The following is a 72,089-nucleotide window of genomic DNA, read 5'->3' on the forward strand; positions in this document are numbered from 1 at the left end:
TTGGGTGCATCAAAAATAAACCTGTACGGGCGAGTGTGTGTCAAAAAAGGCTTGCAATGCGTCGATTTCACTCACCTTGTGTTGTTTCTTCTCTCTGCAGGAGAGCGATGCGTAGATCCTGGTCAGCACTCTCAGGTCTGGGCAGGCCTTGCGTTGTTTTTACATGCCCAGTGGTGTTTGCGCAGGAAATCCAAACGCACAATGATCCGAAAACCACGCAGCGCGGGTTGCAATTTCACCAGCCTCCGCCTGCAATACTGCACGTCGTTTCCCCTGCTCCATGCATCGATTATTTGGTCGCGTTGCAGGCGAGCGTCGATTTTCAGCCGCAAAGCCGGCAGCGTGTCTGTTTTTCAGCCGCAATTCGGAGTTGCGTCCATCTTTTCCCTGCAGGACGTTCTATGCATGGATTTCTTCCTCTTAGGCTGCCAGCTTCTCCTTTCTGGGTCCCAGGCACTGGATGGGCATCACGGGGCAGAGTAGGAGTCTCTCCAGAGACTCCAGGGACTGGCAGAGAGAAGTCTTTGCTGTCCCTGAGACTTCAAACAACAGGAGGCAAGCTCTAAATCAAGCCCTTGGTGATCTTCACAAGACGGAAGGCAAACAAAGTCCAGTCTTTGCCCTCTTACTCTGGCAGAATCAGCTACTGCAGGATAGCTCCACAAACCACAGTCACTGGCAGGGCAGCTCTTCTTCCTCAGCTTTTCAGCTCTTCTCCAAGCAGAGGTTCCTCTGGGTTTCCAGAAGTGTTCTAAAGTCTGTGGTTTTGGGTCCCCTTCTTATACCCAATTTCTCCTTTGAAGTAGGCCTACTTCAAAGTAAAGTCTCTTGAATGTGAAATCCTGCCTTGCCCAGGCCAGGCCCCAGACACTCACCAGGGGTTGGAGACTGCATTGTGTGAGGGCAGCCACAGCCCTTTCAGGTGTGAGTGACCACTCCTCTTCTCCCTCCTAGCACAGATGGCTCATCAGGAAATGCAAACTACACCCCAGCTCCCTTTGTGTAACTGGCTAGTGTGAGGTGCAACCAGCCCAACTGTCAAACTGACCCCGACAGGGAATCCACAAACTGTCAGAGTCACAGAAATGATATAAGCAAGAAAATGCTCACTTTCTAAAGTGGCATTTTCAAACACACAATCTTAAAATCAACATTATTAAAAGATGTATTTTTAAATTGTGAGCTCAGAGACCCCAAACTCCACATGTCCATCCGCTCCCAAAGGGAATCTACACTTTAATCATGTTTAAAGGTAGCCCCCATGTTAACCTATGAGAGGGATAGGCCTTGCAACAGTGAAAAACGAATTTAGCAATATTTCACTGTCAGGACATACAAAACACATTACTATATGTCCTACCTTAACCATACACTGCACCCTGCCCTTGGGGCTACCTAGGGCCTACCTTAGGGGTGTCTGACATGTAAGAAAAGGGAAGGTTTAGGCCAGGCAAGTGGGTACACTTGCCAAGTCGAATTTACAGTTAAAACTGCACACACAGACACTGCAGTGGCAGGTCTGAGACATGATTACAGAGCTACTTATGTGGGTGGCACAACTAGTGCTGCAGGCCCACTAGTAGCATTTGATTTACAGGCCCTGGCACCTCTAGTGCACTTTAATAGGGACTTACTAGTAAACCAGATATGCCAAACATGGATAAACCAATTGCATACACATTTTGTAAAGGAGCACTTGCACTTTAGCACTGGTTAGCAGTGGTAAAGTGCCCAGAGTAAGAAAAACAGCAAAATCAGAGTCCAGCACACATCAACAACCTGGAGAACAGAGGCAAAAAGTTAAGGGGGAACCATCCCAAGGATGAAGTGTCTAACAGTGGGAAAACCTCGAAACGAGTCAAAAGGTCCATTGGCCTATTTGCGTCTCCCTTGTAAGTTCACTTAATAAAGTCTGACGCGCTAACACTTTCAGTCCATTTTCCTTGCCCCCAACCTGGCTACCTCATGGCACAGCCCTTGTTTTCCATCATTTCAACCACTAGCGTCCTTGAGAAGATTGGTTATTGTGTGGAGTGGGGAGAGCAGACCTCGTCTATAGGCCCTACTCCTATTACCTGGGCATATTCCTCATAAACTGGAGGTTGACACCCAAGGTGGTGTGGGAGATCAAAGTCTAGAAATGTCTTCGGACTATTATAAATTAATTCCCAACATCATCTGGCCCATAAATGGAAGTACTGTATTAAATCCGGTTGTTAGGATATTAAACTAAATGTCATTGGTCAAAAGGGAAAACGGATGACATACGAGACTAGCTTGCAAAGTCTTCAATTAAATGCTAGATGTGTACATATATGTGTGCTTATAAGATAATTAAGTGAACTCGACATTAATGAATATTTTTTCACTACCGACGTCCTCAGTTCACTTAGCTTTTCACAGATCCTGGGCATTTCTAGAATATTTGTAAATTATCACTCCCTTTTTAAAAATACATTAGTGCCGTTAAGGTTATCCCTCCATATTTTCCAAGCAAAAAGTGTGACTATTCCAACTTGTATGGTATTACATTTTGCAAAGCATATAGATCGAAGATCCTCTCAGAGGGTTTCAGTTTGAATAATGTATTTACCTACTTTATATTCGAAGTTTCAGTGTATTCTCAGTTTCTGATGAGCTCCGTTGGAGTTCTTCTATTCAAAGTGCATACTCCCCAAGAGCTAATGAGATAAATAATCAATACCATCAAATTACCTAAGCTAAAGACTTTCGATTGGCAATGGAAACCATAAAACAGGCTAATGGTACTTAAGTGAAATTATCTTTTTCTTCTGCCTAAAGAAGTAGGACAGATGCTGTTGAATATGTTTCATATTTAATTGCAGGAATGTAACATAGTTCGGCAATTCTCTCTCTCATTGTTCATTAGCTGGAAACCCTGAGCCTACAACCTCCTATTTTATGCCACCGGGGCACATCCACTTGTATTGAAATTATTATCTAGCCTGCTCTGTGTTTAAGGACTTTATTGATTCATGCACTGTAAATCCCTTAATTCAATTAAGAGAAAAAACAAGGAATCATTTTCTTTAACGAACCCGAAGCAGTGCAGCCAGTTAAGTGTGGATTATAAAAAATGGTGACATAGAGAAATGAATCTCAATTAAAATATGCTTTTGTTAGTATAAAGCTAGTTTTTTTGATAATCCTCACTAAACCATATAAACTCGTCCATTGGCTCTTATCGCACCAGAGATGGTTAAAGACGGATTTAACCCAACAACAGGGATTTGTAACTACTGATCCCACAATTTTTACCGTAATTGTGGTAATTGCTGTTCTCTAATAATTTCCCTTTTATAAGAACATAATGAAGGAATATATTTTTTAGGTACCTTGTCACATGCGTAAAAACATGTTACTCAAGAATAAGCGTCTGTGTGTGTTTTGGCTACTTTGTCAAGCTATGTCCATTCTAAAAAGAACAAAAGCAGCCCCAGGCCTGTTTCAGCCTTGTTGAGCCTAATCCGTGAGGTGTAGTTCGAGTCCTGTGGCACAGTGCACACAGGACCCCCATGTGGCCATATCAGTCTGCTCAGGTGACCACTCCGAGAAAAGCCTAAAATGAATGGGTGGAATGTTTAAATTAATCCCAGCCACTGGTACTCATGATGGACCCTAATTGCTATCTCTGATTCTTCAAAAATATGTGCCTAAAACAAATGGTCCACATTCCAGTCCGAGTGTTTTTGCTCATTTCACCACTGCAGAGATTGGACCGACTTCAAGCAAACAAATGAAATCTGAAGCCGGGCCAAATGGTAGTCTTCACCGCTCTCACTGCGTGGCACAGCGTGGTTGTCAGGAGTATTTTGCCCTGCTTGTCTCAGTCGGGTCAGAGGGATTGTGTCATCATAGCCGTGCCCAGATCCAAGCCATGTCAGGGAATCTCTAGATCTAGTTGATTCCTCTGAGCTTCCCGTGGGTGATATCTTTTCATCTACTGTCACGCTCCTGTACTTAGTAGAAGTGATGGGCACGGCGATCATCACTGCAGTTTTGAGGCTGTTTTAATCCCACGTCTTTCAAGCACGGCTCACTGGCGATCCATTTGTTGCCAGATGATTGCTCCTTTGGGGGTTCAACAGTAGATGTTGATTTTCATGGGCCAAACTCGCCAGGAACACAATTTTGATTTTCATGGACTGAATTCGGTTGGAGTGCCTCTGTCATATCGACTGTCTGGCCACTCGCCCTCGATTTTCAACTTTCTGTATGGCTTTTCCCTATTTGCTGAATAATTATCAGAGATTGCCAGGGACATAAGGCAGGGCCCCGCAGTCCCCGTGAAGTGGGAGCCCCATGATTCCCTACGGTGGACACGGGGGACGGGGTGGGGGGCACATGCATCTATCCAGTGACAGTTTAATCTGGTTACATAGTAAACAGCATCTTCTGTCACCTGACTGCAGCTTATGTGTGTTGTCCTCGGCAGTAAGCAGAAAGCAGGAAAGTTGCAGCAATTTTAATTTATAATTGCAGTCTGCCAGCCCTGATTAAAAAGGTGCCCCTGTGACTCTCTCTATCCCGGGGCACATCAGGACAGAAGGAGGGGAAAGACAGGGCAAGAGAACCGGGACAATACAGAGGCACCAAATAGCAGGTAGAGGGGCTATAAAGAGTCAGGTGTGTGTTTAAATGAGAGAGAGTTTGGAGAGTAAAGTGAGATACAGAGAAAGCAGCAGAAGAAAGAGAGAAGCTATGAAGCAACATGTAGTAAAAACTGAGCCAGCAGAGAAAAGGGAGAGACCAGTGGAGAGACACAAGAGAGCTGTCCAATGGAAGAAAAAAGAGCAGGGTAGAATAAGAGGACACCACCCAAGTTAAAAAGAGAGATCTAAGTAAGTGTGTGTGCCTATATTTGAGTGTGTGTGTGAGAGTAATCAAAAGTGAGGAATACAACAGAGGTAGAGTGTGACAGACAAGCGAAAGGGAAAGACAACTAGTGAAAAAGGAAGAGAGTGAATATTACAGAGAGGTAGGTGTGTGAGAGGGATGACAGAGAGACAGCTTGGCGAGAGAGGCACCCAGAGACAAATGGGAAACAGAGTGATAGGTGAAATAGAAAAAAGAGAGAAGAAAGACAAAGGTAGGAGGCAGAGGAGAGAGAATAGAAAATTAGTCCAGGGCGAAATATCTGTTACATTGGCGTATTCTTGTGTAATTTCAGTAATTTCTCCATTAAGCTTGTTATGCGAAATTTCTGAGATTACTTTGTTGCACCTTGCTGCGTAATAATGCACTGCGCACAGCAAAAATTTAGCGTGAATGCACAGGATCACCACAAACGGTCAGAACACGAGATGCTGCTGTTTGCAGCACATGAGGTTCATATCTAAAAAATGGACACTCATTTACATTTCACACTAAAATAAAGCACTAAATGCAGTTTTACATTTTGCATAGTCATGCATAATTTCAAATTTTTCTGAAATTTCACGTACTTACACAAAAGCAAATTACACGAATTTCACATACTCCTTGTTGGACCTGGCCCTTCTGGCAGGTTCACCCCCTGACTTTTTGCCTAATTCCTTCTATTTTTTCTCAACTCTCGCTGTTGGCTCTAGGACTCTGAGCACTTTATCACTTCTGACCAGTGCCAAAGTGCAGGTGCTCTCCCATCTAAAGTTGGTATGTTTGGCTTAAACCTAATTGGCATATTTATATTTAGTTTACCAGTAACTCCCTTGTCCAGTGGTATCTCTATACCCAGGACCTGTAAATTAAATGCTAATGGTGGGCCTGCAACGCTGCTTGCGCCACCCACTGAAGTAGCCTTTCAAACCTCTCTCAGGCCTGCTAGCACATGGCCTGTGCTTGCAGTTTTCTGCCACAGGGACCTGGCATTTAAATTCACTTGCCAGGCCCAGAACTCCCATTTAACTACATGTAAGTCACCGATTAGGTAGGCCCTAGCTAGCCCTATGGGCAGGGTGCCAAGTATGCAGGACATGTGCCAGGTTGAATGGCTTGTCCTGGTAGTGACAAACAGACTAACTTGGTGTCTCACTGCTGTGAGTGCTGCCTTCTCATACAATTGCATTTGATATGCCCTGCTTTAAATGTAGGGGGTATTGTCTGATTTATGAGGGGTAGCGTGGGCATGTTTGGTATGGTTGTAATTGTGGTAAGAAATGCTGCTTACTGGTGTAGGTGGATTTTTTATTACTTATACAGAAATGCCACTTCTAGAAAGTGAGCATTTCTCTGTGCTTATGATTTTGGTGTTTTGCATCTTGACTCCAATCCACGTCTGGGCAGAGTGACAGTTGGGCTTAGTGCATACTTTTCAGACAGCCTGTGCACAGGGAGGGTGGAGGTGTCACAGAGGTGCATCTGCATTCTGAATAGTCTTCCTGGGCTGAGAGATGGGAGAGGTGGGGCACACCTGCATTTGTAAAGGCTGTGCCCTGGCCTCACACAATATGGTAATTTACCCCCAACTGATGTTTGGAGCCCGTGCTGGAGGAGAGAGGGGGCACTCCCAGAACCAGTTGTGACAGGTTGGAACCTCCTCTCCCTTTCCATTGTAAAACATTGTAAAAACTGAGTATACGTACAGGGGAGTTTTCCCCACAATTTGGAGACATCTTGGAACTGGAAACAAAATTCTGGAAGGACTAACCAGGGACCGCCATGGACTACTGCTACTGTGCTGACCTGTGACCTGTTTGGTCACTGTAAGGGACTGCCACTTGCTTGAATCCTCTTTGCACTGGCCTGTTGCTGGACCCTTTCCCCTGTGGGCCTTTTCCCTGAACTTTGTCCCCCAGGGGCAGGGTGCTGTGTCCCCTGATCCCTGCAACCACAGGAAGCACAAGGAGTGCTTCAGTATTTGACCCTAGATCCTGGTGGGTGCTCTGCTCATTTCTTAAAGAATTGACGCTTTGGAAAAGCACTTCACCTTTATTTCTTCAGCCCTTGAGAGCGCTTATTGATATCGTGGAGAAATCACAGCCGCGACCCGGCTGTGTTTGGTGAAGCGCCGGAGTTGCGCTACTCTGCGTGCTCCTAGCGGTGCCCCTGGGGCGAGGTTCACTCCGAGGAGTGCCCCCGGGGCACCAGAAGGACCTGACTTACGGCCATACACCGCTGCAGCCTAGGGAGAAGGTGAATTCACCTGCCGGTCAGGTACGGCAGCCAGGACGCGGCCAAGCCTGTTGGGAGCCCTCAGCAGGCTCAGTACTCACTACCGAAGGAGCGCTACCTGGATGACCTAGTTGGAGGGGGACCGAGGCTCACTGGGCCCCCTCCCTCCTCATTGTGTGCAGCTCAAGGGCGGGCTGGGTGGAAACCTCATCGCAGGTTCCCCGTGCCACTGCGGCCCGACATTATTCTTTTGGGGCATTGTTGTGGCCCCCTGCATTGGAGGGATAGTGAAGGCCTGTGGTGCCCCCTATCCATCAGGTTCCCTAGGAAGGGCCCATTACAAATCGGAGGGGGTGCGTGGCACCCCCCTCCTTTCCTAAATCGGTTGGCTGACTTTGGCCCCCCCTTGTGAGGGCCGGTTGAGGCCCGCAAGGGGGGGGCAGCATTCGCAGGCCCTAGGAGGGGCCTACCATTAATACAGAGGGGGTGCGTGCCACCCCGTCAAACCCAGAACTCTTGGGAGGCCCCCGTTTGGCGCTGAGGAGCGCCAGGGGCCCGTTTTTCATTCTACAGGCACTGGAGGTGCCTTCATTTTAAGTAGGTACCACTCAGAGACAATGTATATGACATAAGTTCTTTTAAGAGATTATATTGATGTATATGTTGCCTTCCTGTTTTCTGATGTTTCATATGTGTATGCAAATGTTCCTTTCATGGGCATAGACATGCTAATATGTTTTTTCTGACTTGCCGTACGTTTTATAATGTTCCTAATATGGGTGTTTATGATATTTCTATGACAAGTGCTTTGGTGTAATAACGTGTTTCCTGACTACTGCTTATGTTGCAGAATACTAAGTAACCTGTGTGTTATATGTGACTACTGCTAGTTCTGCAGAGTAACTGTGTAACGTTCTGACAACTGCTAAGGTAGCAGGATACTACTGATACGTGATGTTTGGTCTAAGAATTTTGTTGTATACAATACAGTATATTTTCATATAACTTGGTGTTGTGTTTCCTTTGTGGTGGGGATAGTGTGCCACGTGTGTTGTGTGTGTTGTGCAAATGCTTTACACATTGCCTCTGGGTTAGGCCTGACTGCTCGTGCCAAGCTACCAATGGGGTGAGCAGGGGTTATCTTGGACTTGTAACTCCCTGGCCCTGACTAGAGTGGGTGGGTTCTACCTGGCTTAGGTGCATACCCTAGCCAACCAGAATCCCCATTTCTAACACTCCTACAGAAAATAAGAGATGAGAGAAAAAGAGAATGGGAAGGTGTAGGAGAAGGGCCCTCTGTGTAGTGTGCAAAGCTAGGCACACAGTGCATGGGGTCCAGGCAACCACACGTTTGTTTACAGAAGTAAAAACTAGATCATCTAATTCTCTAATTTTTCTGGTAGCTTGGTCGAGGAGTTAGGTGTATCTTGGAGAAGTGCAAAGCATTTGTTGTACTCACAGTATCAATCATGCAACTTACACATTTGAAGGATTAATTTATGAACAATTAATAAAAATACTTCAGATTTTCATATAAACTTTAGATCAAGATTATCAAAGTAGGTAAGCACTTTTGAGATATGAATTTTTGAAGTTTAAAGAAAATAAATAGCCTTTCTGTGCGTAATTATGCACCATATGAATCAATGGAAAGTCACCTCTACAAGTACATATAAAATAGTACTGTTGAGTTACCATGTTCTCTTTTTGCAGGTTGGTCGAGATTCATTGGGCAGACTGTGCGAGCTGGAGAAGTTCAGGCGGCTCCCAGTTCTGGCAGAAGCAGCTGGGAAAAGTCTTTGGAGCTGGTGCAGGGCCACTCTGGGGACCACTTGGAAAAGTACTGCAAAGGTAAGTTTAGAGATGGTTCTTTGGAGTCCCCTTGGAGGGTCTAGGTCGCGAGGGGTGAGAGACCCTTAGAGCACAGCAGGTTCTTTGTTTCAGGGCACAGGGAGGCTGAGTGCAGAGCGAATTGGTGATCCAGAATTCATTGAATCTGGAGGTAAGTCTCTTTAATGGTCGCTTACAAGACAATGGGGGCAATCTGATCAGAGGTTTGGGGTGTTCCTGAAGTCCCTTGACTGGGGATTTCTCCTGGTCCTTTTTTCATCCACAGGCGGGCTAGTTTTCCAGGTGCCTGATGTCAGCTGACCAGGACCCAGGGTATTGTTACAGTCCAGCCTCTAGAGGGCCAAGTGCCACCAAACTTGGTACACTTGCAGGGTTTGCCTTTGTGGTTGTCAGTGTGTTGTTGGGTGTGGCTGAAACTTCTGGTTTGGGAGTTAGTGGCTAGACAGTGAAGTGACCCCCACTGGTTTGCTGGTTCTTTGGTTGTTGCAGAGTGGTACCTCCACTCTGGATGGAGTTCTTGAGCAACTGGTGAAGCCTGGAGGTCCTCTGAGTTTCTTGAGGTCAGTCCAGTTGTCCAGCAGCTCCTCAGTAGCGATTGTCGGGTCCTGGGTGCAGCAGGCAGGGTTTAGTGCCATTTCTTTGTGCAGCATGTCCACAATTTTCTTACCTTGAATCTTCTTTGTGCTGGTCTTCTGTGTGTCCTTCGAATCTGATTTCTTGGTCAAGAGATGCCCACAAAATACTGAATTTAGTGGGCGTTTTAGGGGGTACCCGGTAGTATCCAATGGAGCACTTACCTTTGGGTGGCTACACCCACTAAGTAGCTAATTCCTGTGTGGAGGGTAATTCCCTAAAGGTGATTGGCTATTTTCCTTCCATGGAAGAAAATGAAGTGGGGTGTCCATCTCGCAGGCAATACCTTTTGGGTGGTTTATGCCAGGTGGGGCCACTCCTCCTATACTTTGTGGGTTTCCTGCCTTTGCTCCAGCCAAAAGTGTGGTTTTGAAAAGGGAGAGGCCATCTGCTGCTAGCAGCAGGCCTGGGGTCGAGTTTCAAGGGCGGTAAGCCCTTTGAAGCTCACCAGCAGAGCAGTGCACATTCCTGGGGAAGGGGATGTTAGCACCTCCACCCACCATTGATTTACAAACCATAGAGACAGGACTGTCACCCAAAGTCTGTAGATTGGGTGTCTGGAGGTGGCAGGCTGGATTGAACCAGTCAGCAGACCAAAGCAGTTAGCTTATGCAGCGGGCACCTCTAAGGTGGCCCCTGGGTAAATTCTATAATAAATCCAGTACTGGTACCAGTTTGGATTTATTATTCTGAGTTGTTTGATAACAAGCATCCCAGGGTTCACAGTAGCCATCATGTAGCTGGGAAACTTGTGTTGACCAGTGTCCAGCACATATATTAAAATGGCTGCTCTGCTCACTCACTATGTCCCAGATTTGGCAAGCAGTGGGGGCATATTGCTCATGCATCTGTGCCCTCTCAAATAATATGGTGCACCCTGCCTTAGGGCTGGAAGGCCTGCCACAGGGGTGTTTTATCCATAGTGTATGCAGTGTTTGGTGGGCAGGGCACACAGATAGTGTGCCCTGTCGAGTTTGTGTTTTAGGTTTGCACTAGGACACCCAGCCTGCAATGGCAGTGCTGGGTGTATCTGGATGCATGGCCCCAGTGGGTGGCACAATCAGTGCTGCTGCCCTCAGGGGCCTACCCTTAGTACCCATGCCCTGGGTACCTAAGTCTGACAAGTCTGATCATTGCCCAGAATGCACCATCCTCTTGTAATGCAAAGGTTGTTCTTCAGTTACAGTCCACCAGATTACCTGGTTCCAGCTGGTAAATTGGCGTTGGGTTTCAACTTTTGCCAGAGGGTTGAGGGGTAATGTATTTTGCATAAAGTTACAAAAAAGTATCAATTTAATAGAAATGTCTTGAGTAATACATGGTTGCTTATATAGAACTACATACATACACTGAAGAATTGTTTCTAAAGAGTACAAATAAAAGTTGTTATAATTGCTAAGTTAAATGGTGTTTAATTAAATGGTAGTCAGTTTGTTGCTCTTCCGGGAATGGATATTATAATTTCAGGTTATTGCAGATATGCAATGTGAGGATTAGCTGCCTGAACTATCTTAAACGATGTTGTGTGAGTATATGCAAGATTGCATGCACTTATGTAAGAGTGCATACTGCCATACTTGGTAAAAGTTTGATGATGGTAATTTCTGGCATATCAGGGCATAATTTCATTGAGGGCACCCACTACTGGGTCAATGCTGGCCCTGATATAATGGCACTGCATTTTGACATATTGTGGGCATCTATGGGCTGCAGGTGCCCACTTCTGATGTAATGATGGCTTTAGCATAATGGTGGTAATTCTTAGCATATTATTGGTATCCATGTCTTGATGTTGGCCACACCTGGTGTAGGGTTTGCCATTGCATAATTAATGGTGTTATTTCCTGGACAATTATGGATATCCATAGCATGATGGGTGCCCACCACTGGAATTATGCAGGGCATAATTCAGCATCCATGCATGATAGTGCTCACTCTTGGTACAATGCTGGCCCTGGCATAACAGTGTTATTTCTTTGCTTTGTGGAGCATCTTGGCATTTTGCCATACCTACACTGTGGATAACACTGGTCCTGGTATACTTATGTTACTTCTTGCCATATTGGGGGCATCCATTGCATGGTGATGTCCATCTCTTGCATTGCGCTGACCCTGGGAGAACTGTGTTAACTCTTGGCATGTTTTGGGCATACATGATGAAGACAACACCTGGTATAATGCTGCTCTGACATAAGTGGTGCAATTCATGGCATATTGGGGGACTTGACGACTTGAAGGTGCCTACCCGGGGGCACAGCTGGCCATGGCATAATTGCAGCAATTACTGGCATAGCACTGGCACTAATAATGGAATGGTAATTACGATAGTGTTATTGCAGACCTGGCATAATGGTGGTAGTTCATGGCATACTCTGTTCATCCATGGCATGTTGATGCCCATCTCTGAAATTGTACTGGCTCTAACATAATAATGGTTATTTGTGGCATATTGTGGGCATTAATGTAAAAGACGGTGATAGATGTGCATGCAGGTGAGAATGCACCCATGTGTACTGGCAGTGCATGTGAATTTGTGATGAACACATTCATTTTTGAGCACCAAAGATGTGTACTAAAAATCAGAAGTTGATTTTTCTGACAAAATATTTTCTTTTTAACTGAAATGATCACTCTTTGTTATGGTGATGTGAGTGTATTTTTGTAACCTGAAAGTCTGAAGTTTGGGGACAGAATTATTGAATTTCTAAATATACAACTTCATAAAGCTGATACTAAAGTGATAATTACTGTTGTTGCATAAGACTTGATGCAACCTGTCTATTGGTACAACCTGGAAGTCTCTGTAAACAGAGCAGTAACAGAAATGTAAAACACCTAGTTCTGCTTTATTGGCCCTAGAAATGTGAACTTATTTTTTACTATCCCCGTGCAAGAAGATTCATAACAGGGCAGAAAATGTATGTATAAATTGAAAAAGTAAAGAACGATGCTACATAAAAATGGCAGGCCATATGAAATTTGCTTTTACTCAAGTGTCTCTACCACCAATGGCTTTTAGACTTTTTGTAGGGAAACCGTGCTGTGTGAACAGCCAAAGCTTTTGGAGATGGTCAGTTGTGCTTGGCATAAATGCTTCTTGGTGTTGCTTCGTGTACAATTGTGTGAAATTGTGCTGTTAAATGGCCTAGATACCGTTGAAACAATGATGGAGGAGATCAGGTTTGCAGTATCTGTTTGCGCATTCAGTGCAGTTGAGGCACAGCATTTAAACAACCAGAGAAAGGATGAAAAGGAGGTAAGTCGGCACAGCCTCTTGTAACAGGTTTTCACACATCTTAAGGTGATATATGTGCACGTATTCTCTGACACCAGTAATCATCATACATATTATATGGCACAATGATACACTTATCTTAAATGAAGATGATCAGAATATATTCTTTGCCATTTATGCAGCCATTTTTGGACCTTAGGGTGCACTTTGAAGTTTCTAAAGTCTAGCATAGGAAAGCAGTTTGTTTTTTTGGAGGCATATGTAATTGCTAATTTTAAATTGCAGAGGGGGTTACAGCTAAATTGTTATGAATCAGCCCTCTTGACACACTCCATTTTGGACGGATATTATCTATACCCACCACCAATTGCTCAGATACAGATCAGCTTTGAAAACATGAAACACTTTAGGCATGCATAGGCATGCCCCGGAACTCAGGCTGCATTTTACCTCTCATGGACTTTGGCCCAATTGCAGGACAACATTGATGTCCTCAGTTTCTCCCATCTTTTAATGATTTCATATTGTACAGTTGTGGACCATGGTATTCATGCTTGGGTGTAACCACCATAGGGCATCAAATTCAGGCAGCACCAGAGAGTGCTGCATCATCGCTATAAGCTGCAGGTACTAGCATTTGTTGAGGTAGTGGATCTAATACCAAGGGCAAACAAGATTAATCAATTGTTATTGACATTTTGTAGCAAATTCCACTGTTAATGAAAGTAAGACCGAGACAACTAGTTATAAAGAGTAGGTCTAGGGCATGGATCAGGAACCCAACATGTGGTGTCTTGTGAGTTATTAATAACAGAACCCTTCTGGCTCCTGATGAACTCTGTACTGTTGCATGAGTGTTAGAGCATGACGAAGTGAATGCAGGTTTAAAATGCAGAGTTCGCAGTTACATACAAATGAATAAAGATGTGTAATACACAGATCCGTGTGTGACGTGTTCATTAGAAAGTACCCAGGTTGGAGAAGATGCTACAACTGACAACAAGATAGCGGATTAGTAACCCAAAGCTGGACAGTGCTCTCCCAGATAGTTTGCTGTGTACAAGCAAATTGTTTGTGCGTTGTACGCGTGCCTACGTTGAAGTGCGGAATCAATGCTTGGCGTATGTGGAGTAAAAGCGCAACTCCAGCTGGTGTGAAGCACTTAACAATAATGAAAGTTTCACTGAGGAGTCTACACATCTTTGGCTCAGAACCTGCTGGTAAGGCCAAAAAGAGAGGTACTGTGCTACTACGCAACATAAGGCTATGCATCATACGGAGTTCTAACGCTAAAGGCAGACACAAACAGACCCAGAAATGAAGTGCTGAACACCACCATAGTCGGATGCGAGCAGAATACACAAAAGTGCTAGCTGACAGAATAATTGCTAATAAGGCATACTGTTGTTGCACTTACCAGAGCCCCAATAAGAAGAGTTCTACAACATCAGCAGAGGGGTGAAGAGACCCAAGAAGAAGGACAGGGTTGTGCTTACTGAGATGTCTAATATCTGAAGCGGCACACCACCAAAGCTGCCGGGTAGCAGCTCAGAATAACTCAAGAGGACTCCAGAAAAGTGAAGAGTTCCAATGGAGACCAAGCAAGAGGTTACAGTTCCACAGACTGCCCAAGATGACCCAGAGGGCAGCACATCACAGGGCCTTAGAGGTAGCACAAAGGAAGTGGGTCCTAGTGGACAGCCTTCCTGAAACCACCACCGCCACTAGATACTGCCAAAAAGCTGAATATTGGCAATAGATGTACTGCTCGGATAAATACATTTTATGATTTCATTGATGCACTTGAAGAAACAGATAACAAGAAGATTATCAAATACCTTAAGAATCTTTCTGGTGAGGGTGCAAAAGAAGTCATAAAGAAAGTGCTCTAAGCTGACAAAGTTACATACCATCAAATTAAAGACGCCTTGAATCTCAAATTCAATCCAATGCCTAATGTAGTTTATGAAAGATACATTTTCAGTCATAACGACAGAGCTGATGAAACCATAGACAAATTTGATTAGAGACTGGATACGTCCATCAAATACTGTAAGTTCAATGAGTTTAATGATGAGGAAGCAAAAAGTCTCAGATTTATTGACGGATGCCTGTCAGATTCATTCAGATGACTAAAATAAACTCTACGTCTAGAGTGAGATTTCATGGCTGCCAGAGCTGAAGAGCATGCCAATCAACAAGCTGCTGACATGAAAGTCGAAGGTGCCCAAAGTTAGTGAGTCATGAACATAAAAAGTAAAGCAGAAGCACATGGCTGAAGGACACAAAGTGATGTCTCCAAGGAAAAAGAAGTTGTGTTTTTGGTGTGGATTTTCATTTCCACACAAAGGTAAATGTCCCACCATTAGACATGTATTCAAAGGTTGTGGGAAGGAGAACCATTTTGTAATGGTTAGCAAGGCGAAGGAAAAAGTAAGTGCATCACCATGAAAAGACAAAACGGCCACCCGAACGTTACAGAAGCAACATTCAACACACACCCACAAAGCCAATCAATAATAACAGTTGAGACAAATCGACACCAAATAAAGTCTATCATCATCTAAATCATTGTCAACAAGTTCTTCAGCATTCATATCAAGAGAAAATGAAGAAGATGTTTGTGTAATGTTGATGTTTACCTCAGAAAAATGTGTGCATGTTGGACTGGCCCATGCGAAGAAAAATACTATTCTAAGAAGATTCGACATGAAAAAGCACCAAAGTCATTCAAACATTGTCCGAAGATTACATTGAAAGGAAACAGTTGTTCAATACCCTTCATTATTGACAAACATTATGCCTGAGGAGAAATATATTGAACTATCTCCAATCCCATGACTGACTCCATTGAAAACGAAAGTATATACATGGGCTGCATCCACACAAAAGTCGAGGTTCATTTGTAGGGATGATGAAATACGAGAAGACAAAAGTGCAAGCGCCCATTCATGTGCTTCAAGGTACAGTGTCAAGTGCCTGTTTCCTCAGTTTCAGCATGTCTGCTGATATGGGACTGATCTCAGAGAACTATAACATGAATGCTAACCAAGAAATAGTAAGTAATTTCCCTTTGCTGTTTCATGGGTTAGTAAAACTTAAGACTACGAAAGTACAATTGCATATTAATGTCCTGTTGCTGAAAGACACAGACAAATGCCATTTCATAAGAAGATATTAAAAAGAAACTCAAAACACTATTTAAACATTATGGCGGTCGGCGGTCGCTGCCCGCCAAGCGGTTCCCGCCGAAAGACCGCTCCGCGGTCAAAAGACCGCGGCGGCCATTCCGGCTTTCCCGCTGGGCCGGCGGGCGACCGCCAGAAGACCGCCGGCCGGCCCAGCGGGAAAGCCCCTTCAACAATGAAGCCGGCTCGGAATGGAGCCGGCGGAGTTGCAGGGGTGCGACGGGTGCAGTGGCACCCGTTGCGATGTGCAGACAGTGAAAATCTTTGTGGGGCCCTGTTAGGGGGCCCCTGCACTGCCCATGCCAGTGGCATGGGCAGTGCAGGAGCCCCCAGGGGCCCCACGGCACCCGTTCCCGCCATCCTGGTTCTGGCGGTGGACACCGCCAGAAACAGGCTGGCGGGAAGGCGGTCGGAATCCCCCTGCAAGCAGCGCCGCCATGGCGGATTCCCTGGGGCAACGGGAAACCGGCGGAAAACCGCCGGCTCCCCTTTTCTGACCGCGGCTTTACTGCCGCGGTCAGAATCGCCCAGGAAGCACCGCCAGCCTGTTGGCGGTGCTTCTGCCGCCCTCCGCCATGGCGGTCATGGACCGCCAGGGTCAGAATGACCCCCTATATAATTTAGCATTCTACTGGTCCAGTGCCATGGGTTTCCTCCCAAAGTGGTAGTACCCAAAAAGAATAGTGAAGGAGTTGTATGCATCTGTGTGGATATGCGTCAAGCAAACAAGGCAATGAAAAAGAACAATGTCCAAATTTGCACATCGCTGACACAATTGAATGGTGCAAAGGGATTCTCTTGCTTTTATTTAAATAAAGGATATCATCAGTTGGAACTCGAGGAGAACTGCATGTACATTATAACCTTTTCTACACATATTGGTCTATTTCGATATAAAAGACTAAGGGCCTGATTTACAGTTTGGTGGACGGGTTACTCAATCTCAAACGTGACGGATAGCCCATCCTCTGTATTACAACCTTCATGGGTTATTATGAGATCATAACACCGCAGATGGGATATCCATCACATTTGTGATGGAGTAACCCCCCTCCGCCAAACTCTAAATCAGGACCTAAGTTTTGGTGTGTCATCAGCTGCAGAGCTTTTTTAAGATGTCATTTGACAAATCATATAGCCTGTCATGAATGATTTCAACTATAGTGATGACATACATTTTTGGAGGTACGCAGAAGAAGGACTATAAAGCTCTCAAGCAAGTGTGTCATTTACTTGTTGATGCAGGTTTAATTTAGAATGCTGAGAAATGTGAATTCCATAAGACAAAGCTAAAGTTGTTTGGCCATATATTTTCTGATGAGGATTTAACAGCCGTTTCCAGAAAAAGTGCAAGTGTTGTCAACTGCCAAACACCCACAAGATGTTTCCATGTTACGTTAATTCCTTGGCATAGTCAGTTACTGTTCCAGATACATACAAGACTTTGCTACCGTCAGTGCTCCATTGGGAGCCCTGACGAAAACGAATGTTTCATTTCATTGGTCAACATGAATGCCAACAAAGCTTTAAGAGAATCAAACAAGTTATCAACAACACTACTGAAATCGCATATTTTAATCTAAAGCTTCATACAGTTACCGCTACTTCTCCAGAGTACCTATACAGATTCATGGTGCCCCTTCAAAGACAGCTGAAGCCTACATAAAACATAACTTTCATTGTGAAATCAAACACACTAGCTGCTATTTCATGGAGCAAATTGTCACTGCCATGAGTCAAGATAGTGACGTGTTAAAACTGAAAGACATTATCACGCATCAGTCTTGGAACCAGCACACTCAACCTCTTGCCAGTGAGAGTGAATACCAGAAATTTAAAAATGTCAAAGATGAACTAGCCATGACTCAAGAAGGAAATATCTTGAAGGGTTTCAAGAATTGTTATTTCAGAGAGTCTGCACCAACAGATAATTGAAGTAGCCTATGAAGGACATCATGCAATCATGCAATTATTTGGTGGGGGGATCAATATGAGAAGTTTGTGAGGTAGGGGCCTCCTCATCATACCTTGCCAGTTGCCTCGTAGGGTTTCGTTACATCACCGGTGTTTGCTAGAAAAACTCATTGTGGTGGTTTAATCTGTGGACTGATGGGTAATATAATTAGACTGTTAGATTTATGATCGTTACTACCAGTACCACTAATTAGGTTCACATCTTTTTTGTTTCAGTTCTCAAAAGCTTCTCAGTATATGATTTAAGATATTGCAACCGACGGACTATGTGTAACCTTCCTTAAAAACATACACACACACACACACTTGAAAGTTATGAATTAGTAAGTGAATAGTTAACTTAATTTCTGTTTCAGCTGCAAAATAACTATTGTATTAATATATGGATTAGAGGGTAAATAGGTACGTTCAGGAATTATGATTATATAAACCAGTTACAATAAATGCAAAACCAGCTGATGGTTGTGGTGATTAATTATACACCTTTGCATGGTTGAGTACAAAAGAGTTATTGATGAAATATTTCAAAATCCTGAAAGGAGAGCTGCATGCATGAAAATACCAAAATTTACACTGTAATTTCTATTTTCTAACTTCTGCCAAAAGCGCAGAATGATAATTTACATTCACACCTATGGCAAACAGTATGGATTATTTCATTGTTTGAACTCGCTTCCCAATACATTGCTTGACATTTCACAAGTTTTACTAAAAGCAACCCTGTCTACCAATAGGGCAAATAATTACATGAAAGACTGAATAATTAATATTTGGAAAAATAACATATAGCACTATATGCACCTTACATGAGGCCGTAGGAGCTGTGGAAATAATAACCTTGCAATATGTTGTGAATGATGTCTAACCTGAAGTTCTGATTGAACGTGTCTGTGTGGTTTTATACTCCACCAACTTCTCATTTAAAAACTAATATAATTTGCAAACAATGGTGCTGGTCGTGAGGGCTAAACGTGACACAGTACTCTGGAAATATCTACATACATTTCTTGGAAGGAAAACACATTAAAGAAGGACAAGTGGAGAAAAGAAATTCTATAATATACTCTTGTCTTTGAAAATGGAAATGGTCCAGGTGACCTAATATTATCTTAAAAATACCTTAAAACTGGTCCTGGAGATTGGTAATCCATATTTTAAAATTTATAGTGGCACAATTTATTTATTTGAACAAATGATTCATAGCAGATTTATAGAGCAAAACGCACATTGAAATTGTGTTCTATTAAAATAGAGTTTCATCACTAGAGTACTATTACAGGTTCAGTTCAAACTGAAGGTTTAAACATATTCTACAAATAACCATACCATAAAATATAGCTGGGAAGACGAGTCACATTAATGATGATGTACGGAAGCTGTCTCATTTAAAGCACCACATAAAATTCTGTTTTAAGCAAGATAGGAACCCTGAACTATATTTAAACATGAACACAATTCTTGTACTGAAATGGTTGTCCTTATTCAAAAATAAATGCAACACAACTTACCGTGGCACATGGATCATAGAAGATAAGAATCAAAATTGTTTTCTGACAAACCTTTATACATGCATGTAAGTGAAGCATAAATGTGATGGCTAATACAGAAAAATCAAGTGGACGTGAAGCTGATTTCCAAAGGTATTCATATTCCTATGTGTGTTGCCCTTGTTTAATCTAAGATGTGATGCCAACCAATGTAGCTAAGTCACGTCCCAGATATCAAATAAAAGCACACTAATACATGAAAGTAAGAGTTGTACCTTTCGCTAATGAAAACTTTCTCAGTCTTGTACTCTCCTATCACAGCGGCATACCCCATAATATGTTCCAGCATGGTGTGACCCTGCTCTAGTGAGAAGAACGAAAACACATTCAGTGTGGAAAACAAGCTTTGTGAGGAAAAACCCTGCACCGCCGCTGTGATGGCGACTGAAGCTAAGCATAAAATGGAGTCAATGGTCAAGATGGAGTCGGTGGCTAAATACAAATAGCAAGTGAGAATTAAGTGTACACATACCATCATTTTGCAGTGTAAGTTAACATCAGTAATTCAGAAAACAACAATTTGCATTGGTAATTGAATCTAGCACACTTAAAAACCAGTGTAAATCTGCTCACATGGTTAGTAGGTGGGCAGGATAGGCTGGGGTTACTAAAGTAGGTAAACAGTTTGCTGGTATTTGTCTTTATTAGGCACACAGAACAGCTCATTAAAAATGAATGTGCTCTCATCACACTCAGAAGGGCCAGGGGAATGTCAGAAAAGAGAACAAACACAGTAATAGGGAAAAACATGTTACAGAATTTGTGCTCTACACATGTGATTCAAGGAAAGGATGCACACTGCCAATATATAGCAACAAAATAAACCATTTGGAGTGTCCTGTTGTTTCTGGCCCTTTAAAGCTCCCATTGCATTGCTATACACTCATTTGAACACATAGGGCCTAATTCTGACTTTGGTGGGCGGCGGAGGCCGCCCGCCAAAGTACCGGCGTCAGAATACCGCTGCGCGGTCAAAAGACAGCCGCAGTAATTCTGAGTTTCCCGCTGGGCTGGCGGGCGACCGCCAGAAGGCCGCCCACCAGCCCAGCGGGAAACCCCCTTCCATGAGGATGCCGGCTCCGAATGGAGCCGGCGGAGTGGAAGGGGTGCGACGGGTGCAGTTGCACCCGTCGTGATTTTCAGTGTCTGCTTGGCAGACACTGAAAATCTTGGTGGGGCCCTGTTAGGGGGCCCCGCGACACCCGTTACCGCCAGCCAGGTTCTGGCGGTCAGAACCGCCAGAGCCAGGCTGGCGGTAAGGGGGTTGGAATCCCCATGGCGGCGCTGCCTGCAGCGCCGCCATGGAGGATTCCCCAGGGCAGCGGGTGACCGCGGCGGTACCACCGCGGTCAGAATGCCCATGGATGCACCGCCAGCCTTTTGGCGGTGCATCCGCGGTTGTTGGCCTGGCGGTAGCCTACCGCCAGGGTCAGAATGACCCCCATAGTATACCATAATACTTTGATTTGTTAATGGAAATAATGTATTGGTAAATACCACAATATGTATACTTAGCACTAATATAAAACTTGCATAAGTTGACTCAGCCACTGCCTGATCAATTTCTATTTCTTGCACAACATTCACTATGGATTGTTAACCTCCTAAAAATATCTAAACACAAATATAAAAAAAACTTTTGTAATGATGGAGAATAAAAATCACTCCTGCTAAAAAATCTTTTCTCACACTCTCACTTATGTATAATTCCCATCATCCCCAACCAATATTACACAAATAGCCTCACTTGTGAGAAACTCTATGAAGGTCACTCACCTGGGGATCCCTTAAGAATCCGGGGGGGGGGTGGTGGGAAGGGCATGAGCCCCCTCCCCTATAATTGATTTATGGCCGGAGGGATTGGGTTCTCTGTTTGGGATTGGGAAAGGAGGTTGCATTCCCCACCCCTAATGCAAATGTTTTCAGCTCCAGGGGATGAGATCCTGGGATCTCGTAGGGCTTGGGAATAGAGGTCATGTGCCCTCTTCCTCATAATTAGTCAGTGGTCCTGGAGTATGGGGTCCCTGGGGACCTGTTTGGGCTCAAGGAGTGTGGCTGTGTGCTGCCTCCCCTAACGTAAATATTTTTGGCCGTGGGGGATTGGGTTTGTTCCCCTATAATTAGTCATTTGTCCCCGGGGGACGGTATCCCCAGGTCCCCTTTGGGATTGCAGAGGGGTATGCATGCCACAGGGGATAGGGTCCCCAGGGTTCCTAATTGTATGGGGAGGGGGATTGTGTGCCCCCTCCCCTAATAATATATTTTTGGGCCCGAGGGGATTGGGTCCCTAAAGCCAATACTGGCTTAAAAAGGGGGGCTGTGTGCCCCACCTCTTTTTAAAAACAAAAGGCCCCAGGTGATGGGGTCGCCAGGCCAATAGTAGCTTTGCGCGGAGGGCCAGGTGACCCCCCTGGGGCTGAGTAAATACATGACACCTAATTAGGGCCCAAGGAACCAATCCCGTAGGATTGGAATGTGTAATAAAAAAAGGAGGGGCCCCATGGCCCTCCTCCCCAATGCCTTAAAAAAGCTTGGGGGACCCATCCACCTAGAGCTGTAACAATAAAGAGAAGGGGGCATGCTGACCCCTACTGAGCCTTTAAAAGCTGGCTCAGTTACTATGTCACAGGGAGCCCATCCCGGGTACACAGTAGTTTTCCTGATTGCACTGATGTAAGCAGGGAAACATATGTTTGCTCCCTCCTGGTGGGAGCATTTTTAAAATCTCCCATCAGACCGGACCAAACATGCCTTCCCTGCCTGTAGGGGGAGGATGGGTTCCCCGAGGCCTAATAAGGCTTGGGGAGGGGTGCCTCATGGCCCCCTCCCCTTTTTAATTGAATTTTGCCCCAGAGATGAGGTTCTGGGGCCTAATGAGGCTCTGGGACGGAGGTATGCACCACACCTTCCGCTTAATATGTGTAGCTTGGTGAGCGCCTCAGATGGGCACCAAGGCTACCACCTATAATTTAGAGAGACCCATATATATATATATATATATATATATATATATATATATATATATATATATATATATATATATATATATATATATATATATATTTCGGCCCCAGGGGATTGGTTCCCCAGAGCCTGAAGGGCAACCCTACGCCACATAACCAATGGCTGTGTGCAGCATGGGGTTGGCTGCCTTTTTGGTGGCTTGGACACAAGGCCACGCCCTTTGGCCAACCCCCCAATGTACACTGCTGGAGGACATGTATGGCCAGGGATTGGCTTAATATAGAAACAAAATATTAGTTCACGTTAAAAAAGCCCTAGAAATTCACAGACAAAATCAGAGGTCAAAGTAAAGTTATAGGTGAAATGTTCTGTAACAACATAACATTTTAAACTCATTAAGCCATAGAAAATCACCAGTTATAGTTATCTTAAGTAACTATAACTTGTGCCTTAAGGTATTTATAGCGCGTTCCTTCACCATGCACTCCTAACCACCCCACATATTACATCACCCAAAACATCTTCTATGACATCACTGATAATATCACACAACATTTGCTCTGATATTATTGACAAGAAACTGTGCATGGGGGGGCGTGAGCTGTACATTACACACATTATTATTGGCCTACACCTGATTGGCACATTTAGTTTACTTGGAAATCCCTAATAAAGTGGTACTATATGTATCCAAGGCCTATAATTTAAATTCTACTAGTGGGCCTGCAGCATTCATTATGCCACCCATTTAAGTAGCACTTTGAAACTTGTCTCCGGCCTGCCACTGCAGCCTGTAATTCAGTTCTTAATCTGCCATTTCAAACTTTCAAAATAAGCTTTTTGCCAGGCCTAAAACCATTTGGTGGCTGCTGCCAGTGCCCTTCATCACATGACTGTGAATAACGATGCTGCTGGGGTTTCTATATGACTGTCAGACAGTGAGACAAAGGGGACTTGTGGAGGCAGGATGGGACATCCTGCCAGGATGCTTGTGGTGGAGCTGTTCCCTACTTCACTTATATTTCAGAGGCTTGCCTCCTGCACATGCAAAGGAACCTGCCACTATTTTGTTGCTACTCCAGACTTCTGGGAGCCTTAAGAGGGGAAAAGAATAATTTTCCAAAGCCAGATGTAGGAGTAGCTCATGATTCCCCCACACTTCAATAGCTGACAGTGGAACTTCAAAACAAAACATCAGCTGACCTGCTGCTTTGGACTTGCCTGTACTGGCAACCAGACTTGCCTGAGGCCTGCTGGCATCTACTAGACTGAATCCCATATTCCCAAGAGGTGGCTCCACAGGTCCTGAACCCTTGGCTGACCACATATTGTACTTCTCTACCAGAAAAGAGGAAATCCGGCATTTTGGGGACTTCGCCAACATGTCCATTCGCACCTCGCCTCTGCCACTAGCAAATATCACCAAAGCAAAGCTCCAGCGAACCACACTGTGTGTGCTACAAAGACTGCCAGCGATGACCAGCAATGCAAGAACTGCACTATGCACTATAGCAACTACAGCCCCTGGTGACTACCAACTTGAAGCTCCAGCAAGGACCATCTGCAACACCCAACCAGATTTGGGCAACACAGCGACCTCTGGCTATGATGCCCAGCTTGCTCTTTGAGCTAAAGTGACGACCCTCCACAGTGCTTTTCCTGCTCCTTGCAGCGTCCTTGTAAAAGGCTGGCCTGGCTTATAGTGGGTACCTGATGGTACTTACACCTTGTGCTAGGTCCAGTTATCCCTTATTAGTAGATTAGTAGTGTTCTAGCAGTTATTAGTTGATAGAGGTAGCTATAGCAGAGCAGCCTGGGCTGAACTAGGAGACATGCACAGCTCCTACTATACCACTTATATCATATAGGTACTATATCATAAGAAACACAATACTCAGAGTTACTAAAAATAAAGGTACTTTATTTTAGTGACAATGTGCCCAAAATATCTCAGAGGATATACTCCCTTAGGAGGTAAGTAGAATACACAAAATATACACACAAACCAAAATCAGGTAAATAAACAGAAAAATAGTGCAAACACTGTAGAATACAATAGGATGCAATAGGCCTAGGGGCAACACAAACCATATACTATGAAAGTGGAATGCGGACCACAAATGGATCCCTAGGCTAGTGTAGTGTGTAGAGGGTTGCTGGGAGTGTAAGAAAACACAAAGGGTGTCCAAGATACCCCACCCCAAGACCCTGGAAAGTAGGAGTAAAGTACTACTATTTCCCCAGAAACACACTAAACTTGTGATAGTGGACTTTGCAAAGACCACAACAGACTGCAAAGCACTGAAGTCAGATTCCTGGACCTGAAGACCTGAAAAGGAAGGAGACCAAGTCCAAGAGTCGTAAAAGTGTCCAGGCAGGGCAGGAGCCCACTAAACCCAGGATGAAGGTGCAAAATGGCTGCCTCTGGATGGAAGAAGCTGAAGATTCTGCAACAACAAAAGGTGCTAGGAACTTTTCCTTTGTGCAGAAGATGTCCCACGGAGTGCTGGAGGATGCAGAGTTATTTCTTTGGCGCAAGACTGCAAACAAGCCTTGCTAGCTGCAAAGGTCACGATTGAAGAAAAAAAGGTGCGGCCGGTCCCAGAAAGGACCAGGATGTCGCCACTTGGGAGAGGAGACAGAGGGGGCCCTCAGCAAAGTAGAGAGCCCATGCACAAGAAGGCAGCACCCACAGAAGTCCTTAAACAGGGGTTCAAGAAGACTTAGCATGGCGGTCTTCTCAACACTAGAAAAGAGGGTCCCACGAAGCTGGAGGTCAACTCAGGGAGTTGAGCAATGCAGGACAGAGTGCTGTGGACCTGGGCTTGGCTGTGCATGAAGGATTACTTGGAAATGTGCACAGAAGCCCAGCAGCTGCAGTTCACGCAGTGCACAGGATTACTGTCTGGAGAGGGGAGGCAAGGACTTACCTCCTCCAAATTTGGACAGTTGGACCACTGGACAGTCTGGGTCACATGGGCCCACCACCTGTGTTCCAGGGGCCACACTCGTTAGGATGAGAGGGGTCCCAGAGTATGAGTGACACTGAAGTTTGGTGCCTGCTGGAGCAGGGGGAAGAGTCTGTCAACCCACTGGAGATTTCTTCGTGGCTTCCAGTGCAGGATGAAGGCAGGCAGCCCCCAAAGCATGCACCACCGGGAAACAGTCGAGAAAGCCGGCAGGATTAGGTGCTACAATGTCGCTGGTAGGCTTCTTGCTACTTTGTTGCAGTTTTGCAGGCGTCCTGGAGCAGTCAGCGGTCGATCCTTGGCAGAAGTCGAAGAGAGAGGTGCATAGGAACTCTGGTGAATTCTTGCAAGTCGTTATTTGAGGAAAAGCCCACAGGAGAGACCCTAAATAGCCCTCAGAGATGGATTGGCCACTTAGGACCAGATGTAGGAAACTCCGGCATTGCGACTCGCAAATTGCGAGTCTGAGCAACTCGCAATTTGCAAGTCGCAATACCGGATGGTGTCCCTGACACCATCTGCGAGTCGCAAGGGGGTCGCAAAGGCCCACCTCATTAATGTTAATGAGGTGGGTCGCAATTTGCGACCCCCTTGCGAGTCGCAGCACTCACAGGGATGGTGGCCTGCTGGAGACAGCAGACCACCATGTCTGTGACTGCTTTTAAATAAAGCATTTAAAAAAAAAAATTATGCTGCCTGTTTTCCTTAAAGGAAAACGAGATGCATTACAAACGAAAAAATGAAACGTGTCAGTTTCATTTTTTCAAGGCCATTCACAAAGGGGAAGGGGTCCCATGCCATGGGGACCCCTTTCATTTTGCGAATGGGTTACCACCAGTGTGACACTGGTGTTAACTGCGATTGCTTTGCAACCGTGTTCGCGGTCACAAAGCAATCTAACATCGCACTACGACTCGCAAATAGGAAGGGAAACACCCCTTCCTATTTGTGACTCGCAGTCCCATTTTGCGAGTCGGTAACCAGGTTACCGACTCGCAAAATGGGAATGGGCATCGCGATGTGGGTTTTGCGCCTCGCAAACAGCGATTTTCGCTGTTTCCGACGTGTAAAAGCCTTGCTACATCTGGCCCCTAGTGAGGTAAGCACCTATCAAGAGGGGTCTCTGACGTCACCTGCTGGCACTGGCCACTCAGAGGCCTCCAAAGTGCCCTCACACTTCTAGATTCAAGATGGCAGATGTCTGGGACACACTGGAGGAGCTCTGGGCACCACCCCTGGGGTGGTGATGGACAGGGGAGGGGTCACTCCCCTTTCCTTTGTCCAGTTTCGCGCCAGAGCAGGGACTGGGGGTTCCCTAAACCGGTGTAGACTGGCTTATGCAAGGAGGGTACCATATGTGCCCTTTCAAAGCATGTCCAGAGGCTGGGAGAGGCTACCCCTCCCCAGCCTTTAACACCTATTTCCAAAGATGTGATCAGAGAGAAGAGGGACTCACAATGCTCATCTGACTTCATCATAAAAAAGGAAGAGAAACTTCCACAACAAAAACCCCAATTCAAAAAGAAGGAGGTGGCGGGTATTTCAGCTAAATATGCCACATATATTGAGAATGCTTCTTCAGAACTGGATGTGAGCAGTGAATCTGGTAAACAGCATGGCAGAGGTCACAATAGTTTGGCAGAATCTTCAAGAGTTTCTGGATGTAAAAGCAAGTAACAACTTCATTGAAGTTGAAACTCCAGATCAGTGAGTCAGCCCTCCACACAGGCTATAAAAATTAAATATACAAATTGTGGGTGACATAAAGCACACTATTACAGTGATATTGTGGGAACATTTACCACTTTGCTATGACATTCTATAGGCTGAAATAAATTGGCCTCCAGAGATTGTAAGAGCAGTCCCACCAGGAGATGATGTAATATTACAATCTTTCTCTGTTCTCGTTCCTGAAGAAGTTAAACAAGCTTATACCACAGAATAGACTCTTGTACAAGGCCCAGCATTATACCGCTATTATGTCAGGTGGGATAAGAGTTTGCCTTATCACATTATACTGAAAAGGTCCAGCTTGCAAGTATAACCACAATATTCAGTAAAATACAAAGCAAAAGCTCCAGTGAGGGCAATTCAATCACAACTAGAGTGCCACGGAGTGATTAAACCCTGTGTTTCTCACATTAATAACCCTTTATTACTGGTAGTTGAACCAGATCATTCCTATCGCATAGTATTAGATTACAGGCATTTAAACAGTCCTACATGCCCATTTGCAATCAAAATTCACACAGTATGGCTTAAATGAACAATATTGTCCATAATAAAAAATACAACATTGGATATTTCCAATGTTTTTTTCTGCCAAAATATGGCACCTAAATGCAGAGATCTAACAGCATTCTTAGTGTTCTTGGTGCAAGGCTCACAATATCGATTTTGTCTATTGCCTAAAAGGGTATAAGAACAATCCTGGACTGTTTGTTGCCCGGGTAACATCAATTCTACATGATATTGACTCATAAGCACTGTTCTGTGTCGGTGACACATCTTACGGATGATAACTTAAATACACACTTAGCCAGAGTAGATCACATTTTTGGGGGATTTGGTGAGCATGGCTATAAATTTGATTTCAAGAAAACAAAAATGTATTTTTTCAGTGTCCTATTTTTAGGATACGAATTATCAAATGAAGGCAAAGGCCTTGCACTATATTTCTTACAGGAATGTGCTCTCTTACAAGTTCCAAATACCATTAAAAAAATACAATCATAGTTAGGTTTCCTGAGGTTGGTAGAAGATGCATACCAGATTATGCACAATGCATAAAACCATTACATGATTTTATTCATCCTGAATTTTCCAGTAAACACTGGCCATCAGAATGGCAAACTCATAGGTCATTACATGCATGTGTCAACAAAACAAACCTGGTAATCCTTATAATTGCAGTCCCATTGGTTTCACATATATCACATTCAATGAGGGTGACACAATGTCCATTGAATAAAAATTGCATTTATATTCTAATGCTGAAATGTGTTTTGCATCCACTGATAAAAAGTTCTGACTACAGATCAGATGACTGTCATAAAGGAAAATCCTTTGGCTCAAGGGAAGTGAATAATTGTTGTTATTCCTGTCTCAGCCTCAGAGGCTGTCACCAAGGCCAGCTTTCCCAATGCAAAATTTCTACATCCTAGATACAATAAGACACATCCCTAACAACAACTGATGTAGACTTTGTTTTTGACACTATTTCACATACTCAAAAATTCTGAAATATATACAAGAATACCCAGTGATATATTGCCTCTTGATCAGTATACAAACATAATTTAAACTGATGGTTCAGCCCAGCTTCTATAGGCACCAAGCACCAATACTCAGCAGCCTGCAATGCAGTACATGGTATCATAAAGGATGGACAATTCCATCCAGAAAAAAACATTTGCACAATCCTTAGGGGATTGTACTGCACAGTTGGCTGAATTGAAAGCTTTAATTCTGGCACTAGAAAATATAGATCCAGAATCCCCCCACTCATAGTGTGTGATTTGTATTAATGTTTCCAGTCTTTTAATGAAAACGTACATTATGTCTCTGAATAGATTCAGAGACTCAAAAGGGAATACTATCAAACATAAACTGCTTTGACACTGGCTCATGTGATACACACATTGAGTCGCCTGCGTGTTGGAATACAGTTTGTAGGCAGTTCACTGGCTGATGAAGCAGTTAAGACTGCAACTGTAGCTGTGATTACACTGTTACATACAAACATGGATGATCACTGCTTTGCGCAACAGCACCCCTTTACCTAATAAATGGCCAGACAAATATTCCCATCACTTAGGTTCCCAAAACATTCTTTTCGCTAGCGTTCCGGGGGGGAGGGGGGTGATCATGCGATACCCAAGAAAGACAGAAGGCTTAAACTAATAATAGTTGCTCATAAGGGTGTTGCATCTGCTGAGGCAGGTGTGGAGGCCACAGTTTCTCTACCACAGAAACACTGCTGGTAGCAGGGTCTGTACAAGCAGACAAAGAAATATGTCCTTAGTTGTGACATTTACCAACAGATTAAAAGTTCAGCTGTTGCTCGCCCACCAAATACCAATCTTGGTTTTAAATAAACAGCTTCAATGCTTGTATCTTGATTACTGTGTACCTCTAAATTTAGATGGTGCATTTAAATTTATTCTGTTTGCTGTAGATTCTTGCTTCAGATTTCCTATGGTTGTGGGCACAACGATCGGCCAATGCTCAAACTGTTATTAAAGATTTGCAAGTCTTTGTAGGGACATATGCAGTAACTACATTCCACTGGGTCTAGGGCCCTGCTTTTGCCTTCTAGGCTAACAGGAATCCTATGAGAACCCAAAGTGTTGTGCATTATTCCTCCTCATATCATCCTGAGTGAAATTTGATTGTGGAGAGGTAGAACCGTAACTTAAACCAATCCTTAACAGCTAGAGTATTAGGTTCAGTTAGTAGTTAGATCCATGACTTGTATGGAGCCCAGAGAGCATTAAGTAATATGCCAAGACGCTCTTTGGATGGCTGCATCCCCTTTGAGGTCCCCTTTGGCATCCAGATGTACATTCCAGATCTGGACAATCCTGGCACAGTGGCAGCAGATATGGCTTTTGACATAAATGAACATTTCTCTGTCTTACAGGAACTACAATACTTTTGAGATGATTGCTCTAATGAACATTCTAAACATTCTGCCATGGAAGGAGTGAAGGAGCAGCTAGCATCTTCGGGGTTGGATTCCAAAGGTTGGGGATCTCTTTTGAGAGAAGGTTGCAGTGAAAAAGAAATTTGGCCCATCATACCATGCACTGGTGCCAGACCTTGGCATTCAAGTTACCGGAACCATGATTTTGCCAAAGCTTGCTGGTTGTAAAGACAAACAATTTTTCGCCAATGATCCAGTAAAATGACATCATGTGGCCCATTTTACGCAGTAGGCAATGAGGACTCCTGGGTACTTCCTTTTTTTTATAAAGACATTTTTATTGTTTTGGGAAAGGTGAGAAAATAGGTATTCAGCATATACAAATGCATGAAAACAATTAACACAATTAATGCTCGAGCACAATCAACCCGGTTCTACACAGAACTGAATGCGCATTGTCTGTGCCTCAAAATGGTAAACAATGATTTGGTCCCAGACTCATATTGAAGGGTATAGGCAGTAGAAAAAAGATGGGGAGAGGGAGACCCCCGGCCACATCCTTGGAACGGGTGCCATCCCCAGGTGCAGGGCTTTGCTTCGAGCTAGTCTCCTGTCAAGGCCTCCCACTTCCCCCATATTTTATCATGTTTACTTGGGCATCCCCTGGCCTCATACACCCGCCTCTCGCGCTGTGCACACCAGTCCACTCCCGGTCTCCATTTATTCAGAGACGGTGCTGCTCCCGCTTTCCAGTCTGCCATAATGTCTCTTTTAGCCACTAGGCATGCTACTCCCAGAAAAATACGGTCTGCTCTTCTCAAATCCACGTCTCCCATTACCCCAGTAGGAGTGGGAGTGGAGTGGCTATCACATCCCCTTGCAAGGCCCTGGAGATCTGCCTCGTGACTGCTCTCCAGTAAGTCTCTATAATTGGGCATGCCCATACCATGTGGAAGAAGTCAGCTTCTGGATTGGAACACCGGGGACAGCCGGCTGTGGGGCGGAGACCTGCTTTGTTTAGTCTTGCAGGTGTAAGGTATGCTGTGTGTAGGTAGAAGGACTGGAAGAGACTGAATTGGGTTCAGTCTCTGCGGCGAAGTCCCTCAAGGGGACACGAGGTGTTAGTTATCCATGAGCGGTATATCTGCAAAACTCTGCCTCTACCTAGATTAACCATTAGTACCTTCGCTTCCATGGGGCTGTACTCGGGAACGTGTTCACCTGTTTGTGTGTGCACCAGCAAAGCGTGGCGGAGCTGGAGGTATTTGTGGAATTGTGTTTTGTTTAATGAGAAGAGTCCCTGGAGCTCTTCAAAGGACCTCATATGCGATGCCCCCCAGACGTCTCCCAGTGTGGAGATCCCTATATTATCCCATCTCTGGAACCCCCTCAGTCCCGCCACCTCAGCGAGTACTTTTCCATGCCATAGCGGGGTCTGTTGGGTGATGTGGTTCCACCAACCTGATACCTTCTGGGCATCTCACAACCCCATCAAGACCACTTTAGTCACATCAGGGATAGTCAGAGGAATCGGGCACCCATAAAGAGCGTCGAAGACCCCGGGGTAGCCCAGTGTGCGGAGCTCAAGTCGATATGCAGGGTCTGACCAGCCTCCCCCAACTCAGTCATTAATTACGAGCAAGTGCATTACGAGGTGGTAGTAATACATATTAGACATTCCCAACCCTCCATCGTAGAAGTCTTGTTAACAGGTAGTAAGCGCCAGTCTGGGGCGGGTACCCTTCCACAAAAAGTGGCGCGCCACTGAGTCAATTTCTTTGAACCATCTCTTGGGGACTGTGTATGGGAAGTTCTGTAGTAAGTAGAGGAGCCTAGGAAGGACCATCATTTTGTAGAGTACTATTCTCCCAAGCAGATTAAGGGGCAGGGTTTGCCAATGCTGAAGATCGTCTTTGATTCTGATAGTGAGTGGTGTGACGTTAAGTTCCCACGCTAACTCTGGAATGAGGGCAACGTGGACCCCCTAGTATTTGAAACTATTTAGACAGATGGGAATGTTGTGTTGCCAGTCAATACAATCCCTCGTGGGGTGCAGATGAACCAGTAGAGATTTGCGGGGTTTAGCGTAAGGCCAGAAGCCTCTGAGAAGAGGTCCAGGATCTGTAGGATAAGTGGGCCGCTTGTGGCCGGGTTAGCGATGTACAGGAGAACATCGTCGGCATAAAGCGCCACCCGGTCCTCCGGTCCTGCGGGCCAAGACCATCCCTCAATCAGAGGGTCCTCATGAAGCAGTTTTGCCAAGGGCTCTATTACGAGTGCAAAGAGGAGCGGGGGCAAAGGGCATCCCTGACGAGTGCCTGGGAAATGAGTCTGAGACAACTCCGTTCACCTGCACCATAGCCGTTGGGTGAGAGTATAGTAGCCCCACTAGACTTAGGAATTTGGGACCAATCCCATTATTCAGCAGGACTTGATCAAGGTAGGACCAGTCCACGGTGTTGAAGTCTTTTTCAAAATCGAGTAGGAGTGGGGGATTGGGTCAAGACTCCGTGGTGCACCAGGGCCAAGTGCAGCCACCTGATACAATGTCTAGTACTTTGAAAGGGCATAAAGCCACATTGGTCGGGGTGGACCAGCGATGGGAGCGCTGTCTTCAACCTGGAGGCGATAATTGAGGACAGTATTTTAACTTCGATATTTAGGAGAGAAATGGGCTGGTAGTCTGAACAATGCCGCAACGAAGGTTGAGTTTTGGGGATTAACGCAATTGTGGCATGGCCGAATCCGGAGGGGAATCAACCTTTGCTCTCCGCTTCGTCGTATATGTTGAGAAGGTGAGGACTTAGTATGTCACTGCATTTACTGTACAGCTCCGCTGGGAAGCCGACCGGGCCTGGGGTCTTGCCCGACGCTAAGCTGGCTATCGCGCCAAAGACTTCTACCAAACTTCTAGCCTCTTCTAAGCTATCTCGAACTGCTTGGGAAATTTTGGGGAGGGTAATGTCGTTGAGGAGGGGGGACTCCCTCTCTGCCTGTGGTCAGGGGCGTTCTCCGTATAACTGCGCATAGTAAGAAGCAAAACTTTGTGAAATATCTCTAGGTGTCTTGGAAAGGGTCCCCGCTTCGTCTATGATCTCTGAAATAACCCTGTTAGCCATAGGTCGCGTGGCTAGCCAGTGCAGGAGTTTCCTGTTTTTGTCCCCTCAGCCATATACCCGAGCCGCTGACGCCCTCCAAATGTGTTTTGCGGACTCCAATACCAGAAGTCTAATCTCCTCGCGCACCTTTATGAGTTGCCGCGTGCAAGGGGCAGAGGGAGAGGCGGAGTGCCAGTGCTCGAGGCGTAGTGCGCGGGCCTCCAGCTCTGCTACCTGGGAGTTTTGCGCACGTTCACGCAAAGGAGATGCTTGGCGTGTCCTTTAATTGTCGCTTTACATGCAGCCCAGACCGTACCTGAGGATTGCACCGATCCCAGGTTTTCTTCAAAGTATTGTCTAAGATGATTTCTTACTGCTATTCTGTATTCTTCGTCCTGTAAATACCATGCGTTTAAGCGCCACATTGGGCGGTAGGTGGGATCCGCGCCGCCTAAGCGGATTTGTATTTGTGCATGGTCGGAGACCCCGCTGGGAAGGATCTCGGCCCCAGTGACATTGGCAACGTCCAGCGCGGGCGCGAACACAAGATCAATTCTAGCGTGTGTCTTATGGGCTGCTGAGGTGTGCGTGTATTGTCGTGCTCTGGGGTGCCAGGTTCTCCAGACCTCGCATAGGATGAGGTCCTCGGGCCAGCCATTCAGGGTCGTTGCTCTGCCGGATCGGCCAGCGGTGGTGTCCCCCGACACATCTAATTCAGGGTCTAGAACAGCATTGAAGTCCCCTCCTATCAGTGTGGTACCCTGGGAGAGTCCATCCACGACCTGACGAAGGGAAGCTAGGAAAGCATTGAATCTGGTTAGGGGGGCATATGCACATATGAGATTGAGTGATAGCCCGTGTAGCGACCCAGATACTGCAACGTACCTACCCTGTGGGTCGGTTTGCATGGCTGTGATCACCATGGTCAATGAACGATGAAGTAAGATAGCCACACCCCTGGAGCCTCTAGAGAAACCCGAGTGATAAACCTTGTTGTATCCTCCCCTCGTGAGCATGGGGTACGTAGTCCCAAGGAGGTGTGTCTCTTGTAGTAAAACCACTGAGGGGGTGTATCTGCGAAGGGTACTATATACAGCCGACCTCTTAATCTTGTCCAAGAGGCCATTCACGTTCCATGAGATTATCTTTGTCATTGAGGGCCACGTGTGAGAGGTGTGGGTGTGTCAAGGTGCCAAGTGTCTGTTTGCGAGTGTCGGGTCAACCGCTTCGAGCAATAAAATAAAAAGGCAAAACAGTAAATGAAACTTATAAAAACATTATTATTGAACCCCAACGTAAACGTATCACCCCCCATCCCCTACTTTAACCCGGGAAGCATCTGTCGCCCAACTACCCAACCTAAGCAATGCAGCCAAAAGGACTGACGTTGGAGTGGAGTGGTGGACCCCTCCTTTAAGATGGACCATCTGCAATTTGGGAACAGAAGCCCAAGCAGAATGTAACATGCGGCGGCCAGGTCATCAGTTCCGGGTAGGAACTCGTTTCGGCCCGACTGTGTCGGCTCAGTGCAGTGTTAATTAAGGCTCAGGTGTAACAGAGCAGATCGTGCTGATTTTGTCAGCCAAGCGTCGGATACTGGCTCAGGCGGTCGCCGTCCACCACTCGAACCGGGTCCAGGTCCCCCGGGGCGTCCACTGGGGTCTCTCTGGACCCGAGGCCAGAATAACAGTCTTTACTCTGACACGTAAGATCCCCAGGGCCTCTACGACCCCCACGCCTGGATCTAGTGCACTTTTGGCCCCTTCGTTGCTCTATCTGGGAGGGAGGCCGGCCTCCAGGGGAGCCCTCAACCAGTCCCGGAGGGCCCCTCCGAGATCCAAGACCATCCTCGTTCAACCATTCCCAGGCCTCCTCTGGAGAATCAAAAAAGTACGTTTTTTCGGCCATAAGGACTTTTAGGCGCAGGGGGAACAGGACCATATAGGAAAGCTGCATGGCCCTAAGTTTCTATTTGACATGTTCGTAGGACCGGCGCCGGGTCTGGACCTCGCGGGTGTAGTTCGGGAAACCAGGATATTGTGGTTTTCCCAGTGGAGGTCAGACGAACGTCTGGCTTCCCTGAGGACGTTGTCTCGGTCCTTAAAGTTTAAGAAACGCCCAATCATCGGTCTCCGGGGGCCACCCGGGGGGGGGGCCGAGGGGCCAGAGCTCTGTGGGTGCGTTCAATTGCAAACCAGGTAGAGAGAGTTTGTTCTGGCATCCAAGACCTGATCCAGCGCTCGAGGAATTCAGTCTCTTTATTATCTTCTGCTCCCTCCGGGAATCCCACAAAGTGCAGATTATTACGTCTTGAGCGGTTTTCCGCATCTTCGTCGCGCCGGTGAAGCTCTCCGGTTCGAGTCTGCAACTGGGACACTTTGGTTCTAAGGTTGGCTTGTTTGACTTCTTCTTGGGAGACATGAGTCTCCACTTCTGTGATACAACCCACTGCGTTTCTGAGGTCCTGCCTGATGAGGCCCATGTCTTCTCGTACCTCTCCTATCTTAGTCTCCACGGCCAATTGTGATGATTGGATAGCCAGAAGGATTGCATTCACCCCGTCCGGCGCAGGGCATCCGGAGGGAGCATCACCGTCGCCTCGAGGAGTCGTTGAAGTGGTAAACTGGTCAATTTTCTGCTGAGAGGCCAGTGGCTGTCTATTTGCTCTATCCTTCCCCATCTCACCTCTAAAGTGCAACTTGCACCTCCTTATGCCACGTGGAGTTGCTGAAGGTCAGGTCTCAGTCACCCCACAGCCTCAGGTGTCTTTAAGTCAAGGGGGCACATTTCCAGCGGCGCGACCGCCGGGACTAGCTCGGACAACTCAGGTGGGGCAACCGGTCTGAGGGCCCACGTGCTAGGTAGTCGCACGGAAATGGGCAATCTTCAGCCGACCACTCCTAGATGGCGTCTAGGCATCCCAAGTCAACACCACCGGGTATTGCTCACCCTCGGGAACCTCCAAAGACAGCCATCTCTCCCCTCGGAGCATTCGGGGACGGGAAGGGTACGGCTGTCCACTCCTCGTGCCCCAGTCTCACCGCACTCTGCCTGGTATTCCCTGCCTCACCCTCTCCTCCTGCGCAGCTGTTTCGCGGTCTGCTCCTCCGGATTCAGTCTCGTCTCGAGTCCAGAAGGGGCCCGGGGCTCCAGCCCCTCCCTCGTCCCCCGGCACAGAGTATCCGCGGCTCCGAGTGTCAGTAGGGAATGCAGTGGGGAGAGGGGGGGGCCAGCGGCGGCAACGGAGCAATCCTCGTTCTCTCGGCAGTCTGGCTCTGCTCCGGAGGGAAGTCTGGGGACGGCACCCCCAGGGGCCCGGCGCCGCTCTCACGGGTCCACACCCGCAGTGATTCAGTCCACTGGTCTCCCCTGCCCAGTTGTCTTGGGGAACCAGGGTCTCAATCCTCACCCTACCTCTCGCGCGGGGCCGCCGTGGTGCCACGCGCCAGTAGGAGAGAAACCAAGGGCGGGACGAGGGCCCGCTAGCCCCGATGGGGCCGCCCCACACTCCTCACGGGTCTCCACTGAGGTTAGGGGCCCCCAGTGCATGCGTTCCAGTGAGTCCGGCACTGCCTCAACAGGCTCGACATCAGCCGTGGCTCCGCCCGCTCATGCTCACTCCAGCGGGAAACGGCCCCCCGGCGCACTCTGGTGCCCGGCCACCGCAGCAGCGGCGCACCATAGGGTGGTCCCCAGATTGAGGGCCGCCACTCAGCCCGGGCCACCTGCCCAGACTGCTTCCGGATCTCTATGTGGAGTGCCCGGTAACACTTTCGCAAGGCCCACGCCTGGGACCCGGTGGTAGGGCCTGACAGGGCTCGTTAAAGCTTTGGCCCGATCTAGCCCTAATGGGCCTATTTTCTCTCAGGGCCACCGCCTCCGCCTCTACGGCTCAGGCCCGATGGCAATCTCAGTCCCGGGGGGGAATGAGAGACCTGCGGCAGCCGAAGCAGTCACTCCCGTCGTCGGCCGAGTCACCCGCACCACAGCTCTCACGCGGGGTATGGGCGCTAAGCCACTCCAGCTCCTCTATTGCCACACTCCTCCAGCACATCCACAACAAAATTTGTCGCTGCTTCAGGGGCCGCAGCGGAAAGCCACGATCCGTGCCGCCATCTTAGTCGTGGGTTCAGGCGGCCCGCGGCTGGACCCAGGCATCGCCTCTATCCGCTCCTTGACTCCCTGGGGTCCGTGGTGGGCAAGGACCGCTTCAGGGTGGAAATAGGGTCTGCTTCCTCTGGCGGATGACAGAGGGGTCCAGAGCACTCTCAGAGTGCGACCGCCATCTTGACGCCCGAAGCCACGCCCCCTCCCTGGGTACTTCCTTAACTCCTCCCACTACCCTATAGGAAATACATCTACAAGTATTGGGTAATAACACTATTGTTTCCCTTAAGTTGGGAAGGTCAGAGAATGGCCTTTTGTTGATTCCTCTTGCCGCTGCGAACGCAATACATACATCAGATGTGTTTCCAGTTTTCTACTGCTACCCCTAACAACAGAATTGTTTATGATGAACCACCTTTAGAGGTGTATACCAGTTCTCTTTTATCAATCGAGGCCCCTGTCTTTACAAAGACTGCCTCTAGGTATTTTGTTGTTGTTGAGAACTTCTCTTCAAATTTTTCACATATTTTACTACATGGTGTGTGTGGTTTTCTTTGGTGGTTGAAACACATTTATCTGATCCCTCCATGGTCCTGTATTTGGATTACCATTTAATTGCTTGTCTTATTTGTTTGAATTGTATTTGTAACTGTTTTCTTTTTGCTCATAAATGGACATTATCTCCCAGAAAGCTCTCCTGTAGAACTGGTAGCTGATGTGTTGAAATTTCATTGCCGTTCACAAAAAATGTGAAAGGACCTGTCCCTTGTGAACATTTCTGTTTTTCCATTGTCTAATGTATTGTTTGGGCTAAGGTCGTCCCATGTGATATTTTTAGTCCTACAGAAACTGCAGATTCCTTATCTATTTAAGGTAGCTATGGATGATTGGTTTTATTTCTGATGAGTGCTGTCTGAGCTTGAATATTGTACTGTATTTGAAAGTGAGGATCCGTACCCTAGTCCGGCTGATTATAATTTTGTTATCATCGATATCCTCATCATTATTTACATAGTGCTAGTATTCCACATACAGTAGTCAATTACACACAATGGGAACATTGCCCGACTCCACCATTGGATAGCTCAAATCATATTTGGTCAAGTTTTAATATTTCTCTGGTCACAATCACTTAGACCCAGCTTCCTTTTATTATAAAATTTCCCCTTCACAAGCAAGGAAGAATTTGCTGACCCACACAAAAGTGATTTATACAGATTCGTTCATTTCACAACTGGTCAAAAACGCTATGATTAATGGAAGACACTATTGATTTAAAGTCAGTTTGGAGAACGAAACACTGGCAAGTGTGGGGCACAGAGGTCTTATTTAGAACATCTTTAATTGCAACACAGATGATTTTCCTGAATAAAATAGTGCATCAAACTACTTGGTTGGATCTAGCTAAAATTAAGGAAATTAATTTACCTAGTAATCCCTCCATTGCACAGTTTAATAATTTACAACCCTTTGTAAATTATACAAAGGAACAGCTCAAATGTGTGACACAAAATGGTACATACATCTCTTCACTTTCATGCTCAAACAGATGGTAATTATACCAGAGGACACAAATGGTTGTCATACATGTTTTTTAAATACTTCATAGGGTCTTAAAGCTAGCAGACAGTATCCTTGTTACATTCAGTCTCAATACTCTGGGGTGAGTACTACTGATAATGTAGGAATTATGCTAGTAATGGTTGCAACATTCCACTTTGGCTGCAGTAAAAGAATAACTTTCTCTTCTTTCTGATGATATGGACTTGCAGGACTTCTTGTTGGGTCCTAGGTCACCATGTTCTCAAAGATTTATTTATGCTATCTATAATGAAATATGGAAGTGGCTGCTTGTTTAAGGCAAATTGAGCAGGCTAATTTGGGAAAAGCATTGGCTGTTGACGATAATGGAATGAAGATGTCAATTTGTATTTACGGTCTGAATAACATTGCATCATCTGTGATTGATATTATATTATACAGAATGACATGTCCTCCTTACAACATGGGCAGAGTCAGCTTAGATCGATTATGTAGTTGAGCTGGACATTACAGGTTTTAAAATCACACTGCGTACCATGGAAATATATGAACATGTCAGAATTATTTTTGCCATTCAATTAAACACACAGGCAACAATTAATGGTGAAGAATGATCCCAGCTAGACAATGTTAAATATAGAAACATTAGAGAAATTTCCTTTCACAGTAGGTGAAACACCATTAGCAGTATGGTTACTACATGGGGTGATTGCACTGCCAATTTCAACGTTTCAATTCACATCTTGCTTGAATTTTTTTCCAGTATGCAGCTTTGGGGGAGAGTTTTATATACGAAGTGTGGAGTTTGCCCTTCGATTACAAATGTAAGACTGAGGAGAAAAAAGTGTTTCCTAATGGAAACAAATGTGAAACCTTGCTCAGATGCTCACTGACTTGTAAATAGGTGGCATTGCATGGGGCGTATAATGCCTAAGTGGCCATTTAGGCATGTTACGTGAATGGTGTATCAATTTCCTTGATTCATCCAGTGTCTCAATTACTTTCAAATGGCAGTTATTCGATGCTGAACTATTTGATCAAGGATGTTGTGGGATGAGAGCAGGTGTCCCATATAAGTTTTGATCTCTCAGTTAGTGACATGCTGTAATGACATGCTCTTCCCACCCATGCATACAATTACAGAAGTTGGCCTATGGCCTTCTATTCCAACTTTTTAGTTTAACTTTGACAAATGAGCAGCCTAAAGGCCGTGCTTTAAAAAAAAAAAAAAAACTTGACACTCACATCTATCTGTGAAATGGCAAAGTCGTCCTCCAAACTACAATCGCTACTGACCACAAAATTCCCTCTGCATTTTGGTGAACATGTGAATTGTATGTTTAATGCTTCCAACACTGTGGGTGTGGTACACTTTTAAAAGCAGTTAGGTCTGGCTTTATTAGCACGTACCAGACTGTTTTTGGAGAGATACCATTCTTTAGACACTCTTTGTTTTCTAGTGCGTTTGGAAGCATACTGCTCACATTATTCCTGATCAGTGGTATTTTGGTCCTTTACCTGCTGCTCCATCATGCATATCCCACCTTGAGGCATAATGGTGATGGAACTACCACACATCCACTTGTGTCGTGAATGCATGAAACTGTACTTTGACATGTCTTTGCTTGAGGAACTGAACAACAGCTGGTTCCTGTCCTCCAGCCCAGTGTGGTTACAATGTATGAAGCTTGTGTTCCACTGTCTTTAGTGCCCTTTGGAGTGTGCATTTGACATTTGTCTTGCAACGCAATTGGTACAATCTATGGACATGGATCTGCAGGTGCACCCATTAATGGCCCATTTCCGATGTAGTCCCATGAAACTGCCATTGCTACAGGATGTTTTCTATGAGCCATTTGTTTAATTGCATATGAATGCTGTGGCTCCTGGATTCCTTGATTCTAGCTCTTTTAATGCAGACACAGTACAGGAGGCCATGCCTTCAGTGTCAGCTGAGGGTGACAACTATGTCTATTCCTTTGATTTACTCGCAAGGGCCATTGTGGTTCTGTTGTCTGCAGATGCAGGTTCCATTCTGGAACCCATGATACTGAGAACATGGAAAACATCATGGAAGCCTCTTTTGAATTTTCATTAGGTCCCCTGTTTTTTTTTTAAATTAAATTGTTTTGAATTCTTTTAATAGTATATTTTGGATTGAGTTTGCTCTGGTTGTTAGAGTAAATGGTTTTATTAAGTGCTTTGATTAGTATTTTAGTAGGAAGCTTTTGTCTCCCCAGGCCCAGGGGAGGGAGCCGTGAGGCCTTTTTGGACCCTCTATGGTTCTCTATTTTAGCTTCACTTTTTACACGTTCTAGGCTGACATAATTTTAAGTATTAATATTTTTAATGTTTAAGGTTGCACAACATTATTCTGAGAATACACTGTACATGCTGCTGGTTTTTAGTAAGCTTTTCTCCTCAGGAAATCTGTACACTCTGTTCAAGGCTAGGAACATAGAACAAGATATCCTAATGCTTGCATTGTCCATTTAGAGGCAGCTCACGAATTCTAGACATATCATTGCATAAGAGCTGTGCCCCCAACACAGTGTGGTTTAGAATATGTAAACAGTGCCCTGCCTTTTACAGGTCAGATACACACTCTGGCCGTGATTGTCCTGGAACAAGCCCTGTGTTTGACATGCAGGGCTGCTGACCTTTTCATCTTGGTGAGAAGGATTTCCAACTTTACCAAGACCGACTCCATGGATCAGCTATTGAGGTCAGGCAGCTCAGGGGTTTAAGACAGGCACTGTAAGCTAGCTAGGAATTGGGTTGACATTTCCTGATGGTGCAGATGGACTCAATCCCTGCATTCTAAAGCTTCTGATGCCTTAATTATGAGAAATAGCCTCTTGTAACATGGTAGCCCCTCAGTTTTTGCCTGGAAAATGATGTGGCTACAAACTGTAAGTGCAGTGAGCCTCTGATAAACAGGTTCCCAGGGCCATATTTCTTTCCCCCAAACTGTACTATACATTGGCACTTCAGCCACCCTTGTAAGTCCCTAGTAAATGGTACCCTGATATCTATGGCATTGGTACTAGTGAGGGCCCCCCAGACCTGCGGCACCAATTGTGCCACTCTGAGAGGCCAACATTAGCCTCATGCAGACTGCCATTGCAAGTGCATGACAAGATGTATTTAAAAGTTGCAAACTCAACATGGCACTCACCAAGTGTGCCACATACACTAACACTGTGTGTGCTATAGTTAAGTCACCCCTCTGGCAGGTTTACAGCCCTAATGCAGGGCGCACTTAATGCATGTGAGGGCACATGTGTGCAGGAGCAAATATGCCTCTACTGTGTCTTTACAAAACCTCAAGACATAGTAATTGTACAGAGAAGCCATGGCAAATACATATGCTGTACACTAGTCATTACGAGTTTCCCAGCTACATGATGGTCTCTCTGAATACTGGGTTGTTTGCTTTTAAACAACTCAGAATAATACACCCACACTGATACCAGTGCTAGATTCATTATAACTGGTACCCAGGGGGGAACTCAGAGGTACTCCCTGCACAACCTACCAGCCCTGGCATGGTTGCTGACTGGTCTTAGCCAGTCTGCCACCCCAAGACACAAGTCTGGACTCCTAGGGTGAGAGCCTTTGATCTCAGAAGCCAGAACATAAAACCGTTCCTGGGTGAAGGTGTGACACCCCTCCCCCCCAGGAAGGAATCCTGCACCAGCCGTCCGCTTCAAAGGCCTTGCCACCTTTGAAATCTGACCCATGCCTCTGTTGCTAGCAGCAGATGACCACCCAACAGTTTGTCCCCCAATTTGAGAGGGAAAACTGGTGGGAAAACATAGTCAGAGTAGGAGGAGTGCCCCCCCACTCAGCCTGCACCACCCCTCAGGTGTGACAGGCACAGTGACCACTCCATTTCATTTTCCTCCATCTTGGATGGTAGGAAAATCACCAATCAGGGTTAGGGATGTGACCCCTTACCACAGGAAGTGGTAAAATATTGGTTGTAGCCAAAATAAGGTAAGTGACCTTGGCTACTACCATGTGCTACCTTAATGCCCACTAAATGCAGTATTTTGTTGGCACACCTAGACCTGCAGATCGGATTTCATGGACACAAGAAGACCAGGAACAAAGAAGACCCGACGCACAAGAACAGAAGTCTTGCTGCAAGAAGAAAAAGTCGCCAAACCCTGACTGCTGCTCCAAGGACTCGACAATCACTGCTGATGTGCCACCTGGAAACCTGAAGGACTCTAAAAGCCCTCAGAGCACCTCCAGCCTTCTGCAAATTGTCAAGAACCTCCCTCACAGTGAAGGTATCACTCTCCTGCAACCTGCAAGCAAGAAACCTGTGAAGTCCAGTTCACTGACTGGCCACTGACCAATGAACCAGAACAAGCAGCCAGAGCAAATTCCACCCAAAGGACCCGGAGGACAAACCCCGCCAGTGTGCCAAGTTTGATTGCACTGCAACCTGCAAGGGCTGAGAGGTACCATTGCCTGGGGTACTGGACCCACAACATCGGACAGCCAGAAGAAAAGTTCACTCCAGACTCTCTGAGGACCAGAGGCAAGCTCTAGTTGAGGGACTTCAGAACACCCAAGAACCATGCCCAGAATGGCCCTGCTGACCTGCACGTTACCCTCAAAATGACAAGCACCTAGATCCAAGGACTCCCTGATGTACAACTCTTGGCTGGCCAACCTGCACTGCACCCGGCCTCCATGGCCCATGCAACACCAAACCAGCTGTGCTCTAGGGGTCCCTAACCCCTTACAACCTCTACGCTCCAAGTGGCCCCACAAGACTTACTTTTAATTCCACCTGTGCAGTACGACTCCAAGTGGTCCCCCTCTCCATTGTGCACCAGCTTCAAGACTTTCAGCCGCTGCTCCCGCTTGATCCGGGAACCCCCTGAACTTCTCCAGCTAGCCCACAGAACATCTCAACGACCTCAACCTCAAAATAGAAGGTGACACTTGTGAGAGCATTGCCTGATTTTATATGCATTTTTCCCATTAATTCCTATGGTGCGTAATTACACACAAAAAGACTATGCTTTCTCAATTTTGAAAAGCCATAACAAAAGAAGTACTTACCAGATATTGATGATCTTGGTCTTAACATTTTTATAAAAATCTGAAGTATTTCTGTAAATTGGTCTTGAGTTATTCTTCTGAGGGTGTGTCTGCATTTATAGATACGGAAGTACAACAAATGCTTAGCACATCTCCAAGATAAGCCTAACAGCTCACCTACACTACCTCAAAAATAGAGCATTAGGTGGTCTGCTTTTTACCTCTGCAAACCAAGGAGGGGTTGCTTGGACTCTCTGCACAGTACACTATATAGAAAGCCAGCCAGCGGCAGTTCCTCCACTAAGGTGGAGGAGCGTCCCCCCACTGGTTTTCCCAAAAAGGAAAAAAAAAATGATAATAAGGTACATTATATTATTATCATTTTATTTCTCTCTGTAGGGCGGGGTGGAGGGAGGGGCCCCGAAGAGGGCTATGTGCACACAAAGTGCGCATGTCTTTTTGGCTGGCTGTGTTCGGACGGTCAAAGAGACATGCACACTTTGCATGTTCTCTACCCGGCTGTGCACAGGCTCCCCTTGTCAGTCTGAGCAGCGAAGCAGGCTGCTCAGACCAATCACAATGCTGCTTTCAGCAGCGTCGTGATTGGCTCGGAGCCTGTGCAACCTGAAGAGGAAGAGAAAGAGGACAGATGGGAGCCGAACGCGTCTCCCCCCAAAGGTAAGTGTTTTTTTGTTTTTTTTTGTTAATTAATTTATTTATTTAACACCCAACCCCCCATCCCCCCTGTCCCTTCGCCCCAGGCCGGTGTTCGGTGGCAACCACCACTGGAGGCAGCCTCCTACATTTGGTGGTACAGCGGTGGGATACAAAACTTTCCATTTGCTGACACCACTTTCTCATTAAGTGTTCACACAAATAACTAAACATTGTCTGTAGTTGTATTTTCACAATTGGACTATTTTTTTTTTTAATTACAATTAATTGCTAGGGCCCTGGTTAGGTCCCTAAAACAGTGATTAGAAACTAAAAGTCTTTACTTTACTTAGGCCTTAGAAAAAAAGTTTCCTAAAGTTTGCAAAAGTTGTTGAAATTTTGCAAAGGTTTTTCTAAAAGTTAAAAAGATCCCAACTTTAGTAAGAAACAAATGTCTGATGAAGAAAACCAGTCCCAGCACCACAACCTGACCCCTTGGCTGGAGTTGAAATACCACAGGTTGAGGGCTCTCTGCAAAGGATACAAGAATTACATTCAGAATTACACTCATGCTACCACAAAAACTCTTAGGAGACTTTCAGCAGAGTATTAGACTGAACATGCAGTGGATGATGGGGAACCGTCAACTACAGAGAATCAAGACAGCTCTGATGAAGCTGTAGATGATGAGGTAGAATCCTCCATCTCAGAAGTAGGAGCCCCCCTCAGAGGAGGATGTGGCTCTAGCAAGGTTAACCAGAAGACAGGCTTTAGAAACCCAGCTTCTGGAGATAGAAGTTGAAAGAAGGGAGTTGGGACTAGGACTGATCTCTGGTGGCAGCATTCAAATAACTAGGGAGAAAGAGAAGTCTTTCAACCTAAAACTCCCAAAAGTAGTTGTCCCACCTTATACAGAGGTCGATGATATCGCCAAGTGGTTTTCTGCCTAGGAGAGAGCCTGCATAGTCAGATATAGATAAAAGACATTGGGGCTCTCAGTTGTGGGAACTGATCTCAGGCAAGTGCATGGATAGACTCCTGACCTTAAGTGAGGCAGATGCTAAGTCCTATGACCTCATGAAAGCTACTCTCATTGAGAGCTTTGGGCTAATAATGGAAGAATACAGAACTTAATTCAGGGAGACTCGAAAATCCCTGAGTTCGCCTGGGTAGAACTAATTGACTATTCAGTAAAAATGCTGGGTGGCTGGTTTGAAGGTAACAAGGTACACAATTTATTGATACTGTAATTACAACAAATGCTTAGCAGATCTCCAAGATAAGCCTAACTGCTCGCCCACACTTCCAAAAAAACAGACCTTTAGGTGATCTGCTTTTTACCTCTGGATACCAAGGTTGGGTTGCTTGCACTCTCTGCACAGCTCACGTCTTTTTCGTACACTATAAAGAGAGCCAGCCTCCTGCACTCATACGCAGTCCTCCCTTTTAGTGGAAACTGTATGACATCAGTTTCCTGTTCAGAGATGTGAGCCCAAGCTCTATGTTGCCTAATTGAGCGAATATTGTAATATATAGCATTAACACAAAGAAATAAGTAACTAAAGTGAGCAAGGATAACCAATTCCTAATTTTCTGAATAACTTCCAAACTGCTCCCTCGTGTTTGAGCATTGTTAGCAGCCGATTCATTTTGGATGTCCTTTAGATATCAGATTCATCCTAGTGATACCTCTATGAGTGCAATTGCTGGACATCCTTAAACTATGACTTTTGAAGCACATAACCTAATAGAAAAAGTCAATTTTTAGAACTGATTAGTCACACCTTCCTGGTCCAATCACCATATGTAATTACTACTCTAGTTCCTTCCTTTTTTGTGTTCTCTAAAACCTTTGAAAGGCTTATGTTCGACCAAAATATGCACTGACTGGCTATTAAAGTCTTCTTTCCCCTTGGGTTTACATAGAATTCACTGGAATAAGATCTACGCTCACCCACCCTACCAAACAAATTACTATCTACCATCACCATCTCATGTGTTACTACTGTGAGTCACAAACTATAGTAAGAAGTATTGTCAAACCAGGGCACTCCTGGCCTGGTTATGCCTGGCTCTCTCACTGGAAAGCTCACATTTATTCTTGTGTCTCTTGATTTTCTTCCAGTTCAACTCTTTCACTCTTAGCAGCATTGTCTATGACTAGGTTTTTGGTCCTGTTCTGTTTTTGTGTTACTGGGAAAATTATTGTATTGTATTGTATTGTAATAGTATTTATATATCGCTTACTACCCCTGACGAGGCGTTGAAGTGCTTTTCGGCAAGTAGCACGCTACTCCGGAAACCAACAAGAACTAGTGGTGGATTAGTATAGGGAAATATGAGTATAGTTTTAGTATTATTATGAGTGCATTTTAACCATGGATATGAGAGTTTGTTAGTTAGATTGATTGGAGTAATGGAGGGGTGGAGGAAGAAAGAATCCAGAAGTGTTAATTGGGAGTTTATGGTACTAGGATTTAGGCTTGGGATGAGTAAAGGGAGAATGGAGGAGGGAAGAGTCTGTGGAAGGGGTTAGGGAGATCATAGTAGCAGGGTGAGAATAATGAGGAGAATATAGTAGGGTTGTTTGGGAGATTATGGTAGTAAAGTGAGGTTTGGTGGGTTAGATGTGGAAGCGGAGTTAATAGCTTAGGCAGAGTTATTTAGGAGATGAAAGTAGTAGAATGGATTTGGGATGAGTCAGAGTGGGAATGGAGGATAGATTGATGGAGACATGACATATGGTGATGGGTAGATAAGTGTGATATAAGATGAGAGCAGGTGATTGAAATTTGTAAGCTTTTCAGTGATCATGGATTTTGGAAGCCCACAGATCTCAGTACTGGCTTTTAATAGAAATTATGTCATTTTCACCCCTTTCTGAATGCTCCTTTAGTAACTATCACTATGTGGGTTCTTATAAGATTTTTTTTAGGATTAAGTTAGAGAACTAGGGGCCCAGATGCACAAAACCATTTTGAGGTTGCAAACGCTACAATTTACAAAAACACAGGGGTTAATGCCACAGAATGGCGTATGACCATGTACAAAAGTCCTTTTATGACTTGGAAAACACTTTCTGTATCATAAAAGGGCTTTTGAAAGTGTACGTAGCACTGCCTGACCTACATTAGCGTGTTGGTGTGCTAGAACACCCACAAAGTAATGTTTTGTGAAAGTAAGTTGTATAGACCATGTAGCTACTTTGTATATGTCAGCTATTGGAATGTTTCCTAGGGAAGCCAAGGACGCTCATTTCTTTCTAGTACAGTGTGCTCTAGGAGCTGCAGGTAAGAGTTAATTTGGCTTTAGCAAAACATATTTGAATGCACTTAGCTATCCATCTGGCAACACCTGATTTGGAAATAGGCTTTCCTTTGAGGTGGTGAAAAAGCAACAAATAGTTGTTTAATGTCTCTAAAGAAAATTGTTTTGTAGAACATAAGGGCTCTTTTGACATCTAATGTGTGGAGAGCACTCTCCACAATCAATTCTGGTTGAGAGAAAAAACTGTAACTCGACTGATTGAGGTGAAAGTCAGAAACAACTTTTGGTAGAAATGTAGGTTTGGTGCATTGGACCACCCTGTCTCCTTGGAGATGGAAGAAAGTTTGTTCCAAGGTATATGCCTAAAGTCTGCTAACGTGTTTAAGTGAGGTAATAACAATAAAAAATGACACTTTCCAATAAAGATATTGAAGGAGACAGGTATGCAGGGGCTCGAAGGGAGAGCCCATGAGTTGGGTAAGAACAATGGTAAGATTCCATGAAGGTGCAGCTGGAACCCGGGTCGAATTACTCTCAGGCCCCTCCATGAAGGTTTTAATGACTGGTATTTTGAATAGAGACACGTGTTGCTTATTTTGTAGATAGACAGCTAATGCAGTAAGATGCACCCATATGGAGGTGAATGCTAGTCCAGAGAGTTGTAAACGAAGCAGGTAAAAGACAGTGTTTTGTACAGTGGCATTAAAAGGATCAATTTCTTTTGAATGACAATAACAAACAAACCTCTTCCATTTAGCTGTGTGGCATGAGTACAAGCTTCCCTGAGAATAGCCATAAATTCAGGTGGTAGGTTCAGGTAACCAAATTCTATGACCTCAGGAGTCAAATCGCCAGGTTGAGATCCTTGGGATCTGGGTGCCTCATTTTTCCATCGTTCTGAGTGCCAAGGTCAGGCCTGTTGGGAATCTCCTTGTGGGGGACTACAGAAAGGTCCAGTAATATTGGGCCAGTCAGCCCTGGTTCACATGTCGGAGCCACCAGTACTAGAGTGAGCAATGTCTGCCTCAGCTTTAGAGCTATAAATGGAAGGAGAGTGGGAAAAGCATAGGCAAATATCCCTGACAAGTTAATCTACAGTGTGTTGCACTTAGATGGTGGGTGTGGGAACCTGGATGCGAAATTTGGGCATTTGCCATTTTCTACAGTTGCGAAGAGATCTACTTGAGGGAAACCACCCCCCCCAACTAAGAAATTATAGAAGGAGGACTTAGGGGTGGAGTTCTCACTTGTGGACATGTTGCTGCATCCTGCTGAGAACGTCTGCAAAGTCGTCTGTTACTGGACGGTACTGCCCTAACAGGTGAATGATGTGATGCAAAGCACATCTCCAAATTATCTGAGATAGGTGAGATAATTGTAGAGAATGTGTCCACCCTTTTTTTGTAGATAATGCATGGTTGTCATTGTTTGTCCGGACTAGGACAACCTTGCCAATTAGGTGAGATAGGAATGCTTTCAGTGCTAGGTGAATAGGTTGAAGCTCTAGATAGCTGATGTGGGGACCCTGGTGTTTGGTGTCCTTGAGACCCTGTAATGTGAGATCCTGCAAGTGTGCACCCCATACCATGAGTGATGCTTCCTTTGTGACAGTGAGGTGGGGAACAGTGCTGAGGAAAAGCTGCCCTTGCAATAAGTTGTTGGTATTCCACCACTGCAGGGAGTTATGTGTGATGGTCTATCATCACTAGATCTTCTAACTGACCCTGTAACTGAGACCACTGTCCTACTAGGCTTTGGAGTAACAGATGCAAGGGGTACTATGGCAACACAGGAGTCCATCATCCCTGGGAGATGCACGAGTCTCCTCACTGCGAGTTGTTGATTTGTCTGAAACAATGTTTGGAAACTCTTGATTCTTGCACAATTGGGATAGGCTATTCCTATTTGTCTGTTTAGAATAGGCCCCAGGTATGGCTGAAACCACAGAGGTTGAAGGTGAGATTTTGTGATATTGATGGAGAACCCTAAGCATTGGAGCAGATCTATTGTAACCTGAGTGTGTTGTTGACACTTTTTATGAGTGCTGGCTTTGATAAGCCTGAACATGCACTTTTTGTCTGCGTAGATGGGCTGCTACCACCACTAGGCATTTGGTGAATACCCGAGGTACTGTCGTTGCCCCGAAAGGTAGGACTTTGAACTGATAATGTTTGCTGCCCACTACAAACCTGAGATATTTGCAATGTGCTGGGTATATTAGTATGTGAAAACAGACGTCCTTTAGGTCTAGTGTAACCATAAAGTCACTGTGTTGGAGAGGTGGCTTCATGTCTTGCAAGGTAACCATGTGGAAGTGCTCTGACCGGATGTACTTGTTTAGGGGCCTGAGGTCTAAAATTCACTGCAGCGATCCGTCCTTTTTGGTATTAGGAAGTACAGAATGTATACCCCTGAACCATTATGACGTAGAGGGATGGATTCTGTAGCTCCTTTGGGAAGAAGAGCTGGCACATACATACATTTGAGTAATGCCTGATGTCTCGTTGACAGCCTGTGAGTGTGAGCCAGAATGTTGGGAGGTGTGGTAATGAGCTCCAAACATAGCCATGTTGGATAATGTCCAACAACCACTGGTCTGATGTAAATGCTTGCTATGTGGGTGGGAAATCTTATAGGTGACCCCCGAAAGGTGTTATATGGCCAGTGGTAACATGGGGGGAGTCACTGTTTAGCAGTGGGTGTTGACCCACATGGAAAAACACCCTTATCTCTGCCTTTAGCATTATTACCTCTGAAGGAGCCACAGAAATAATCTTTGTGGGAGGTAGTTTGACCTGGATTGCATTGATAAGAAGTAGGTGTCAGAAAAGGTTGCTTTGCAACGACCACGGTATTTGGGGCATCGAAAGGAGTCGTGGGTGGTTGGTGTGTGGATGGCCCCCATTGCCTTCCCTGTCTCTGTAGCCTTTATTTTTCTAGTGTTTGGTCTACTTGGAGACCAAACAGATGTTCTTTGTCGAAGGGCATTTTAAGGACACTCTACTGCAGCTCTGGTTTAAAACCAGAAATACAAAGCCACGCATGACGTCTGAGTAAGATGCTGTTATTGATGCCTCTAGCTGCAATGTCAGCAGAGGTTAAGGCACACCAAATTGAGGTGTTAAAAATAAGCTTGCTTTCAGAGGCAAGTTGTTGTCCTCGTTACTTGTGCTCCTCTGGGAGATGTTAGAGTAGATTCTCCATTTTAACCCAGTAAGAACGATCATAACAGGCAAGTTGGCTCACTGAATTGGCAATTCGCCAATGATTGTTGGATTGCACCGCGCCACTCACCCCTGCAGCATCAATAAGCTTACTCTTCTTGTCAGGCAGCTAGGCATCTCTGCTAGTTTGGGAATTGAGTGCTTGCATGCAGTGGTGATGACAAGTGAGTTTGGTGGTAACTGGCCCCTGAGACATATGGTAATCAGACGGTGAGGCCCTATACTTTTTAATCTACTCTTGGGACGATATCTCTAGCCGTATCAGGATCTTTAAAAATGTCCTCAGTGTGTCTAAGCATGCCTTTTAGCATAGGGAGATAGTGTGTAGCCCAGTGAGTGGGGGAAATTATCTTCTAAGGGCTCTTCATGGAGCTGTACATCATGATACACTGCCTATAAACTCCTGATCATCAGGAAGGGAGGGACGGGTGGGATACTGATCTGGATTTGTGTCCTCTGGAGAATCGTCGTCATAATTGTCCTAGCAGTCACTATATGGTGGTGTTTTAAAAGTGCCTTGTGCCCCATCCTCCCCAGTTGTGTCATAATGTGGAGACCCTTGAGGTGAAATTTCTAATGGGTCTTCTGGAGAATGTGGTGGAGAATGTGAGGCTGGTACTATTTGAGGAGGTGGTGAGGGTGTTGGAGGAGGCAATGGTCTGGTGGCATTGTCTGCCTTCTTCTGGTGTTTTGTTGGCATTGGTGAGTCCAGAGCCTCCTGGAAAGAAAGCAGTCTCTTTGGAGTAGGAGTGGGTGCCGAGAATGTTTCAAGGATCCGGCCGGTGTGAGGCTGGATGTGAATTGTCTTTTGTTTGACATCCAGTTGTTCTTGGAGTCTACGGAAAATGTGCTCCACTGGTTTGCCAGAATCTATCGACTAGGTTAGCTTAGAAGATTTTGGGTACGACCCAGTTTTGGTAACGAAGAGCCACTCTGCGTCAAAGCGGTTGACGGCGTTGATGATCTGCTTGGTACAGAGGATCAGGTGGGCACGAAAATACTTGAGGCCAAACGCTTCGGTTTGTGTTTCGGTGCCGAGCCGGAGAGTGGGGCATCTGATCAAGCTACTCAGTGCTAACCATGGCCAGAAGGCAGTGGTGGACCGAGGTCTTTTGTCTGTTTTTCCAGAGGGGCCCAAGTGTTTTTTGGGATGATCGGTGCAGTGTTGAGGGACAGGGGGTACACATGGTTTGCAGAGCCAGAATTTCGAGGTTGACCCAGGGGTCGGAGTCAGAACTGCTCTCAGTGGAGAATGCCTCCTCCTCTTCCGCCAATGGCTGCGAGTGTTCTTAGACTTCTTCATGACTGAATCTCCTGATGCTCCTCCTGGATGTTTTGAACAGACGTGGCTAGTGGTCTCAAAGAGTTTTCTTAGATCAGAGGGAGCGCCAGGCCTTGCAGCCCGCTTCTCCGTGTTCTGGAGAGACACACAGGCTTCAGACCGGTTGTAAATCTGTCTGTGGATACTTCATGGAAAGGAGTTTGTTCCATCACCAGCGAGGCATTTTCTGGAGAAATTGATGGAGCTGAAGATAACCCCCCCCAAAGAGGCCACAGCCCAAGCGATCCAACTCGAGCAAAAAGATATACAATACACAGAGTTAGAAGTTTATTCTTGATGCGTAAATAATAAAAATCAGTACATCGATACATCACATTATTCTATAAAAAATAATATACAACACAAAATATCAGTTTAACATTCTACAATCTAGATGATAAAAAGCATACCAAAAAGCTTATTGTTGTCTAAAAAAAAGGGGATTCCCACACTCCTGTGCAAAGATTTTTTATATTAATTGTCCTTCACCGTTAGAAGTTTTCGTGATACCAAGCGTAGAAACTTCTTAAACTTAGCATTTAAAACAATGTACACTGCTTGCCGGCAAGACCGTATTCCCCTCTGATTAAATAATGACTTCAATAGAAGTTTGCGTTCGGTTCTTAAAACGTTACAGATACAAACTAAATGAATTATATCTTCCTGTCCGTTTCCACATAGCCTACACGGTGGGATTTTTAGAGAGTGTTCCCAGGGGACTAGGTGGGCATTGCCCGGAATAATCCCAAATCTATATTTAATAAAAAAGATCTCTATCTGTCTTGGTCCACCCTGCCTCCAGGTACGGCTGAAGGTTTAAAAGTTTATAATCATTAATGATCATCCACGAGTGTGATCTAGTAGCTAGTAAATCCTTGTCCATGATTAATGATCTTTTTTTGCAATCCGATTTAAAAAATGTTTTAAAGAAATGTAAGAGATATTTGAGTTCCATAACTCCACTGCCCCTAGGTCGATTAGTGCCTGGTCTAAGTACCGGCGCCCAGTGGCTGCGGTGTTTGAGCTGATCTCTTTCCAAAGGGCACGACAGAGCGGATTTTCCTTTGCCAGCTGTAACTGTTTCCAGGCTTTGATGTAGCTGGCTTTTCTGCCTCTGCTTTGGTTTACATAGCCAAACTCCAGCATAATTTGTGCTAATGAGGTGTGTCCCGGGAGCTGAAATAGGGACCTAAAGACTTTTCCAATGATTTTATTTAGGATAGTAGCATCTTGCCCACACAGAGCTTTGCTTCCATATCCTAGAGTTGGAATTAGTTTGGTTTTGATGACTTTAAGCAGGGGCCGATAGCTAGGGCTGGTAAGGAATTTTTTTAAAGTTTGAAAAGCAAATAATAGCACGTGGCCTTTTCTATATGACTCCTGTTTCTGGGAAAGAAAGGAGCCGCGTTCGTCAAAAAGTACACCAAGGTATCTGTACTGATTTACTTGTTCGAGAGGGCCCCTTTGTGAGTTCCATTTGATTTTAAAGGATTTTTTACTGATTCTCATTACTTTAGTTTTATCCTGGTTAACTTCCATTCCACTCTGCTCTGCGTATTCAAATATCTTAAAATTGAGTCGCTGTAGTCCTACTTTAGTTTGGCTCAGGAGAACCACATCATCAGTGTATAGGAGATTTTAAATAATTATATTGCTGAGCTTTGGAGAGTGCCCATTTACCCTGTTTAATTTCACAGATAAATCAGATAAGAAGAGATGGAAAAGATATGGTGTCAGCACACAGCCCTGTTTCAATCCCTGCTTTGTCATAATTTTCTTAGAAAGGAAGGAGCCATCCCCTACCTTGACTCTTACGCACATGTCTGTATGTAGCTGTTGTTTGGCTTTTAATAAAATCTCTGGTATTCCCCAGGAAGCTAGTTTCTCCCATAAGAGAGGTCGCCGGACCAGATCAAAAGCTGATTTAAAGTCCACAAAACACAGATAAAGGGGCTGTTTTTTGTGTTGGCATTTGTCAATAATCATTGATAAAGCTAATATGTTTGCAGCGGTGCCTAGGCCCTTTACAAAACCTGTCTGGTTAGGAGGGATGATACTATTTTCCGTTGCCCAGCTACGGAAGTGTTCCAATAGGAGACCTGCATAGTATTTGGCTTCTACGTCTATTAAAGTTATTAGTCGGTAGTTCTCAAGTTTTGTTTTGTTACCTCCTTTAAATATTGGGTGAATTATCGCTCCTTTCAAGGATTTGGGAATACTTCTTGACAGTATGCAATGATTGAAAGTAGGGGCAAGGTTTTCACCCCAGTAAGTCAAATCTAGTTTAAACAGATCATTCGGGATCCCATTGGGGCCGGGAGCACCCCCATTTTTACTTTTTTTTATTAAATTGCTAACTTCTGTTGCTGAGAAAGTTATTTCTTTATTTTCCTTTTGGATGAAAAGGGATTTTGGTATCATTTTCCCTGAACTTAATTTTTCTGTAGCCACTTCTAAGATTTTGTCAGCTAGCTTGAATTTGCCAAAGTGTTGATTTAAATAGTCAACCCAGACGGGTTCCGGGATATTTGAACTAAACAAAGTGCTCGGGGACTTATTCAAATCATTGACCATTTTCCAAAAACCCTGAGTATTTTGTTTTTTACTTAGAAATAGGGCTTTTGCCCAAAGGTCTTGATGTTTCTGGTGTTTATGTTCCCATAGTTGTTTCCGATATGCATTATTTAGATTTTTTAAATCAGCCTTAATACAGCCATTTGTCGGGTCCTTATTATACAATTTTAATACTTTATTTCTTGCTTTCCTTAATTTAATAATATGCACTGAATAATTTATATTTATGTTTGTATTTGCACCCGTGCCTTATTTCGATATCCCTTTTGTGATTGATCTACAAGAAGACTAACCACAAAATTGTTTGGGAAGAGCGACCAAGTTTCTATTGGGTCCCTGGTTATGTCCATGTTACATTGTGAAAAAATTGCCCTTGATCGGACCCCTATAGATTCTTTTAGTTTTTCGAACCTTCAGAGTTTTTTATAGTTTATTGTAGTGACGTCTCCTGGCATGGTTTGTACAGAGTTGTGAGTAGGCGGATCATATCCTATTTCCAAGCATTGCTGGCCATGATCACTCACATCTGATTTTATGTTAGAAAACTTTGTAATGAATGCAAGCAGAAATAGTGAGACCACAGTATAGTCAATTATTGTGTGGGTTTGGTTAGCGTAACAGGTAGGTGCTGGCGGAGTATCCTGAGGGTATCTCCCATATAGAATTCTAAGCCAAAGAGCCTCAAAGTCTTTTACTACAGTGAGTGCTGGCGTACCAGCTTTTCCTCTCTCAATTTCCCCCAAAGATTGTTGTGGTACAGCCCATAGGTGATCTTGCAAAATGGTTTGTGTATCCCTTTCGAAGGGATTTAATAGTTTTTGATTGAAATCCCCAGTTACCAAAAGCTCCAGGGGGCTTAGATCTTGATTGGCAGTTATGATTATATCTATCAATTTTGATGACATGTATTTTTTTGATTGGGCATCTGGGTGGATATAAACATTGATTAAGAGAAGGAGTTTGAATGATCTCTATGCCACCCGTTTAGCTTCACTACCAGGAAATCTTTGTTTTCGACGTATATTTGAGTACACAATAATTTTAGACCTCCTGAAATGAATGTAGCAAGGCCCCCCTTTGAATGGCCGTACTTTTTTTCCTTTATTGCTGGGGAGAAAAACCCAATATATCCATCGATTTCAAAGGGGTTTGTAGGCCAAGTCTCCCGAAGGAGGATGATGTGGAAGTTCTTCAGTAGGGTTGATAGATCTTTTTGGTTTGTGTTCGGTCTGACCACGTTTATATTCCATGAGCAGACCTGAAAGGAGGTATTATATCGGTTTGTTAGCCTGTTATGCACCCTGCTACTTACTAGTTAGTGATGTTTTTCTAAATAAGTTAGATCTGATTTCTGGCCTAGTTCAGAGTGTAGTAAGGGATACATATTAAAAGGAGTGCCTCCTAGAGGGTAACCCTCGGTTTTTGCCGACCTAAGAACTAAAAAGGGTTTATCAGACTCTTTTAATATTTGTAGATTTAATGGGTTTTTGTGTTCCTCTAACGGATCCGGATAGCCAGTTTGCTTGGGGGTGCTAAGCTTATTTCCCAATTTTAGACATTTTTTTTTTTCGTCAGCCACTCTTTTTACCAGAAATGGTGCCCTCCAGGTTACCAAAGTTGCTTCGTTAGGGGCTCCTTTATTAGTCTTTTCCATTGAGACGAACTCTATAGAGACGATGTCAGTGGATTTTATATCTTTTAGTGTTGGAGTAACTTGCAGTAGCTTCAATATGTTTCCCCTGTTCAAAATGTCAAATCGCCCCCTAGACTAGTATTGAGGTTCCAGTATTAGTTGTAAACAGTCATTTGGCAAACCGGGGTCGGGGCTGCCAGTTTTGTCCTCCTGTTCACCAAGTTGGACGAGCCTTAGATCTTCTACTACTCTATCAGGCCGTTTTGACTTTATGGTTGTTTGTTTTGTTATTAGTCTGTCTGAGTAGTCGTCCTGCCGAGGTGGTTTTGACATTTCTCTTTTTTTCTCCCGATGTTGGGCTGGTTGGTTTCCAATTTGAGCCCCTTGGGGATAAGCCTGTCTCGAGTTGGTGATCCTGATTATTGTGCCCTCTTTTTCAAAAGACCTCCTGCTTATTTTAGGGGTCTGGCATTTTTTGTCTTTGTTCTCCTGCTGGTATAGGTTTGTAACCTGAGAATCCATTTCTGATTGGCCTAATTCAGATAATATTAGTGTAGTTTGCTGGTCGTTAATTATCATATCCCCGGTAGTAGGAGCTTGGGCGCATTCATTTTTTCCTTTTAAGTGTTGCGTCGTACGTGTGGTTTGGCCTGCTCTGATATTAAATATTGGAAAAGGTTTATTTGTTGTTAATATTCCCTTTATAGTTGTCGAGGAGTCATTTGACCTGGACATATCGTCTTCTTGGTCCAGGCTAAGGGTGGGACGCCAGTTTTTTACCATTGGGCCCGGTGGAATGACTGCTTTTTTGTTTCTCGCTTTTCTTCGTTGTTTCTTTTGTCTTTTTGTAAGAGATTTCACTGGCTGAGGCAGAGTCCCTACTAATTCCGGGAGAATAGAAGTGCCTGTATTTGCCTTATGGTCTCCAACCTCATCACATTTAAGTTCCTCCTGGGCTTGCGCCACTTTGTCAGTTTGTTTCCTCGGGCACCCATATACTCCGTCTCCCAAGTTTCTGGAATCCTTTATCTCCCTCTGATCCAGGAGTGGCACTTCAGTTGTAGTTTGTTCGTCAGGTCTCGTGTGTAAATTGACTTTGAGGTTCGTAATCAACGAGTTTAGGGCTTCTGGAAGGGAAGCCAACTTGTTGATTATTGGCTCACAGGTACAGTCATTTATTGTAATTTCAGCAAAATTTTGAGCTCTCTTAATCAGATTATTTAAATTTGCCAGTTTCTGATCAATGCCTGCTATGGATTTGGCCATGGTATTCAGTATGTCCACCTGGACATCCATTTTTGAAGATTGGTAAGCTAAAGCATCCAGCGTTAGCTGTGAGGTTTTGAAGAAAATGTCCCATACCACATTTTGATCCAGTCGGTCCTGGGTGTTTGATGGTGGAAGGGTATTTTCATTGTCGTCCTCCTCATCTTCCCTTATTATCCTTTTTAATATAAGAGATGCGTTTGGGGATCTGGTTCTAGAAGGAGAACTATTTGTTTTAGTTCCCGAGGTTCCAATTGTGAGTAATTGCGGGAGCACCCCCATATCGTAATTAAAAGACTTATTACAATTGAGCATGGAAGAGCTCAGATCCCGGTCTTGACATTGGTGTTTCTCCAGGTTATATTCGGATTTTAAGTGAGGATTAATTGCATTTGTTTTACTATGGCCTTGTAACCCTGGAGAAGATTCGCTTTGAAAGAGATCAGCTGTTCCTTTAATAATAACGTTTACCTCCAATGGGGGTTTGGTACCTAGATCGGGGAAATCGGTTTGGTTTACCAGTGAAGGTAAATTGGAGGAATCAGAAGAAGGTGAGGATGACCGGAGGGTCAATAACTCCAGATCGTTTAGTGAGCCCCAGTCATTTTCTTTGATGTTATCTTCCATTTGGTTAGTTTTTTCTCCCGAGGTAGTCTTCTCTGTCCCCTCTTTTTCCTTGAGTCTGCTTTTGTCATCCTGCTCATGTAGCAGACTACATTCGTTTTTTATGGGGGAAATTGGGTGAGGTAGGGTGGCGGCACCATTAGGTAGGGATAAAATTACATCCAAGGGGTCTTTCAGGAAGTCAGCTTTATTGAAAACGTTTCCAGATCTTTGTTCCTAGCAAAAAAAGGGGCTATGGAGGTGACCAAGGATTGGTGTATTGTCTTTGACTTCCCTTCCCCTTCAGGGGTTGCAGGTGAAGACGAGAGTTCATTTGATTTCTTGTTTTTCTTAATTTGAGGCTGAAGAGACGTTTCTTTCCCGGACCTCATCCCCCAGTTATGTAGGTTTTTGTTTTTCTCTTTGTTATTCCTCCTTGCTTTTACAAAGTAGAAGATGCCTCCGCGTCTCTCAAATGAGGGGCCCAGGCGCTTGAAGGCTTTTCTTTTCTTTTCCCGGGCCAAATAGACACGCTGCCACACCTCAGATTTGAGGGGCACGAGCACGTGTGGCTCCCTACTCTGCTCCTGGGCCAAATCTGTTTATGATCCGTTGTCTGTAGTCTCCTGTCCAGGCCCCAGGGTCCAGGGCCCAAGTCCCGAGGTCCGATGTCGACCTCCGTCTCCTTCCCTCCTTCTCGGCTGCACTCTCTATGCCCCGCAGGCTAAGTTGGACAACAGCCAGCGGTCAACAGGCAGCAGGCAGGCAGGTCGGTGTGGGGGGGGAGGAGGGGGCCACCACGCTCACGCCCTCTGCCCTTTGCCACACACACCGTCTCTTGGCGTCTCAGGTGTCTCTCACCAGCCCCCCTGGGCTCTCGGGGGAACAGCTGAATGGTCGCGCAGGGTTGGCAGCAGGGTGCCTCACAGAAGCAGTCCGGCAGGTAGCGGGTGGCGGATCGAGCAGCAGGCAGACCACGGCACCACGCCCACAAGCAGGGCAGGCGCCACGAGGTTAGTGGCCGGAGGCAGCCGGGGAAGGTGGCGTTGGCTCGTCAGCTCGGGCGTCGGCTCGGTGCAGAGAGTGAGAGAAACTGGTGGCTGCGTCTCTCCACTCCCGGTTACCCGTGGTTCCCGGCCGGCCGGCAGTCCGCAGCAGCAGCACGACGATCCTCTGCTCCTCCAAATCTTTGCGCCTTCGCTAACTCCTAACTTTCTGGTAAAAATGCCCACAGTCATCTAATGCTATGCCTCAAGTAAAAAAAAAAGTTCCACAAAGCAAATGTACACAGTACTTGGCCTATGGGAGATTGATAAAAGATATTCAATACACAGAGTGAAAAACGTGATCTATTGCACAAACCGAAAAGAGCGCTATGATGGTGTTGAATTGGAGGGCAGGTACACAGGTCCGGAACCCGATGGCAGAAAGAAACTCTAACAATGGAGTTGATGCCCATGCGCACTATCACCAATAGGAGAAATCACTCTACCTCGTGACTCAAAAGACTTATTCGAAGGAAAACAATTTGCACACATCCGGACCCAACACTAGATGGCAGGAGTATGCAAAGCATGCGTATCTAAGGCTACTCATGCCTCGAACACATTACGTTTTGGCGCACAATAATTGGAATGCCCGGGTCCACTTTGGAATGCTTATACATCACACTGCCCTCATGTTTCAAAGAAGCCTTCTTGAGCTAAAGCGCACCACCACACATTCTTTACTCCTTTGTTTCTGCTCTTAGGGGCGGGGGCAGCTGATGCCACAAGTGTTGGGTGCTTCTCAGTGACCACAATTCCTTCTCCTGCCAGTGCCCCTGGGAACGTCTGTGGCTGTTAGACCGGTCTAAGGGGCTGAAACAGTGACCTTGTTCTGAAGGGAATGCCAACAGATGTCGAGCTGCCTTAATACCCCGTCCTATATGCAGGGGTGCACGTCATGCATGGAAGTCAAGGAACAACAATTACCAAACTGTCACAGGCATCCAACATTGGTTCTGGTAACACGAGAATACTGTGTGGTACCACAGATGATTCAAGCTTTGTGAGCTGCAACATGATTGGATTGGAGTTGCAACAGTTTATGCCCAATTTTGCTTCTCAAACTGCATTTGTTGTTGGCATCTACCTTGTTTTTAACTAGCATGCCCCCTGGCCCAGATACATTGACTGGCTAAGTTGGAGGCCAGCCTACAACTTTAGGAAATAGTAATCTTTGGGACACTGCAAAGGGAGTGAGCCCTGGTGGGCATTCTACTTGAGGAGTGCCTCCCCCTGGGTTCAAAGACCAAGTTTCTGCGTATAACCTTAGGCTGCTGGCAGCCTTTTGCTATAAAAAACTGAAAACTCACAAATTTATGTCCTGGCACTGTTATTAGTTGTCCACTTTATGTCAAGAGGGAGGGTTTCACACATTGCGTAGATTAACGTGTTGCAGAGCAGGAACCTACTCACAGTGGGAGACTGCTATGAAGAGGGTAGGCTGAAGACTCTGGAGATAATTGTTGCAGAAAGCAGTCTGCTGGCCTCTCAATTCTTGATATACGGGTCAGTGACCCGAGCAATATATCTGCTGTGGCAAGCAGGACAGATCGAACTGCCAAGGCATGAGGTGCTGAAAACACTTCTTACATTTTGGAGCAGACATAGGCTAGACTTTTAGCTTTATAATTCAACCCTTTTGATGAGTAAACCTATTGCGACAAAACTGTGAGTCAGCATTGGGCCGAGCATTTCTCGACAAGGAATGGTCTAAGGTACTTGACCACACCCACACAGTGTCACGACACCCAGTTTAATTACCTTCAGATGAACTACCGTAGACCCCATAAACAAAATAAAATCCAGGGTATGGTGGATAGGGGTGCCCGAGATGTCATGAACTGGATGCTGACTTCATACATGTGACCTGGTCTTGTCTTTGGTTAGCTCATTTCTGGCAGAGCTCCTGCCGATTGAAATATTCCTCCTTGGCATTCAGAAGCATCTGTAAGATTTTTTACCCTTGCATTACTACTGTCTAAGGAGTCTACTGTGATACACTGGAGATCATCTTGGGGGCCACACCATTAAAGATGAAAGAGAGGTATCGAACATGCGGCTTTCGGAAGAGTCCACCTTCAGGTTCAAAGAAAGGAGAGGTCTGCATGACTTCCCAATTGTAGATGACTTGGCAATTGCCTGCACGACCTTTGTGGGAATAAGTGATAATTGAATTAGCCATTTAATGATGACTGCTAGGATAGAGACAGAAATGCGAGTAGACCATGATTGCCATACCACTGATAGCCACCTACGAAACTAAAGTACATTTTCTTGATGGCCTTTAGACATATACCTACGATGTTATAATTTATCTCTTCATTCTGTTTCCGTCCTTATTTTGATTTTGTCTTTAATGGTGTGATTTGATAATTGACATTTGTATGCTGTTCTAGCAATGCCAGATGCACGTATTCACACCTACTGACATGTTGAAAATTGTACCAGAGAAACACGAAAATAACACTGATGCGCTCTCAATATCTATGTGTTTTCTTAAAAGGTTATGCTTCAGCAGTGTGAATTGCACAATATTAATGGTCTATTTTTACAATAGTACGAAAATGTTGTATAAATTGCATTTTCAAAAAGAAGCTGCCCTTATAGATTAAAGTGATAGACCACGAAGGGCAAGACAGTGATATGTTCTTGTCTTTTTCTTCATGACCGTGCTTTGTTTCAAACCGATGAACTTGGAAATGTGCAAGTATGTGATGGGTTTCCTGTAGGAATTTGATTTTATGTTTGAAAATGCCATTATCCTTACCCTTACCTGGAGCAGATGTGAAAATAATTGTAGATGCAGTTGTTTGTTATTGCAGTTCAAATAAAATACAGATCAATGTTTTATATAGTTAGTATGTATATAAAGTTACGGTTATAGATTAGACACAGCAGGCCCAATTCATAAAGGTAAACTTAGATCCAAAGTCTAAGTTTAGATCTAAAGTCTAAAGGCCCAATTCATAAAGGTAAACTTTGACCTGAACTCTAAGTTTAGATCTGGAATCTAAGTTTAGACCTGAAGTCTAAGGGCCCAATTCACAAAGGTAAACTGAGAACTGAATTCTAAGTTTACCTTTATGGATTAAACCCTTAAACTTCAGGTCTAAACTTAGACTTAAGGTCTCAGTTTACCTTTGTGAATTGGGGGCAACATGTGAAAGGGCTTTGATGATCATGGCATGAGATTTGTCCAACCCACTGAAACATCCAGACACACACATCTTGCATGGAAAAGCACCATGCAGAAGGGCGTTCACAGTAGTCAAAAGATGCAGTGCTAGCATGAATGGACAAGGGTGGGATTCTGCTGAAGTAAGATGGGACAAAGACAAACAAAAAGCGTTTTCGGTGAAAAGTAGGTCACAGAGACAGCTTATTGTTAGAGCACACTTGTGAATACCAAAATATTTAAATTGAGGTTACTATTCTCTGGAGTGGCGTACCCCGCCTCGCTGAAGTAGTAAACCAGAACAGAAAGAGGGATGGGAGCCCACTGGTGCACTAGCTGCACCAAATCAGGTGAAAAGCTACAGCTAATATTCAAGTAAGCGCAAACTTTGCACTACATGTACCACAATGCAAAAGGGCGAACTGTGCAATGATGTGAGGCAGTGTGCTACCATCCCCTTCTGTAGTAAACCAGAACATTTCTCTGTGTTTCGGAAATTATTTATTAATTTATAAATCATATTCGTTCATCGTGAACCTAGTCACACGAGCAAATGCGTGCTTCAGATGAAAGAGAAAATATATTCAGAACCTTCTTGAGGCATCGCAGAGGACAACAATAGTAGTCAAAGATAAAGCAAGGCCAAATAGCAAGCTGTGTGTTTTGAAGTTAGCCTTTCTGACAGGAATTTGATCAGATTTGTGTTCATGTTTTCCTGAAGTGTATCAGGTTTGGATAAGCTACATTTAGATGACATCCAAAAAGCAATGGATACTCAGCAACTCTCTAGTGACAAATTCTTAAAATAAAATTAGTAGAATATTTGTATTGTTGATCATTTTAAATAAATGCTGCCTTTGCTTCTCAGTTTATTCTGTTTGGGAAAGGTGCACATATTTGAAAGTTCTGAAACAATCACGAAAGTGTGGAGAAAGTGGGAACCGACAGCACAAACATAGGAAAGGACCAGTAGCCCTGATGGGTTTAAAATCCTTGAAAGTAAAGCACTGTACAAAATCCCCAGAAATGTGAAACGTTCCAGCCGTCATATTTCATATATATGAATCGTGAAGATTACCTTCTCATGGCTAAGTCATGGTTTAATCAATTTAAACCTGGAGTTTAATGCAGTAGGTGAGAAAAGAAATATGCAGCTAGAGTGTAACCTTCAGCACCAGAAAGATTTTCTTTTGTGTGCATTCAAATGACTGATAGTTGAAAGTTATTGGTAGCTAACGTTGTAATTCTACAAGCAATAAATGCATATGAACAATTAAGGGGACCTTTGCACTTGAAATATGGAAGAAAAAGCATGGACAAACATGAACAATGGTAACATGCTGTATTTTCTATGTTAGGATATACTTCTGGGACGGGAATGTCCCCTGCATGGCAAATGGGCATGTATCCCTGTCCCAAGTGCCCGACTAGTAACTGGAAACTGGTATCTTGACTTTTATAAGGCCCTGATGTCATGCTAATCAATTATGTGAACAAAAGCAAGGCCTGTCCCTGGTAATGAGAGGTTAACAATCTGTTCTGTGACATGGAAGGGCACACCAAACGTGCCCTCGTTGTTCACTACTACTACTGTCCATGGCGGCGGTGCATTACATAATTTTCTCTGACCCAAAAGACCCCTATCATGTAAAACTGTGGTTATGGGAAACCTAAAACCTTTCACCCTGTGTGTTTCTATATGCAATGAATGTGTGGAACAAGTATGGTAGTAGAACTCTCTGTGTTATGTCAGTCTACGTACTGGGACCAGTGGGATCCATTTTGTGTGCCTTGGTTTAGCATGGCATGGAGGATGAGGACAGCTTCCCCAGACAGTGGAAGTATATGGTCTGTATTCCTGTAGCTGTAGGGTGTCAATCCAGACATTGAAGTAAGGAGTATAGAGACTTTGTTAACAAAGGGATGCTAATTAGATCTTTCTATGCACTGCCATTTGGTAGGCAGTAAGGGTGAGTGGTGGGACTGCAGTTTTTGTGGCTCAGTGTGACGTTTCTAGCAATGACTGGCATCTTGTCTGTCTATGATTGCTGTTTCAGGAAAGCTGATGACAGCCAAGTGCAGAGATTCCGCACTTTATTGTGCCTATGCTTTGAATACTTCTTTGGAACCGGCTCCATTGCTACCTATTGTGATAGTCATCATTTTACAGAAAGGCTATGTCTGAGGAACAGCCACAAAATTACATTTGAAAGAGAACCTCCCCACCCCCCCAAGCTGGCTCTGAAGACACAACCAGTGTATAAGGAAAATGTGTAAGTATAAAAGTAGGATTTAAACCACCCCACTTTTTTCAAGTACCAAGTTCCTCTTGTCCACAGAAGGGAGTGCTCTGAAAAGTGCTAGAAGAGCTGCTGTTTAACCAAAACTGGTGTCCGCCCAACAGCCAGTCTGCCAGAGGTAAGGAGACATCAGCTTGAGTCTGCAGTTTCTCCTAGAGGATCCTAGAGGAGCCGAGGGCCTTTTTGAAGTGCCTCAAAGCTTGTGAGTCTGCTGAGTGCAGAAAGGAGCGAGCCTTATGCTGCAGGAGGAGATGCTGTCCAGGAGGAGAAGCCCAGCATGCTCCTGGCACAAGGAGCACCCAGAGAAAGCAGACTATTACAGAGTGAAGTCATGAGTAACCCAAACTAGGAAGGGGTCAACCAGTTTCTTTAGGTGGTTCCCGTGTGACCTGTATTACAACTTTCCAAGACCAAGTACCACCGTGTTGTCCCCTATTCCTCTGTGAGCGCAAGAAACTGGTACTGCTGATGTCAACACAGGAAATGGAGACACTTTGATGCACATGAGGTAAACCTTGATGGGCCTGGAGTCTACACTGCTGGAGATACTCTACCACGGATACCTCATCATAAAGGCTGCAACTCCTGAATCTGAGCTTCCGTCTGCAACCGGCTAGGAAGGTTGACACTGCCAAGTACAAGTGCTTTTGCAGTGATTAAATCCTGTGAACCATTTTACAATGATAGCCTGACACCATGGCCTTGTAGAGGAGGTTGGAAGTGTAAATCGCTCCTACCACAGCACTAGGTGCAAAAATCAACAGTGGGTAAATGGGGGGCATAGCCTGCACTTGAGAAAAAAGACTGACGTGTGGATGCAAATCTGTTGTGTGAGCTTGAGACTTTGTGAATGTAAATGTAAGGTAGGAAAGTCATTACACTGAGTTGCACAATCTCCCAGTGAGAGTATTTGACACTATCTGCACCTGTGTCTAATTGATGCCTGTGCTCGTACTGTGTAGGGCAGTATAATCATAAGATCCCGGCCATTTCAGGAAGAAAATACTGAAAAGGGGGTGCAGTGCCTCACCCTTAACCAAAATGTATGTATAAATGTGTATTGTAGTCCTATATAACTGCGTAGTATTTGGTTTTGCTGAGACAGAAAACCCTTTCTTTTACAAAAAATAATAGTTCCAGGATTGGCAATGATGGATGTTGAAGTCTGAGCTACTGATCCCCATACTACCTCCCTGATAAGCTTTGCAATTATGAGCCCTACAACCCTGAGAGCCAAGTGCAGAAAGGATGGTACTTGGCTCAGTTTGAAGAGCCATAGTAGAACAGACCCCCAACACACCAGTGGCAAACAACCTCAATCACCTCAGTTGAGGCCCAGTACACTCAGTCTGCCCTGTGGACCCCTGAACATGGTCTCACACATAATGATACGTTGAGTGAGTTCAATAATACTATGAATCGAAATAATGGCTATTGATGATTTGTGTATCATACATTTATTGAGAAGCTGACTGCAGCTTTAAAATTGGGGCTGCTTTCTTATGTGTTGTCTTGTGCTATGAGCCTCTTTCCAACACCCATTTCTGTAGATTGAGATCAACATATGTTGAAATACCAGACAACCCTGCCTACCTACCGATTTGGGCAGTATGTTAGTATACTGTTTCCTGGTAATTAGCCCTACCGCATACTGATTTTGCCCCTCATTCCACCAGCTTTTTAAAGCCTGCTGCCAGCAATCATCTCATAACAACATTAGTTTCAAGTAGCTGGCACAAGGACTGCACTGTGAGCTCTTGTCAGATATGTACCCAGAAAGACTTACAGGATTTCAATGTATTTCTCACTGATCACAGCAGCTATCACCACATGTGGAAGCAGTGCAGATCCTTCCCTTTTCTTTGAGGAAAGAGGCACAAACCCAATCAAAACAGAGCAGGTTTGACCTGACTTTCTATTCAGGTCAGATACAGAGAGCATGTGTCTATTGATTATGCTGGAATAACCCAGGCAATTCCACCGAGGTAGAATGTTTTTAAAATGCACTGCATTGTGTGTAAACCAAACATGAGGAAGATTATCTCTGAGCCTGAAGACAATTAACAACCACAGCTCTCAAATTCTACAGCTCCATATGTGAGTACCTCATTCAATACAGATTTCTGTTTATATTCTGGGACTTGTAATCCTGATTTTATAATAGGATGAAAAGGACTACTCAAGCTTGTAACTGGAAAACTAAAGAAATCAGCCGAAATGCATGTGTTAACTTGAAATGCCTCCTTCAAAAAAAACTACTGGAGTTATTGGCAGAAGACAAGCTACAGCACCCATATGATGTGATTTGTCACAATTTGATGTCATTTGTCACAATCTGATCATTATGCTAATTGAGAGCTTACAAATCTAAACAAAATCCCACCTCGTTGTGGTCAGAGAATATTAGTGCTTATGGCAACTCAGATAGTGTTTATGAAGACCGTGAAGGCTCTAGAAGAACCTCCAACATTCACACAATAATTCATGGTCTCTCAATGGAGTACACGTTTATGCAATGGACAAAGAGGTCTGGAAACACATGTAATGTTCACACACCTCATCATGCTCTCTCACATCCTCAAAACGTTGATGCCGAGCATCAAAGTGGCAATGTTTGCAAGTCACAGCATGCTATTTGCAGGCCAGCAAGAGTTTATTTAGAGCACAAATAGTTATTAAAGCACATGCAATGTTCACACACCACACCATGGCCTCACACAGTCAGGAAATGTTTATGTGGAGCATGAAGTGCTCTAGAAGCACCTATAATATTCACACACCACATTATGTTCTCTGGCAGCACAGGGCAAGTGTATGAAGAGAATGAGTGGCTTCTAAAGACTCAACATATCATGAAATATAAACTCCTATTGTGTTTATTGTCCACAAAGGGCTTTTGTGTTTAGAACTAACCAGTGTTATCTGGGGAGGTTATGGTGGGAAAAACTTGTTTGGGTAGGTATGGCGTGAGTCCCGGAGAATCGTGAGTTAGAATTGTATGATAAATCCCTGGTGTCAGAGTAGGAGGTTCAAGAAAGTGTACAAGTGGGAGTAAGGGTACTCAAAATGCTTAGCACAGATCCCAACAGATGATTGTATGAATGAAAAAGGTATGCTGATCCAGCCATCCAGAATCTCAGTGAGCCCCAAAAGTCTGTGACAAGAGGTTTCTGAATGTAAGGGGATCAGCGGACCATCATCAATGTACTTTCCTCCCTTCCTCCGTGAAAGCAGCAGATGAGACGAGCCTCTAGTTCCAACCTTTCTTTTTTGTAGTTTTACTATATACCCACTATGAAATGAGTTTTAGGCTATGCAAGCAGACACCTATGCATTTACCTAGTTGTGAATGAGGTTGTGGTAAGGGAAATGGGGCACAGGAAAAGGGGCAGAAACATAAAAACTGGAAAATTCAACAATTACGGGGCTCCGTACTCATGATATGTACCACCAGTATTGTGAAAGCATGTGCAGGAATCTAAAGGACTGCCTAAAGCATAGTAGGAAAAGAAGTATTTTCCAGAATGTATCTTTGATATTGAGCACTTGAATCTCCTCAAGAAATGATTGAACAATCCAAAATATAAATCCAGTGCACAATAGGCAGCCTTCTAAACGGTGTTAAGAATCAATTAAATGAAAGATGGAATCTCAGGTGTAGGGACTGAAAGACATCCATAAGAAACAGATACCAAATTAGACACTTATACTCTCGCCAAAATGGGAAATAGGCAATCAAGCAAACCAGTGGGGTGGATTGAACAAGGACCTATAACAGTATCATCTGTAGTAAGTTACTTAACCAGCATGATGGGGGTCATCAACATGAGATCAATATTGTTGAGGGAAGACTTTGAGTACAGCACTAATCCTCACTTCCCTGCAAGCCAGGTGCTGGTCTGGCCCCTGTCAATTCATCAATGACATTGCTGGCTGGTACTGGGCTAATTTTGCTTTCAGGCAATCTGTGCTGTTTCAATGGTTATCTATTGATTGTTTTATCCCAACCTGATAATCCCCGCAAGATAAAAATGGGGAACCCATTCCATACGTAATACTACCAAAAGATTGGCAATCAAGAGACATATAATTGGCGGTGGTGGCCAAAGAGGCTGAGGCCTCTTCTGTCTTAAGGCCATCTACAATTCCTAACTTGGAAGTTTTGCATCAGGTTTTGTGTGATCATTCAAATATCCTATCCAGGCTAGAACAGAAAAATAAAAGGTTCTGTGATATGGTGTGGGAGAAAGTTAAACAGGGAAAGCCAAGCTAGTATATTATACCTGTTGAATTGGGAAGGAGGAATGGCTTTCAACAGGGATTAGGGACTGTGAAAACTAAATTTGTACTTAATCATCGCAAAATATACTAAAGCCAAGAGAGCAGCTTTACATGTGGCATTTGTGCACTTTCAATACAGTCAACTGTCAAGCTCTTGTGTATTATGTCTGGCATGGGGGTCGAGAAGTCTCTGATTTCCCTCCTCATTGAATTGTATAGGGGTGCCTCAGCGAAGGTACGCAATGGCCCATGACGGGAATGCACAGATACAATTAAATCTATCAGAGGTGTCCGCCAAAGCTGCATTCTAACTCTTTTTTTATTGACACTTTATATTAATGGGCTTGCTGATTACTTAGCTAAGCTTGGCAAGGACTTACCCCTTGTGGGCAAGCGCTTCATCCCTGTGCTCCTTTATGCAGATGATGATGCTCTCCTGCCAGAAATAGAAATGGCCCCTTTGAGGATTTTAAATCATTTTTACTGACTTCATGAATAACTTGGATCTCAACACTAATCTTTCCAGGATAATTACCCTGATCTGTGGTCCGAGAAACTCAAAGAAGTGAAAAAGGGAGTACATGTTATAGAGGACTCTTTTGTGGGCAGGGCTAAGACCTTTACTTATCTAGGTATTCCTTTTCATTCCTCATTTAATTAGGCCCAGTCAATTAACATCAGATCTCAGCACTTTCCCAGATCTCTTGAAGCAATCTTTAGACTGTCACAAAAACTTGGGCATAAACCTTTTAAACAAAATGCTCATACTATGTAAGAGCAGATGCCTGTTCATTGCCACTTACTGGGCTGGTTTGTAGGGTTACACAGTGACTGACCAATTACGGAAAATTGAGAACTTGTTTACAAGGGGGCTGCTGTCGGTCCCTCAGGGTTGCTCTACCGTTACAGGTCATGGTGAGTTAGGCTTACTCTTTGTTGCAGATTATATAAAAATGTGCCTACTCTTACTGTGGGTTTCTGTGTGATGAAGCCAAGAGTTGAGCCTCACCCAACAAATAAGAGACTGCCTGAATTTGGATAAGGTACTGTTTATTTCCTGGGTAGCATTTATAAAAAAAAATGCCTTTCAATTATTGGGGCTCTAAAACCTTTTCTCTAAACCCAGAAACAGCTGTGCCATCAAGTAAAGACTTGGTGAAGCAAATATACTCAGCTAAACTCAAAGAATTTGGATTAACACAAGAATTTAGTAAATCTTCAGTGCATAACCACATTGATTTACTTTTAGTGAAGGAACCAGGCCCTATCTCATGTGGGTTAGCAATCCCAGCATAGATTTTCTACAACAAGTTTTAGATTGAATATTGTTCTTTTTCTGATTGTTTTCTCAAATTGTGGTACGTGGTTTGAGAGTCCTACTGTTTGTCCCCGTGACAACTGTAATATCCAGAGCCGTTTGCACTGTATTGTTTTTTTGCAAATTGTATGCTCTGCCCAGGAAACAATACCTCTTTCCAATATGGCGCATCTTAAGGCTATCTAGGGCCAGACAGGCATAGTTGGTATTGCAACAGTTAGACACAGAAAAAAACCTGCTTGCTGTAACTAATTTAATTTTACATGCAATGAAGATCACGAAAATGCAAGAACCATAGCACCTTCGTCGTGAATCTGAAGTCCATATCTAATCTTTTCGTATAGTGGGTTTTTAAGATGTTGTTTTATTTTTTCAATGTTAAATGCACTGAATGTTTTAAGTAAAATGCCAAGATATGTGAAAGTCCTGGGTACTTTGCACTTTACTAGTGGTGTTTATCTTACGTCTGGGTAATGTGAGTCCTTTTCCTGTTATGTGTTTTCGGATAATATGCATCACTCTGGGCATTTAATTCTAAATAACCACTTGCAGATAATTTTATCTCAGGCATGGTGATAAGTGATTTTTTTAGTTGACACCTAAGGCACTGTCTTTTTAATTTGTTGTAGCTTTAATGATCTGAATGTTATAATTGTTTAAATGTATTTATATTTCCTTTTTGTTGTTTAAATATAATGTGTGTACTTATCTGTGCTTTTATGACTACTGTTTATGTCGAATAAAGATATTTTGGATGACTAACTTTTTGGTCATTTTTGACTAGCGGGACCAATGGGAGGTTTCTTCTCCGTATCAGCTCAATGCGTTAGCTACTGAGGGGCATACAGCTTTTAAAGAGAAATTGTAGTTCAGTTTATCCTATGTTTGATAATTAGGTCATGACATTTTGGCTAGGAGAGACATCTGTTTGCCAGTCTCATGGAAGCCATCCGTAAGTTACCCAGCCCTATTACATTTTCCAAGCTGCACAGAAAACTATACCATTTACAATGATGAACGTATACAATCAGAGTTTCTAATAGTGTTGGGCTTTTCTGGCAGACGTGGGGGTTCCTCACCTGTGTAGGAAACCAAACACAAATGGGTGTTATTGAAAAAATGTGTTTGATGCTTTCCAGATGCCTTCTGAAGTTGCTATTGTGGAATGTGCTGTTCACCAAAGCGCCTAGGGTGAAGTGTTCAAAGCTAATGCTTTCACTGTCTGAGCTGCTAAAAAAGTTGCCCTCCTCTTCTGGGAGCTACAAAAGCACATCTAGATACATTTGGGTTTCCATGGTCAATAGACTTTGAGACCGTTTGATCCCTTTTGGTTGCACCAGCTTCCCTTGCTTGTGTGTTCTTGCCTTCTTTCCCATAAAAGTCCCAAGTCTGGTGGGACCAAGACCGCTGTGCTCAGAGATATGGGTTGTGATAATCTTTACTGTGATTGGTTAGTAAGAGGTTGGCCTCTAAGTTTTTTGCCTAGAAAATTTCACCATG

Source organism: Pleurodeles waltl, chromosome 5, assembly GCF_031143425.1.
Source record: "Pleurodeles waltl isolate 20211129_DDA chromosome 5, aPleWal1.hap1.20221129, whole genome shotgun sequence".
Taxonomy (NCBI): Eukaryota; Metazoa; Chordata; class Amphibia; order Caudata; family Salamandridae; genus Pleurodeles; species Pleurodeles waltl.